The following is a 72,089-nucleotide window of genomic DNA, read 5'->3' as shown; positions in this document are numbered from 1 at the left end:
AAATCCAATATGTTCAACTCATTCCTTAGCTTGCAAAACCTTTTCTCATCCAATGGCTTGGTGAATATATCGGCAAGTTGATCTTCGGTGCCTACACTCTCAATGCAAATGTCCCCTTTTTGTTGGTGATCTCTTATGAAATGGTGGCGGACATCAATGTGCTTTGTTCTTGCATGTTGAACCAGATTGTTGGTCAACTTGATTGCACTCTCATTGTCACATAGCAATGGCACTTTCTTGAACTTGATTCCGAAGTCATTCAAAGTGGCCTTCATCCAAAGTACTTGTGCACAACAACTACCGGCGGATATGTATTCGGCTTCAGCGGTTGATAATGCAACACTATTTTGCTTCTTTGATGACCATGAAACAAGTGATCTTCCCAACAATTGACATGTGCCCGAGGTGCTCTTCCTTTCAACCTTGCATCCCGCATAATAGTCGGAGTAACCAACTAGCTCAAACTTTGCTCCTTTGGGATACCATAAACCAACACTTGGTGTATGCTTCAAGTACCTCAATATTCTCTTTGTAGCCTTCAAATGACTTTCTCTTGGAGAGGCTTGAAATCTTGCACTTAAGCATACACTAAACATGACATCCAGTCTTGATGCGGTCACATAGAGTAGGCTTCCAATCATGGACCGATACAACTTTTGATCCACCATGTTTCCACTTACATCACTATCCAAGTTGCCATTGGTTCTCATTGGTGTGCTAATGTCTTTACTATCAATTATTCCAAACTTCTAGATCATGTCCTTGATGTACTTGCCTTGACTTATAAATGTACCATTCTTCAATTGCTTGATTTGAAGACCAAGGAAGTAACTCAACTCTCCAATCATGGACATCTCAAACTCATTAGCCATCATCTTTCCAAACTCATCACAAAAATCTTGATTGGTTGATCCAAATATGATATCATCAACATAGATTTGCAATACAAATAGATCTTTTCCAATTTTCTTAATAAAAAGAGTGTTGTCAACCTTGCCCATTGTGAACCCTTTAGAGAGTAGGAAATCCCTCGATCTCTCATACCATGCTCTAGGTGCTTGCTTCAAGCCATACAAAGCTTTCTTCAACTTGTACATATGGTTGGGCTTCTTGTCATCTTCAAAACCGAGAGGTTGCTCAACATATACTTCTTCATTGATGTAGCCATTGAGAAATACACTCTTAACATCCATTTGATAGAGCTTTATGTTGTGGGCACAAGCATAGGCTAGCAAGATTCTAATTGCTTCCAATCTAGCAACCGGAGCATATGTTTCTCCAAAATCAAGACCTTCAACTTGTGTATAGCCTTGTGCTACCAATCTTGCTTTGTTCCTTACTACTATCCCATCTTGATCTTGCTTGTTTCTAAAGACCCATTTAGTTCCAATCACATTGTGTCCCTTTGGTCTTTCTACCAACTCCCATACTTGATTTCTTGTGAAGTTATTCCATTCTTCATGCATAGCATTCACCCAATCAACATCCTTCAATGCTTCATCTATCTTCTTTGGTTCAATGGATGACACAAATGAGAAATGCTCACAAAATGAAGCCAATCTTGATCTTATTTGTACACCTCTAGAAATATCACCAATTATAGTGTCCAATGGATGATCCCTTGCAATATTGGTTGGTTGGAGGATTGGAACTTGATTGCTTGTACTTGCTTGATCATTGGGTTGAGATGATGTACTAGCCACTTGAACTTGTTCATTGTCATGAGATCCACTTGCACTAACTTGATTTGTATTATCTTGCACATTTGAGTTAGAGAGCACTTGCACTTGATCATCTTCATCATCATTCACTTGCCTAGGCCTTAATTCACCAATATCAATGTTCTTCATGGCATTTGAAAGTTGAATGCCTCTAACATCTTCTAAGTTCTCATTCTCTACTTGTGAACCCTTGGTTTCATCAAATTCAACATCATGAACTTCCTCAAGAGTACCACTATCCAAATTCCAAACTCTCTATGCTTTGCTTGTAGTGGAATAACCAAGTAGGAATCATTCATCACATTTCTTGTCAAACTTGCCCAATCTAGTGCCTTTCTTTAAGATATAGCATTTGCAACCAAAGACCTGAAAATATGCAATATTGGGCTTTCTATCATTCAAGAGCTCATATGGTGTCTTCTCTTTTAATCGGTGACAATAGAGGCGGTTGCTACAATAGCAAGCCGTGTTGATAGCTTCGGCCTAAAAAGATTGACTCACATTGTACTCACTAAGCATAGACCTTACCATATCAATAAGTGTTCTATTCTTCCTCTCAACAAGGCCATTTGATTGAGGTGTGTACTTGGACGAGAATTGATGTCTAATTCTAAATTCATCACATAATTCATCAATTCTAGTGTTCTTGAACTTACTACCATTGTCACTTCTAACTCTCTTGATGGTTGTTTCAAACTCATTGTGAATGTCCTTGACAAATGATTTGAATGTTGCAAACACATCACTTTTATTCACTAGAAAGAATACCCAAGTGTATCTAGTATAATCATCCACAATCACAAAACCATATTTGTTCCCACCGATACTAGTGTATTGTGTTGGCCCAAATAAATCCATGTGCAATAACTCAAATGCTTTGCTAGTGCTCATCATGCTTTTCTTAGGATGGGTGTTTCCAACTTGTTTGCCGGCTTGACAAGAGCTATAAAGTTTATCCTTCTTAAACACAACATCTTTCAAGCCTCTAACCAAGTCATGCTTAACCAATCTATTCAATTGTTTTATTCCAACATGACCAAGCCTTCTATGCCATAACCAACCCATGCTAGACTTAGTGAACAAGCATGTAGATAATTTAGCTTTACTAGCATTGAAATCAACCAAGTATAGATTCTCATATCTAAATCCTTTGAAGATCAAATTAGAGCCATCTACACTTATGATCTCTACATCATCTACCCTAAATATGTATTTGAATCCAAGATCACACAATTGAGCCATGGATAGCAAATTGAAGTTTAAGCTCTCTACTAGCAACACATTGGATATGCTTATGTCATTGGATATTGCAATCTTACCAAGCCCTTTGACCTTGCCTTTGCCATTGTCACCAAATGTGATACTATCATAACCATCATTGCCATTGGTGTTGATTGAGTTGAACATTCTTGCATCACTGGTCATGTGTTGAGTGCACCCACTATCAAGAACCCAATGCCTTCCTCCGGCTTTATAATTGACCTACAAAAGAAGATCAATTCTTTTTAGGTACCCAAACTTGCTTGGGTCCTTGAAGGTTAGTCACTAAGCTCTTGGGTACCCAAATGACTTTCTTCTTTGAGCTCATCCATAGTTTACCAATGAACTTAGCCTTCACACCATTTATACCCTTAGTAAGCATATAGCATGAATCAAGCTTAATGGAGGATACATTAGCTTGTGATTTCTTGTTCATGCATTTTTGCTTTACATGACCAACTTGCTTGCAACTAGTGCAAAAACCGACCATTGTTCTTCACAAAACTAGTCTTGTGAGGAGCAAAGATCGCCTTGCCTTTCTTGGGGGTATAGCCCAATCCCTCTTTGTAGAGAGAAGCACTTTGGCTACCCAAGCACATAAGCAAGCGGTCCTCACCACCATAAGCTTTAGCTAAGGTGTGAGTGAGCTTATTGACCTCCTTTTTGAGGTTCTCATTCTCAACCACTAGTGTGGCATCACAAGTGAGATCATCACTACTAGATGAGGTAGAAGGGGAGGTGCTACAAGAAGGGTTAGTAGGAGCAACAATGATAGGCATGGATAGTGATTCATCAATATTACAAGTTAAACCTACATTGCAAGTTTCAACATGCTTCTTTTTATTTTGCTCATCAAGCAAAGAGAAATGAGCCTTTTCAAGCTTTTTGTGAGCTTTGCTAAGCTTCTCATTGGCTTCCTCTAGCCTCTCATGAGATGCATTGAGCTCATCAAAGGCTTGCTTAAGGTCTTTTAGTTCCTTACGCAAGCTTTTGCATTTTCTTCTCTTGATGTCAAAGTGTTCTCTAGCATCTTCTAGCATGTCAAATAATTCATCTTTAGTGGGTTCATCATTATCACTATCACTATCATTTTCATTTTCATGTTTATTTTTATCATCATGTTCTTCATTACTTTCATCATCACAAGATTGTACCTTAGTGGCCTTAGCCATGAAGCATGATGAAGATTCGAAGAGAGAAGGCTTCTCATTGATAGCAATGCTCGCAAGAACCTTCTTCTTGGTGGTCTTGTTATCATCACTATCATCATCATCATCACTTGAGGAAGCATCACTATCCCAAGTGACTACATATGAACCACCCTTCTTCTTCTTCTTGTATGCCATCTTGTCCTTCTTCTCTTTCTTTTCCTTCTTGTCCTTCTTGTTCTTCTTGTTGTCATCATCATTGTCACTATTGTATGGGCATTGAGCAACAAGATGATCTTTGCTTCCACATTTGAAGCACCTTCTTGACTCTTCTTTGTTCTTGGATGAAGGCTTCTTTCTTCTAGCACGGTAGCCCTTCTTCACCATGAACTTGCCAAATCTCTTGACAAAGAGAGCCATCTTTTCATCATCATCATCATCCCAAGATTCATCTTCTTCACTTGATGTCTCTTGCTTAGCTTTGCCCTTAGATGATGTGGCTTTGAATGCCATGCTCTTCTTCTTGTCATCATTCTTGTCATCTTTCTTCTCCTTCTTTTCTTCCTTCTCATCATCATCTCTATAAGTATCATCGGTCATTATATCTCCCAATACTTGATTTGGTGTCATGGTGTCCAAACCGTTTCTCACTAGAATGGTGACCAATATACCAAATCTTGAAGGTAAGCATCTCAAGAACTTGTGGGAAAAGTCCTTGTCCTTCACCTCTTCACCAAGTGCTTTAAGATCATTGACAAGCACTTGAAGCCTATGGAACATCTCCGGCACACTCTCATCCTCCTTCATCTTGAAGCTTGCAAACTTCTCTTTGAGGATATATGCCTTAGCACTCTTTACGGCTTGAGTGCCCTCAAATGATTCTTCTAACTTCTTCCAAGCTTCATGTGCCATCTCAATATTCTTGATTTGCTCAAATGTTCTTTCATCAATTGCATCATGAATAGCACTTAGAGCAATGTCATTGTTTTGGAGAAGCACATCTTCGGCCACGGTGGGATTCTTCGGATCTTCAATCTCAATTTTGGTTTCTACCACCTTCCAAACCTTTCTATTGATTGACTTGATGTGTGTGGTCATCTTTGACTTCCAATAAGGATAATTTGTGCCATCAAATTGGGGTGACTTCTTGGTGTTGTTGATTTGAGCCATTTTTACACCGAAGGTTGTTAAGACTCAAATCACGGTGACCTTGGCTCTAATACCAATTGAAAGGTCCTAATGGCTAGAGGGGGGGTGAATAGCCTAATAAAATTTCTACAGCAACACTTAACAAAATAGTTAGACAATTATGAGGCGAAGCAAGTGTTGTGCTAGCCTACTCAAAATACAAGCCACCTACCATAATTCTAGTTTAGATAGTATCTATTCACACAATAGCTATGACACTACTCTATGTTAGTGTGCTCTCAAAGGCTAACTAAAGAGCCACACCAACTAAGCAAGCAAGCTCTCACAACTAGCTACACTAAAGGGCTTGACAACTAGTTTGTGGTAATGTAATGAGAGTGATCAAGAAGGTTATACCACCGTGTAGATGAAGAAACCAATCAATCACAAGGATGAATAACAATGAAGACCAATCACCTCGGAATCAATGGTGAACACAATGATTTTTATCAAGGTTCACTTGCTTGCCGGCAAGCTAGTCCTCGTTGTGGCGATTCACTCACTTGGAGGTTCACGCGTGTCACACCCAATTTTAAGGATAAAATTGAATGCACTAACTCATGTGTGCCTAAGGATCAATCACACACACAAGCTGACAAATTATAAGAGAGTATCATCACAGTATATCTTACATCACGATAATAACAATACATAGTCTTATACATCACAGCGGAATATAAAAGATAATCTCTCTCACGTGGAACACCATCACAGGGAAGGTCAACTGGTTGATCACAAGCCTAATAATCCTCTGGGAATTCCTCATACTCGTTGTCATCTATTACCCATCTAGGATTTTTATCCAAATATAGAAACAAACAAGTGTAAGTACCTCCCGTACTTAACAAGATAACATGGGGTTATGTAGCTCAAAAAGGACGACACTGGTTTACTATAGTTAGCACTTTTAGTAAGTCCAGATTTTATTATCAAGTTTAATCAAGTTATGCTTAAGCTCCCATTTAAACCCACATAATCAGATATTAGAGTTATTTGCATCTTATTATCATCGTAAACCATCATAAATGAACCATAATGAGTATCCAATTATTCTGTGAGTTTTCCAGGCCGCTCGTGACCGTGAGCATGGCTGTTATAACAATTTATAACCCTCTGCAGAGGTGGTGCACATTCACCGCGAGTCGTGATTCCCATATACCCGAGTTAATTACTCCCATGTCACCGCCAAGGTGAGCGGGCAGGGTACACTATGAAGCCACTTCATAGGTTTCTCTAACAAGTTAGAGCCGCTAGGTTTTCTTGGTAGGCAGATGTAGGAACCCCCCTTTCCTATGGCACATATCCATCGCGGCTATACACATAGGAACAGAGGCAGCCCTTTACCCAACGTGGTAAGCCCCTTTTGCGCCATAAAGGTAACCTCTAACAAGCTAGAAAAGGTCCTATTACTGAGCTAAAGTCAGAGCCATATGACTCTCTCGATTGCACTATCAGTCCCAGCTTTTGCCGATAGATAAGTCCTTATGGAGGGCCGGGAGCAACATGATCAAAAGTTATTTGCTCCTTCGCCCTATGGATCAGTTGATATGATTCATGTTATACTTTTAGTTCCATAGAACCATTCACCATCATATAGATCATGTTCAGTTAGAGCACTAGCAATTTACCCATATGCAATTAACCCATAGGAGTCAAGGGAACAAGTCATCAAATGACTAGAATGTCCTTATGGTTATCAAAATTTGACACATGCACATAAGTAAATGATTAAAGTGAATAGGACATCAAGGTAGGCCCATGCTATACTTGCCTTGGTTAGCAAACTCTTGCTGGTCCTACTGGTCGTCGAAGAACTCTTGATCTCCAACGTTCTCCTCACTGTCTGAACCCGACCAACACGGCAACATACAATATTCCAAAGGCATTCATGCAATGCAAACAATCCCATAGTTAGAATAGTACACCAATAGTATAGAAAACAAAATAAAATGTTTATGAAAAGAACCTACGTCTCGCTACGATCATGTCAACGTGAAGTTCACGAAAATCGGAGCTAAAACGCGAAAGTTATGAATTAAACGGGGTTTTCTATAGCACTTTATGTAATTAAAACTAATCATGAAATTTAAAAGTTGCAAACTTGATTAACAGTGGTACTAACACGTAGATTATGATATTACGAAGCTAACGCAATTTGAACGGATCAATTCGGAGCTAAAACGATGATTTTATAAGCAAAACAGTACAAATGACATTTCTGTAAATACTGAAAACGTACTTTGAACTAAAATAGTTAAGTTTATGCTTTCAAAACGAGAACGCGTACTTAGGGAAATGCGCTAAGGACGGCGGGTTCTATTACACGAAATCAGGAGGGTTCTTTAGCAATTTGACCCACGAAGGGGTATCAGCCAACGGTGGCCGTTGGATCCAGAACGAATGGCTCGGATTAGTTCTGGAGGAGGAGAGAGAGAAGGAGGCGCCAGAACAGTGGCACTGGCGGCGGCGCTGCCATTGCCGGCGGTGTGGAGCTCGTCGGAGCGCGCGGTTCGGGGGCTACGGTCCACGGTTCAATGAACCGACAACACCAGGAGAGAGAGGGGGACAAGACAAAGCTCACAACGGGGAAGAACGGGGTCGGAGACGGCTCGAGGACAGCGGACGACGCGGATGGCGGACGGCGGACCTTGGTGTCGCGGCGGTTGTGTCTTCCGTGCACAGCGAGCGCGAAGGAGAGAGCGGGGGCAGCAGGGGGCGCGCGGAGGGGTTCGGCTTTGTTTTAAAGGGGCCGGGGAGCGAGCGATGCGCCCACGACGCTAGGAGCGGGGCGCGGTTGCGCAGCGGCGGTTTCGCCTTGACCGAGCGCGGGGCGTGCGAAGGTGGGGGACGGCGCCGACAGGCGGGCCCGGCCTGTCAGTGTGGAGGAAAAGGGCGGCGAACGGTTGCTAGCGTGCGGGTGAATGCGGCGCGCGGGTTGGGCCGGCCCAGGAAGGAACGGGAGGGGAGGGCGAGCGGGCCAGCTTGGCCAGAGCAAGCTGGGCCAGCGGGGAAAATTGGGCCAACAGGCCGAAAGTGAAGAAGGGAGTAGAGAAAAAGAAATTTCCTTTTCTTTTTCCAAATAAATTTTCCAAACTCATTTTCAATTTGAATTTGAATCCAATTCAAATTCTAGTCAAAACCATTTATTACAAAAACAAATGTGCAGCAGCATGAATGCATCAACATATTACTAACCTTATATTTGATTTTATTTTCACAAAAATTATTTCTTTCCTATATTTTAATGCTCACATAATAACATAATTAAATAGAATTTTTCTTATTTCAAAAAGACTGAAATTTTGGGTGTTACAACGCGCTAATTGACTTCACACGCCAAACCCTCAATAGGGTGCCGCACAACCAACACAAGATGATGATCACACAAGCCACGAGCAATCCACTAGAGTACCTTTTGGCTCTCCGTTGGAGAAAGGTCAAGAACCCCTCACAATCACCACGATCGGAGCCGGAGACAATCATCAACCTCCGCTCGACGATCCTCACTGCTCCAAGCCATCTAGGTGGCGGCAACCACCAAGAGTAACAAGTGAAATCCACGGCAAAACACGGACACCAAGTGCCTCTAGATGCAATCACTCAAGCAATGCACTTGGATTCACTCCCAATCTCACAAAGATGATGAATCAATGATGGAGATGAGTGGGAGGGCTTTGGCTAAGCTCACAAGGTTGCTATGTCAATGAAAATTGCCAAAGATCTAAGCTTCAACCGGCCATGGGGCTTAAATAGGAGCCCCCACGAAATAGAGCCGTTGTACCCCTTCACTGGGCACAACACGGGCTGACCGGATGCTTTGGTCATGTTGACCGGACGCTGGACCTCAGCGTCCGGTCGCCCGACGACAGCCACGTGTCCCGATCTCAACGGTCACTTGAGTTAATCGGACGCTGCACTATAACTGACCGGACGCTAAGCCACCAGCGTCCGGTCGTTTCCAGTATGGTTCTAGAAACGCATTTCGCCCACCGGACGCGTCCGGTCATGCACGACCGGACCCTGCCATTGTCCGATCAGAGACCCTAGCCTCTGTGCGTTGCCCGACAACAGGACCGGACACACCTTGCCAGCATCCTGTCGCTGAGCGACCCAACGTCCGGTCGTTTGACCGACGCCAGCATCTTCGCTGTAACAATTGACTGGACACGCCGGTCTGCCTGAGACCAGCGTCCGGTCACCTTGTGACCAGCGAGACTAACTCCTTTTCACTTCTAACTTCTTCACCCTTGCTAAAATGTGCCAACCACTAAGTGTATCACCTTGTGCACATGTGTTAGCATATTTTCACAAACATTTTCAAGGGTGTTAGCATTCCACTAGATCCTAAATGCATATGCAATGAGTTAGAGCATCTAGTGGCACTTTGATAACCGCATTTCGATACTAGTTTCACCCCTCTTAATAGTACGGCTATCAAACCTAAATGTGATCACACTCTTTAAGTGTCTTGATCACCAAAACAAAATAGCTCCTATGGTTTATACCTTTGCCTTGAGCTTTTTATTTTTCTCTTTCTTCTTTCCAAGTCCGAGCACTTGATCATCACCATGGTATCATCATCATCATGCTATGATCTTCATTTGCTTCATCACTTGGAATGTGCTACCTATCTCATGATCACTTGATAAACTAGATTAGCACTTAGGGTTTCATCAATTCACCAAAACCAAAATAGAGCTTTCACCTGTTCTGGATATCCATGGCCAGCTCGTCCATAGAACCAAACAGCCCTCATCTAGGGATATCCACATCCCATCCCTGGATATCCCATGAACCAAACACACCCCAACTGAATCTGTAACACCCCAGCCCATTAGTAGCCTGTAGTAGTTGTGAAGTTGGCCTATGTAGCCCAAGCGACACATGTGGAGTTGTTGTTGGTGGGTTTAGTACCACATTATTAGAAGTTTAGGAGGGTGAGGGCCAGCTTATAATCCTTGTGCTTATAATCCTTGTTGTTCCAAATGTAGCACCTCCGGGTTAACCCTTTTATACGAAGCAAGGACGAAAGTGTAAGAAATGTGCTACGCGTATGCAGGTCCGTTTCATGTGCAGAGCTTGACCATATAAGCAGTTCTTGGACGTGGGGTGTTACAGAATCTCACAAGCTAGACAAGATGGCACAACTAGCGAGAAAGGGGTGATGACCATAGTGGAAAGGCGTGCAGGCCCGTTCCACGTGCGGAGCTTGGCCATATAAGCAGTTTTTGGACGCGGGGTGTTACAAAATCTCACAAGCTAGACAAGATGGGTGTTACATAATCTCACAAGGTAGACAAGATGGCACAACTAGCGAGAAATGGGTGATGACCATGGTGGAAAGGGGGACTACTGCCTTGGCAACCTCGACCATGGCAGTGCAAGCCCGTTTTCCACGTGCAGAGCTTGGCCATATAAGCCGTTTTTGGACACGAGGTGTTATAGAATCTCACAAGCTAGACAAGATGGCACAACTAGCGAGAAAGGGGTGATGACCATGGTGGAAAGGGGGACAACTGCCTTGTCAACCTCGACCATGGCAGCTAGAAGAGTCGGTGGATGATGTCGTGCGACAGGCAGCGACTGAGATGAGGCTGTACCTTGGGAAGCACCATTTGTAGTGGTAGATCTATATCCACAAGGGGATACAACGACCCTATCATCCACAACGATGGTGGGTGGTTGAGATGAGGCGACTGTGGGCAAGGAAGGGTGCTCCAAAGGTGGGCACTGGGGGAGCTGAAAAGATTCCATCAAAGCAAAATCAAATTACTTGGCGCAAAACTACTAGGATGGGTGCAAGGTTGTGACGGGTGATATAGGGGAGACACGCCTAGGGTTTCCCCACTGGCAATTTGTGCCTCTGCTCCCTTTCCGTCTCTCCGCACCACTCCTCTCGTCTTGTGTTTTTCACCGGCCAGTCGCCCTCGCGGCTTCCTCCTCTTTTCTTTGCTACGATCTCACTGTGTAGCTTTCGAAAACTAAGCATTTGGTAAATAATCATGGTGGTGTATCATTTTTCAGGTGCCCAAGCCAATGAAAGGACCGATACACATATATTACCAGCTTGAAAATTTCTACCAGAATCATCGCCGGTATGGTGAACCGTAGAACTTATTGCTTTACAGTATATAAACTCTGTCATGTCAAATGATTTTCCGTGTCAGGCGCACAAAGAGGCTATTCATTGTCGGCTTGAATGTTGTATATCATCATGTAACGTTAACCCCAGGTACGTGAAGAGTCGTAACGACAAGCAGTTGTTGTACAAGGATGCCGCGAGCACGATAACAAACTGTGAGCCTGAAGCCACCAGTGAAGACGGCGACGCGCCCATCGTGCCCTGCGGTCTCATCGCCTGGAGCTTGTTCAACGACACCTACTCGTTCTCTCTCAACAAGAAGGCCGTCGAGGTGAACAAGAAGAACATTGCCTGGGACAGCGACAAGAACAAAAAATTTGGCAGCGATGTTTTCCCCAGCAATTTCCAGAAAGGCGGACTCATCGGCGGTGCTAAACTGAACGAGAAAATACCAGTAAGCTAGTAGTGCATGCATCGATCAACTAACTTCTGCTCAATATGCATCAGAGAGAGCTAGTGAGGAACCAGATTGCTTTTGATCTGTTTCAGCTGAGTGAGCAGGAGGACCTCATTGTCTGGATGCGAACCGCGGCCCTCCCGACATTCAGGAAGCTGTACGGCAGGATCGAGTCGGACATAATGGCGAGCGACGAGATCACGGTGGTGATCCAGAACAACTACAACACTTACAGCTTCGGGGGAACGAAGGCGCTGGTTCTGTCCACCACGTCGTGGATCGGCGGCAGGAACAACTTCATCGGCGTCGCGTACGTCGCCATCGGCGGCATCTGCCTCTTCCTCGCCATGGGCTTCGTCATCCTCTACGTGATTAAGCCAAGGTAATTAAAGTCGTGTCGATCTCCATCAAGTGATGTTGCACACATTTGTTTCAACCAAACTATGTTTTGCGCATTTTTCAGGGCCCTTGGCGACCCTAACTACTTGTCATGGAACAAAGAAAACCCAGACCATCCCAACTGATTAAAAGGCGCTGCTAGGTCCAGTGTGTGCAGATCAGCGCAGGCACAGGCATGTCGATCAGTGGCAAGTTGTTTATTCGTGTTCATTAATTTGTTTTGTTATTATGCACTCGATACATGTAGGTAGGCGTAACATGGTGAAAAAGTTTATTTGGAGATGTTTCTTAATTATTAAACATGCATGTATGTAGTATATAAACTTACCGGGAGCTGTTATTGTCCATAAGCTAAACGGAATCAGCGTGGTGGAATCAAAACGTTGTATTCTGTCAGATCTTTGCCGCGTTGCCTCTCGAGGTGTCCTGGGCAAAAACTTGCGAGAACCGCCGGATTTGTAGGCGATGCCGCCGCCCGCCGGCCCGCCGGTGCTCCGGCTCAATTTGCCTGGCCGGCTTGGCCTCTCTCACTCTCAGGCACGACGAGGACGTAGAGCTACGTAGAAGAAATCGGACAACGACAGGCCGGTGCCGGTGAAGCAAGACTGACTTTTTTCATCTCAATCTCAGTAAAAAAAAAAGAATGACTTTTTGAAAGAAAAGAAAGTGAAGCAAGACTGACTGACTGACTGTGACTGTCACTGAGCGATAGGACCGGGAGAGAATGGAGAACTCCCCACGCAATTGCCGCGCTTGTCTCTGCCGTGATCGATCCATCCATGATCCATCTATGTAGTAATCGAACGTCCTGGGGGCCAAAATCGCCAGATCAGCCGTCGGCATGTCGCTCTCCCAGTCTCCCGGCTCACTACTGGCTCGGAATCACCAAAGACAATTGTGCATTTTTAGGCTTATAGCCTCCGAAATAATTTCCCGAGAGAGCAAGAGCATGTGCGTATCACCAAGCAACGCCGTACTTCTTTGTCTTCAACGCAACCAAGATTCCCAATATTTTTAATAATCTTTGATCAACAATTAGTATAAAAGTTATAAATTCTACTGTTTGGAGGTTTTTTTTTTCGAAACCAAGTGCACTGGGTTTGGGAGCTAAAGAACCGTGGAACAGGCAAAGACACAAACAATTAGGTGTTGACAATTCATGTGGTGTTGCTCAAAAGTTTAACATGGAGTGGTAGAAAACCACACGGTCTTTTTTTTCTTTTTCAAAAGACAGACATTGACGTCTACCTACATACATGAGTAGCCACCTCTACTGACGCACTCACGTGTTTTATCTCCATGAACATCTCCAGAAAATTAGGTTGGTAGGTTTTGAGAGATTAACAAAGTCACAGCAACTAGGTATACATGTATGTGATCGATCGATCTATGTAGAAATCGAATGTCCTAGGGCCCAAATCACCCAATTAGTCGTACGACTACGAGTCTCTGAGAGAGCATGCGTATCACGAAGGCAAAATCGTGCTCCATCTGTCCCAAAATAAGTGTCCCTATAGGATACCTACTGGTCAAATTTTCTGAAGTTTGACTAAATTTGTATAAAATATTAGCAACGTTTATATCTCCAAATAAGTTTATTATGAAGATATATATTCAAAGATTTATTTAATAATACTGATTATGCACCATAAATATTTGACTTATCGGAAAGTGTGAATGACACTTATTTTGGAAGAGTACTTCTTTCTCTTCACGCAACCAAGATTCACAACATTTAATAAGCTTTGATGACCAATGTGTTTGGATTTTTTTTTTCGAAACCAAATGCAGTGTATGTGGTGTTGCTCAAAAGTTTAGCATGGAGTGGTAGAAAACCACACGGTCTTTTTTCCTTTTTCAAAACACAGACATTGACGTCTACCTACACATATGCATACCTACCTCTACTGACGCACTCACATATTTTATCTCCATGAACACATCCAGAAGATTAGGTTGTCATGTTTTGAGATTAACAAAGTCATTGCAGGTGCTCCCTATCAACAAGCACATCACCTCATTTTCAGTAACACATGGGACTAAGGCTCACACATAGGGATATCTTGATATTGAGGGTTACATAACTTATATTGTTAGTTTAGCGAATTTATCCTCTAAAGAGTAATATAATTCTATTAATCAAAGGTGTATTTGTCAACTACATGAGAGGAGACATATGAATTAGTGGTGAGAGTTAAAGGAGGGAATTAAAATGGGAAGTTGATTTTTAGTTCAAATTTTCTTGTTTGGTTCGTGGAGAGAAATAGGAAAGAGAGTTGAAACAAGACTTCATGCTCTATTTGGTGTGGTGCGTTTTGAGTGAAAAGTAATAGAACAAGTCCATATATTCATCTTTCTTTCATTACTAGCAGATGCCCGTGCGTTGCTACGGAAGCCTCAAAATTTTCGCCCATACGTTGCTACGTGAGTCTTGAAATTTTCAATGCTATAGAGGAGCTCAAATTTTCGTCCGTGCGTTGCTACAACTCTCAAAATTTTCAATGCTGTAGGAGCATGAAATTTTTTTTCAATGCTGTAGGAGCATGAAAAAATTGAGGTCGACTGATAGTACAGTCCATCTGATCCTAGCAACATGCTTTTGAGCTATAAAGAATCATGGGCACCAATTTAATAGCGTCAAAACAACCATGCACATATTTGCTGTTTATTAGGTTTTCTTGGGTGCTAATTCATTTTCGTAACAATCACTAACCCAGTGTGCCGCGTGCCACAAACATAGCATCAAACTGAAATGTACAATCCACAACCGATATCATTTAATCAAGCAACAAAACACTATATAAAACCCATAAAAGTATCCATGCCACGGTTCCCCTTTTTTGCACAAATCAAATTCAATCCATAAATGAACCGTCCATTTTGTAGCTCCAGGAAAATGTGTAGCATCCTAGGCCTTACTAAGTACTAAATTGAATTTCTAGTAGACTGATATCGTGCATATAAGAGAATAATACAGGTGGTTGTTCTCGGAAAGGGCGTACACAAAATTTGCTAGTCAAAGTACCTGTCCACTCATAAGATTTTCTACCCTATATACAGAAAAAACTAAAAATGGTCTGCAAAAGTTTGGAAAATGAAAGTCAAGAACACATAAATGCTGAAACAATAATCAAGATCACCTATACCTTTTTATTGCAGATAGTTAAATACTTAAATACAGTACTCTAATTGTATTCCCTGCCAACATGGTAACCTGCAAGAAGAGAATAAATAGATCAATATAGAGAAAGTATAGTACATAGCTTTTCACAAGAACGTCACGTACTTCATTAAGAATAAATTACAACTGAACTTGTAAAGCGTTCAGACGTTCCACGTTGTTGGATATCACCAAACAACTGTCAGATTCTTCGAGTCCCGATGGGTGCTCAATGCTCCAAATATAGTTACAAGTAATATAGTGGAAATGGTGCCATTTGATTTTCTATTACTGGTCCTATCAATATTCAATGAAGCCTTGATTTTGTTGTTTTCCCCCTTTCTGAAATAACTCGTACATATATGACATACAAGAAAATAGTTATGGGGCTTAGTAGCAAGAAACAAATGACTGACATCACGAATTGAACTGAATTTTATTCAATCTGCACCCATTGCTATGAACAGAGAATTGGGAGCGCAACTTCAGTCCGTCTATCGAACTCGTCCCTGGTCCTCTTGGGCAGCGCATTGCTGTTCCACCCACTGGACGTGGACGCGCACGCACCGCCTGTGGCCGGCTCGTACAGTGCCATCGGCAGCGCCACGACGCCAACCTCGTTGATGTCATTGTCCAAGTGTAGTGCTGCGGCCACGAGATTGCTTCGTAGAAGCTGGAGTCGACCACCCCGGTTGTCGCTAGACCTGTCTTCGAGGGCGGGAGGGCCACGGCGGACGCGCCCACGTCCCCGCCCACACGGCCGTCGGTGCGTGCGCTACACACATTGTTGGCCAAGACCACATAGCAGTTAATTTATTTTGCATCGAAAGGAACTGTAGGATTGAGCTAAAATTCCAAAACTTGTTGATATCATTAACCTACACTATAGTTCATCTCTTATATAAATGTTGCCATAAAGAAACCCAAAAATCAGAAGGGTTCATAAGTGTATATGACTTTGGAAGTAACAGTAAATTGGAAGAGCATCCATTTTCAGGGAGAATACTTCATGGAAAATTCAAAAACAAAGTTTTTAATGGTTTATATTAAACAGAAACACATGAACATAACATTTATGTTCAGATAGAGCGTTCAATTGAAAACTAAAAGGCAAAAAAAGTTGTTCAAATATATTCCACTGGAAACTGTAATGGTCAAAACATAGTTGTTCAGAAAATATATTCATTTTAAAATTGAACACAAAGCACATAATTTCAGCAACTAAATTCGGATAGAGCATTCCATTGAAAACTGAAAAGTAAAACAATTGTTGTTCAAATATATTCCAGTGAAAACAGAAAAGGTAAAAACATAGCCGTTCAAAAAAATATATTCCATTGAAAATTGAAAACATAGCACAAAATTTCAGCAAAGCAGAGCATTCCTAGCCCCGCCTCATGCCAGGAGGCCGTTATCAGCCCTTTCAATCGCCAAGAGTGTAGAATAGGGACTACGCCTGTCACCATGGACACCAAGCTCCTGGGAGCACTGCGACTACTACTGGGAGCAGGCTGTTTATCATTGGTGCTGAAAGAGGATAAGCAATCTCATTAACGGCACTAAACAGCATCAAGTAGCAAACTGAAAAGGTTAGTGGTAACCTGAGACCAGAACACCTATATAATGAAACATTGAAATAGTTTGTGGTAATGGTAACCTCAAGATACAAATAGCTAGTTTTCTCTCTTTTTTTGGCAAGAAAAGATGCAAAAGTAGTAACCTCAGTTCATAGCAATTAGCAATTATATAGTTTAGTCTTTTTTGGATCAATTGTTTTTTTTCTTTTACCAATGACACCTAGTTTTGAGTTCATCTAACAAATAAATCTACAGGTAATTGTAATGGTTAGAACCAAAGAGTTAAACATATTGGTATGTTTTATGAGAGGGGTATCTAAAAGGAACACTGGGGTCAGTCGACATAATATTCAAGAAGACTGTCAGAGCCCTAAGAGAATCATTGTTTGAAAAAGAGCTTGGAAAACCAATTGGGCAGCTTATTGTCATTTGTCGATGGAACAAAATACTAAGCTCCTCACTGCAGGCACTTGAATAATGAAAAATATCAGTAAAGGTATAATCCAGAACTTGTTATTTTTATCATTTTCTAAAGGATTTCTATCAGATTGGTCCATAAATCAGACAGTTGTAGCGTTCTTCCTTCATTGTGGTTTTCTTTTACCAATACAACAACAACAACAACAACAAAGCCTTTAAGTCCCAAACAAGTTGGGGTAGGCTAGAGTTGAAATCCAGCAGAAGCAATCAAGGTTCAGGCACGTGAATAGTTGTCTTCCAAGCACTCTTATCTAAGGCTAAGTCTTTGGGTATATTCCATCCTTTCAAGTCTCCTTTTATTGCCTCTATCCAAGTCAACTTCGGTCTTCCTCTGCCTCTCTTCACGTTACTATCCTGACTTAGGATTCCACTACGCACCGGTGCCTCTGGAGGTCTCCGTTGGACATGTCCAAACCATCTCAACCGGTGTTGGACAAGCTTTTCTTCAATTGGTGCTACCCCTAATCTATCACGTATATCATCGTTCCGAACTCGATCCCTTCTTGCATGCCCGCAAATCCAACGCAACATACACATTTCCGCGACACTTATCTGTTGAATATGTCGTCTTTTCGTAGGCCAATATTCTGCACCATACAACATAGCAGGTCTAATCGTCGTCCTATAAAACTTGCCTTTTAGCTTCTGTGGTACCCTTTTGTCACATAGGACACCAGATGCTTGCCGCCACTTCATCCACCCTACTTTGATTCTATGGCTAACATCTTTATCAATATCCCCGTCTCTCTGTAGCATTGATCCTAAATATCGAAAGGTATCCTTCCTAGGCACTACTTGACCTTCCAAACTAATATCTTCCTTCTCCCAAATAGTAGTGCCGAAGTCACATCTCATATACTCAGTTTTAGTTCTACTGAGTCTAAAACCTTTGGACTCCAAAGTCTCCCGTCATAACTCCAGTTTCTGATTCACTCATGTTCGGCTTTCATCAACTAGCACTACATCGTCCACGAAAAGCATACACCAAGGGATGTCCCCTTGTATGTCCCTTGTGATCTTATCCATCACTAAGGCAAACAAATAAGGGCTCAAAGCTGACCCTTGATGTAGTCCTATCCTAATCGGAAAGTCATCTGTGTCTCCATCACTTGTTTGAACTCTAGTCACAACATTGTTGTACATGTCCTTAATGAGCCCGACGTACTTCGTTGGGACTTTATGTTTGTCCAAAGCCCACCACATAACATTCCTTGGTATTTTATCATAAGCCTTCTCCAAGTCAATAAAAACCATGTGTAGGTCCTTCTTCTTCTCCATATACCGCTCTATAACTTGTCTTATTAAGAAAATGGCTTCCATGGTTGACCTTCCGGGCATAAAACCAAATTGATTCATAGAGACCCGCGTTATTGCTCTCAAGCGATGTTCGATAACTCTCTCCCATAGCTTCATAGTATGACTCATCAACTTAATTCCCTGGTAATTAGTACAACTTTGAATATCCTCTTTATTCTTGTAGATCGGTACCAATATACTTCTCCTCCACTCATCAGACATCTTGTTCGATCGAAAAATATGGTTGAACAGCTTGGTTAGCCATACTATAGCTATGTCCCCGATGCATCTCCACACCTCGATTGGGATACAATCCGGTCCCATCGCCTTACCTCCTTTCATCCTTTTCAACGTCTCTCTGACCTCAGATTCTTGGATTCTCCGCACAAAGCGCCTATTGGTGTCATCAAAAGAGTCATCCAACTGAAATGTTGTGTCCGTATTCTCACCATTGAACAATTTGTCAAAATACTCTTGCCATCGATGTCGGATCTCATCCTCCTTCACCAAGAGATGCTCCCTTTCATCCTTAATGCACTTAACTTGGTTGAAGTCCCTTGTCTTTCTCTCATGAACCCTAGCCATTCTATAAATGTCCTTCTCTCCTTCCTTCGTACTCAAACGTTGGTAAAGATCCTCGTACACTCTACCCTTTGCCACACTTATAGCTCGCTTTGTCGTCTTCTTTGGCACCTTATACTTCTCTATGTTGTCGACACTCCTGTCATGGTACAAGCGTCTATAGCACTCTTTCTTCTCCTTAATAACCCTTTGGACTTCCTTGTTCCACCACCAAGTATCTTTAGCCTCGCCTCCACTTCCTTTGGTTACTCCACACACCTCTGAGGCCACCTTCTGAATATTGGTTGTCATCTTCTCCCACATGTTGTTTATGTCCTCTTCTTCCTTCCAAGAGCCCTCTTTGATAACCCTTTCCCTGAATATCTCTGACGTCTCCCCTTTCAGTTTTCACCACTTTGTTCTTTCAATCTTAGCTTGTTTATCCCTACGGGCACGCACCTGAAAACGAAAGTCTGCCACCAAAAGCTTATGTTGAGAAACAACACACTCCCCTGGTATCACCTTGCAACCCAAGCATGCTCGTTTGTCATTTCTTCTTGTGAGGACAAAGTCAATCTGGCTAGAGTGTTGTCCGCTACTGAAGGTCACTAGATGAGATTCTCTTTCTAAAGAAAGTGTTGGCTATCATTAGGTCAAAAGCTACCGCGAAATCTAGAACTTCCTCCCCCTCCTGATTCCTACTACCATACCCAAAACCTCCATGAACTGCCTCGAAACCTGCGCTTGTAGTACCTACATGCCCATTAAGATCCAAATGGAGAAGTGGATGGGAGCTTGTGATTGCATTATAATGAACTCACCAAGATAGTCTCCAAGCTCCAGTCCACCAATATTTAAGCCTTGATATTAGTGCTATAGCACTTGTGGTCAAACTATCCATAGAACAACGTAGTAGTAATCAGTTTTGAAAGGTCTGTTTCTTCTTCACTTGGAAGTTGGAACCTGGATTTGGGAAATAAAAAGAAAACATAGTTATGAGTGAGTTATGTCTAAGTTGCCGGTAAATTATAAACGACACATCGCCTAGCATGCTCTTACCACAGAATATTCAGTGAAATAACTTAAGATTTATCTAATAACACCATAGTAGCTTTGCTACTGAAGTGTTTAAATGAGGAAATATGTTGAGGATTTTAGCTCATAAATATGTATCCAAACTATAGTAGAAAACCTGAGATGGTCACATAGACAACATAATACATGTAATGATTATATACGTGTAATGCAAAAGCCTCTCATGACTGTTGCAGTGATAATTAGAAGGAAAAAAGAAAACTATAGTACAGGCAGCATAGCAACATCTCTCTCCAACTAAATTCTTATTAAAATGTGGCAAAATTCTCAAACACCAAATGTGTCACCCAACTCAACTCAACTTCAGGATGAGGTTAGGGGAGGGGCGAGACGCAGTTTACCGGCCAGAGGCTCGAACCCTAACCCTAGATGCTGCAGGTCACAGCCGCGGGGAGAGGGCGCGATTCTTTGGCTGCTCAGAGCTCCTTCCACGGTCCTTCTCCTTCGCGACGCTCGTTCCCTTGGGTCCTCGGAGCAGCCGAGCAGGGAATGGTGTGGTGGGGCGACGGCGTCGCGGAATTTGGTCGGGCGACAGCGGCGCGGCCTCGCGGCGGCACGACGTCGAAGTGGACCACACGGGCCCTCGCGGTGGTGGAGCGGAGCGCACGCACTGGGACGCGGGGGCCCTTGCGGCTTGGGCAGTGCGCTTGGGAGGACGGAGGGCTTGTGAGAGCTGGGAGCATGGGAGGATGCCGGGTGCGGCACTGCGGCCGTGCGGGAGGAGAGAAGATTGGGGCGGCGTCGTGCTGAGTGGGAGTCGCGAAGTCGAGCGCGTGGCCCACCTGTCGGCGCAAATTGGAGTTACAGAGGCACGTCTGGCGTAGCGGCTTCACCACGGGGAGTGAACTGGTCCTCTTTCATCTCTACTACAAGGATTGATCAAAATTAGAAATTTGTCCCCCACATATATGTTTTTTTTTGCTATATCTACCTCACTTTGTACGACCAAAAAAATCCCGTCTTTTAGAAATAAATGGCTGAGATCTATTCTCATGAAACTTCGCTACGATCAGATGTCCTGAGTTGTTTTGGTGGTGAAGCCAGGCTTCATCGCACCCCCACGTCGCTACCCCGCGCCTGTAATCAGCGCGGCGCGTGATGGCCCGAGCCGCGGCTACCTCACCCGCGATCAGCGCCGAGCGATAAAGGAAGGAGCTCATGAGAAAGGAAGGAATTGCTGCCATGGACCGTGGTAAAGGATAAAGGATGGTGACCGAGCTAGCGCATTCTCATTCAGTCATGTCTCCCGTATCTCACGCTGAACCCTGGCCATCCTCCTCCTCCTGGCCCTGCCTTCGTTGCCGCATCGGCTGTGCTCGCGGATGGCGGTGGACGCGGCGAGCAGGACGCGAAGGACTAGGGTCGAGAAACGTGATTGGCGGACGCGGCGAGCAGGGCGCGGGCCGGTGCGGCACTCGGCGAGACTCGTGAAACGACAGCGGCGGACGCGACGAGTGCGGACCGGGGCGGCGACCAAGCGGCTCCCATCGGATTCTTCTGTGTGCATACGGTACAGCCATTGGAGCGGGCGATGCGACGATGCCGAGCACGGCCATCGGGCATCGAGCAACTCTGCAGTAGCCCTGCAGGTACACGTACATCTGAATCCTGGTACGAAGACTCAACAACAGCCAATGCCAATTAGCCTTCTGCTAGGTGCCCTACTCTCCTTTAGTCACGTACTCACGTTTCTCCTTGTCCTTTCATTCTCCAATTTCTTCCCTAGGGATTAATCACAAAAGGAGCCAGGATTGGTGATCGGCGATCTGCAATTGGCACGAACAGCAAAAGCGCATAACACATATGGTATGCAAAACTGATTTATTACATTATAGACTTCTATGGCTTTAGATTATTAGAAGATTTTTTTTATGTGGCACTGAATTTTTTAATGTGTCACTGAATAATTCATATAATGATGTATCAACATGCCAAGCAGACGGGTGAGCATGCGGCTTGTTGTGCTGGCGGCTAACACGGCCATCACACGAGTGAGCACACGCGCTTTTTTATTTCATGCAGCTTGACATGCCCACGTCACAGCAATGACAACGAGCACTACCAACGGCAGAAGAAGAAGGCCGGCAGCTCTCTTGGTTTTGGTTTGATTATTGTTATTGCAGTGTGCTTGTGATGTCGGCTGTAATGATTTCAAGAATTATTTAGGAATTGCATTTATTTCTCTTAACAGTTTATTTTCAACCCATGTCCTGACGTCTTGCAAATGCTAAATTGCAGGTTTCTTCTTGCCGACGCAACCTAGATTTTTCATCTGATTATGATAAAGACGAACTGATAAGCTGGCATTCATACCTCACTTTGTTGGGAGATAACATACAGAGGCTTCAGCTCGGCTGGCAGAATCCCTCAGCCACCATCATTTTGGATCCGATAACTTGGTAAGTGGTGAGAGATGTCCTTTTGCGATTTTCTAAGCCAATGTTGGTTTTACCTTCTATTTATCATCAGAGAAGATCCTTATCTTGTTGATCAAAATTAAAGTGTCCGTAAAGAAAGGGCAAGTAATGCTTTCTTTATGTGCATTCTTAGTAGAGATGTGGTTCGAGGGCTTCACTTCTATGTTGTTTCATTCACTTTAGAGTAGATGTTTCCCCTAGCAAAACTAATTTTTTGGGATATTGATTACTTGTTTAATCCCAGCGACCTCAAGCCATTCTCGGATGGCACTTAGATAATGCTTGAAAATTTTTGTTTGAGTAACTACGGCATGCATATTAATTAAAGAAAAATTGAATTGTGGCATCCGTTATGTTTATTTTTTTGGCACAGATATTGCACATTTGTGAATCCCACTAGACAAATAGTTTGGCAGGGTTTTCTTCTGTTAATGGCATGGGATTCATAGTTTTTATTATAATTGCAGGCAGTTGTCATTGGTGATTGTCATTGATGTTAGCAGTTAGCGATCTCTCTATGGTTTTCTTATTTGAGTTCTCCAGTACTATTCCCTATTCTACTATATGATCATTGCTAGAGAGGCTGGAGGAACATAAGGACTTATACTAGAAGCAACATGCATTGGAGAGGAGGAATAGGAACAAAATATGATCATTGCTACAATGATGTAGGCCTGCTGGAATATTTTTAAGAATTTTGTTCTGAAAGTATAGGGTTGATATGAGGTGTTTATCGCCTTTCTCTAAATAAATATAAGATTGTTGTAATGGGCTCGCATTGTACAATATTTAACCACTAATGTATTCTTTTCTATTTTATTGGAAAGGTTTGTTATTTGAAAATGAAAACATTGCTAGCTTAGTGTTTCTTATTTTAGGAATATAGGTGTTACACCCCATCCATTTTTATGTACCAAAGAAAGGAAAGGCAACATTTTTCTTTACAACGTATGTGAGTTGTACACTTGTACTCAAAGCTTGGATGTGATTCTGATTAGAAGGAAGGAATGAGTATATCCTTGTATCTCTTCTCTCTGGTACAAATTTCAATTACGTGGCAAAGAATTCCGTAACGGCGTTATACATTATGTTAGGTGGTTTAAATTTTATATGCGGGGTCTTTTTCTCGTGTTAATCTTAGGCTTCTGACTTTTGACATTATTATTTTCCTCTTCCTTTAAAAAATTTATCTTTTGGTTTTCCCATAGCACTAGCAAGGGCATACATGAATCATATATGATGCAACACTTCTCTGAATCATATGTCATGCCATCTGTTAATTCCATCTGGTAATTCAAGGTTATACTACATTTGAATCATATGTCATGCCCATTCACTCAAAAAATAAATGAAGAAAATTCCATCTGCGCTCGAAGCCCCAGATGACACTTAATATTTAGCTGCATCCTATCTGAGTATAATGGGTTACAAAGTGCCCATTATGTCATAGCATGCATCCTCTCTCAATATCTCTGTTAAAAGACTTAAATATTGGGTGTGCTTTATAACAATCCGAGGGGAATTAAATTTCTCATTTAAATGTATGCTTATTTGGTCAATTGTAGGGGTTATTATCAGCAGCTTGGGAAATAATTATGGCCAATCCAGAAGGGCAACGTGCACTGAGCAATGTCACAAATAGGGCCTTAGTCACAAACAACATCAGTGCAGGTATAGCCGCTACCATGTGTGATTAGATTATTACAAAATTACCAAACAAAAATATCTACATACATATATCACCTGCAGATGAAGCTGAGCGTAGGAGGGAAGAACGGAACCAACAACAACGTAAAAGATGAAATGAGATGACCGATGAACAAAGAGAGGAGATGAACAGGAAGCGACGTGAACAACGGACGATGAAGAAGGTTCAACGGGATAATCTAAATGACATCATCAATGCAACGTCATCCACGTTGGTAGCAGATGCTATGTGGCCCGATGGTCTAGTAAGCTATCAGACACCAATGAACCAACAAATACCAGGTACGCCTTTAATTAAGACATGTCGTATTGGGTGTTCAATATATTTGTTCATGTGTTTTGTGTAACAATCAATTTGCAGGTAATAATTACTCCAGCATGGACCAAAACACCCCAATTATATTGGACAAAGAAAATATCCCACCAGATGCACACGGGGTCATAGCCATGTTGGCATTGCCGAAACGACCATAAGAGACAGTGCACTATCTGTTGTCACCGGCAAAGATGACCTAGGTATACTTCGAGCTTATTGTGAATTAGTATCATTATTTTATTCTACTAATAAAACCTTTTTATAAATGACAAAAAATATATGCCTCAGCCCCACAAACGACACCAGCTAACATTGCTAATGCTAAGAGGGAAGAAAGGAACAGGCAACAACGGAAGCGAAGAGCTGAGATGACCGATGAACAAAGGGAAGAGAGTAATAGGAAACAATGTGAGTACCGAGCACAGAGGAAGGCTGCATCGCAAAATATTAGCACCGCCTCTATTGTGTCTCAAGTATTGCCGACGTCCTCATCCGTAGGTGCGTATAATATCTTGGACATATGCATTTCCTCCACCTTCTAATTTACCTACATTCATATGTGAAGGTGCGACATTTGGAACTGCATTCTCAACAGTAGTGCAAACACCAACCATAGAATATAAGCAAAAAGATGAGTCAGGTGATCCCACAGAGTGGCTACATAGAAATGATAATTACGTGCCAGGACGTAGAGGCCCACGTATGGCATGTATGGTTCTTTCTGGACCATCTATATATAAGAACAAACGGAACATTAAGCATGGCATGCGAAGAAGAAACACCATTCCCTATTACCGGTGAGTCAGGTGAGGACATCAACCACATGTTGTTGTTTTTAAAAAAAATAAGCCATTTGGATATATTGGATATATATATATGCTACTGTACTTATATATATATATATGTATATGTGTGTGTGTGTGTGTGTGTGTGTGTGTGTGTGTGTGTGTATATGCAGAGCTTCATTTGAATGATCTGCGTCGCAACCATGTAGATGCTGAAACAAATGAAGATGAATTCGACCATGAGCTATTCAAACCTGTACAAAATGGTGAAAACGGTGACGAAGCTGCCATGGACGGTAGCCATGGATTGCACAACGAAAACTTATACGATGATGATGGAATCATTCAGCGACATGCGCAAGGTACTACGACGACATCTATATGGCATCCAACTTCATTATATATGTCTTTACATAAACCATATATATATAGTAAAGTAACATGATTGTTATAATGTTTCCCACACAGGTTATGATTATGAGTCATATCGCATGCTTGTGGATGGTGCGGCTGGCCATAGTGTGATAGACGATCCATATGAATTCATCTACCAGAACCTACCACAAAGACATACATTGAGAAATGTCCCTGATTGCCATTACTGTGGTGCGATGAGGTTTTAGTATGAGCCACCCGAGTTTTGTTGTAGAAAAGGAAAAGTACAAATACATATACTAGAGGTTCCGGCAGAGCTGAAAAGGTTATTCACAAGTCAAGTGTATGATGATGCAAAATATTTCAGCAACAAATATGATATCTCAACTCGCATTTCGCATTCGCAAGCCTAGGGGTTACCCTTGACTGCAGATATAACACTCCAGTAGGGATCGATATTTATACATTTCGAGTTCATGGCGGGTTGTACCATCATCTAGACCACCTGGTGCCAGGTGCCCATGGCCCTCTGTGGCAGAACCTCTTAAGTTATAGGGCCCATATGCACCTGTCACAGTCCGATGACCTTTGACATTTATGCATATGTTTCCACTAACTTAAAAAGACTGTCGGGTGTCCTCGGGGAACCCCGAATTATCCACGATTTCCGAGCAGGATCACGTTACAGAGGCATTGCAGTATTACAACATTTATTCAAATATCTACACCAGAGTAAAAACAGCGGAAGTCTTACGATAACATAGTTTACAAACTAGTTGTTTCAAACCTTATAAACTAAGTTCGATAATTATTACAAACCATAGTAGTAGTGGAGTGGCATAATAATATAATACAAAACACACAAGGAGATTGCCCTGCCCAAGGGCCACACATTTACTTCTCATCATCAGAACGAACAATAGTCATGCAGCACGATCCAAAACAGATCTGCTCATGAGGCTCACCTGCAACAAGGGTCAATGAACCCTGAGTACAAAAGTACTCAACAAGACTTATCCAAAATAAGAACTGATAATTCAGGAATGCAGGCTCAGGGATTCAAGGTATGGTTTTAGCAATACTCAAAGTTATTTTGCGTAAAAGCTCTTTGACAAAATTCTTTATTTCAACAATTTAAACTTCATAAAATCATATACAAAGATGACACGATCCATAATGAGATCATGAAACTTCATATCCAACACCTTCATCAACCATTCTCAAGTTCTAGTTATTAATACTACGATGATGAACAGTGAGTTGAGTCTCCATAACCGAGGAGCAACGACGATTCGAACCGATTAAACCCAGCTGAGGATTCCAGACCACACGACATATGCAGGTCCCCGACTCACATATATCAACCTACCCTCGGATCCTCTAAAGCAAGAATGGGTCCGCGCCACCCGAGAATACAGTACTCCACCATTCCAGCCCATGGCCACGTGGGTACACGCTATTCCCGCCATCTCTCCACTCCCAGTGCGCGAGTAGCCATTCTCGTAATAGAATTGCCAAGTTCAGGCTTACCGGAGTATGTGGTTAGTACTACAAATTCTCACCTCATGCAATTCAACAACGGACGTGCCTTAATCGACACAGGCGGAAAGAACCCGCTCACAAGACCTCCATGTCTGGTGGCTCACACTCACCGAGTCCGCCCGGTCTAGATTTATTACTCCACATTCCCATATCACATGTTAACATAATTAACCAATGTTCTATTTAAAACTTGCAGGTGACAGGCAATCACCTGACTTTCATCGTTCTATGCATAGCTAAGCAAGACTAGGCATATACGAGTTTAAAACTGGTAATATAGTAAATATGGAATAACAAGGTGGGTAATGCATCAATTAGGCTTTTACTTAACTCCTAATCACTTAATGCAGTAACAGAAAGCAAAAGCAAAATTAATTTATAAAACACAAGGTAGGGTTGTATGCATCCGGGGCTTGCCTTCGTTGACGGAAAAGTCTGGCTCCTGCGACGTTTCACACGTATTCGATGCGACCTCAACAGACGGATTAACCTCCTCCACAACTTGATTAACTACCACGTGTTCACCTTCGTTCACTACACGTAGTAACAATGCCATGTTTAACATGATGCGAGATACAAAATATGATGCTCGATGATGGATACCAATTAACAACTAATTAAACATATTCATAAAACTTATTTCAATTGAACTCAAATTTTTTGTAAAGGTTCATCACATGATAACTAAGTGGCAAAACAATTTTCATAATTTTTGGATAATTAATTAGGCCTAGAAAAATCATGGAAACTTATTTATTAATTAATTGAGCAATTTTTTTCACATTCAAAAATTACTAAAAAGTAACATTTAATATTTTTCCTAAATAATATACATCACAGAGAGGTCACACAAAAATTTTCATAATTTTTGGAGCTCTAAATAAATCTACACAAAAATAACAAATTACAACTATTCAATCATATCTGAAAAAGAAAAATTTCATTTTCAAACCACCTGCTCACACAAACAACTCGGAAGAACCAGGAGTCACACAAACAACTCGGAATGAACCAGGATCTCACATAAACAACTCGGAATGAATCAGGATCTCACACAAACAACTCGGAATGAATCAGGATCTCACATAAACAACTCGGAATGAATCAGGAGTCACATAAACAACTCGGAATGAATCAGGAGCTCACATAAACAACTCGGAATGAGTCAGGAGTCACATAAACAACTCGGAATGAATCAGGAGTCACATAAACAACTCGGAATGAATCAAGATCTCACACAAACAACTCGGAATGAATCAGGATCTCACATAAACAACTCGGAATGAATCAGGAGCTCACATAAACAACTCGGAATGAGTCAGGAGTCACATAAACAACTCGGAATGAACCAGGATCTCACATAAACAACTCGAAAAAGAACCTGGAGCTCACCCCAAACGCACTGGAGCATAAAGCTAGATCGAAAGAACAACGAATGAGTGATTCAACGTGCACAGGAAGCACCAGTAGCTTACCCTGAACTTGATAGAGCAAAGAACAGGGCTGGAGAAGCAACGGTGAAGCAGGTCAACGATCCAAGCAACCACGGCGGAGCAAAACGTCGTCGGTGGCGGTGCTCCGGCGACTGCGGTGGACAAAACTATCAAGCAACAAGGTATTAAGCACCATGGCATCAAGGCAAAGCTAGAGATACACTGAGCAAGAGCAACGGCTCACCGGAGAGCGCTGGCCACGACGGCGCAAGCACGACGGTGAGGTTGCCGGCCGTGAGGAAGAAAGGCGTGCATAGCGGGTTCTCAGTGGAATCAGACACCAAGACTCAGTTGGTTAGGTGCGCAAGGAGTAGGCGGAGCTGGAACAAGCTTTGCCAAAATGGTGGAGGCACTACGGTGACAGCAAACGCACGACAGAGCAGCGACGATGGCGACTGGAAAACAGAGGAGAGTAGCGAAAAACGGCGACGGTGAAGTCCTTATAGAGTGGCTCAGAAGCAAGGAGAAGCCACGCAGGAGCCTTTCCCGTGCCAACGCGAAGCCAAGGGTGGCCACCGTCGCGTCTGGAAGCAGAAGGAAGATCGTAGACGGTGAGTTGGCTTCCGTGGTTACTGTTCATCAGAATTACCAAACTGCCATTCGATTTAAAAATCCAAATTACTCCCAAATTTATGTAACAACTCAAAAATCTCCAAAAATAAAAGTTGTTCCCAATTTAAAGTTCTACAACTTTGCTTTTATAACCATACCCAAATTCGGTCTACATTTTGAAATGCAAATTTGAATTCAAAAAGGGAACATTTAAAGAATCTCGCCTTTTCAAATTACTTCAAATTTTTCTACATAACTTTGAAAACTCCAAAAACAAACTTTGTATAACTTGACAAGCTCTACACTTTTTCTTTTAGGCTCAACCCCAAAATATGCTTAGATTTTTAAATGAGTTTTTCAGGGTAGGCTTTAAATACTGAAAAATCAAGGTTTTCTTGAAAATTCAAAATCCAAACCAAATTTTTAACTCAATTCAAACCATACAAGGCAACACTCATAACATAAATGTAAACTTGTTTTGGTGAATGCATATCAAAGTTTTCCATATGATCAAATGCTTTGCAATGCATATGATGACATGTCCTGTTTTAGTATTTAAACACCCGAGGTGTTACACCCTCGGCATCTACAGCTCTACTTTTATGATACAGAAGATGAGGCCTTGTCACACAAAGTCAAAAGGTCCCCTGATCTTGATATCAACCTCATCCGAAATATCCTTACAATTTTGCAGGATAACCCATATGTTCATACTTTTAGGAGAAATGGTACTTTCCCAAATTTGGATGACTACTGGATTGAACTCGATACAAATGTCACGCCTGACCAGAGAAGGTACAATGGCCCAATGGCAGCCCAAGTTGCTGCTATCTGGATGGAGGGGAACGATCCACAGAGATATTTTGATAGGAGTGTGGTTGTATATGGAAGGACGGATTGTCGTCCACAATATATCCGAGCATACCATGGTTGTTATGACCCATTAGCTTATCCTCTATACAACCCACGAGGGGAAATCGGATGGAACAAGTTTATGACGTACAGTGCTGATCTAGTCACTCAACCATCTGTAACCCCCGCTTCTACTAATGTTAATTACAGGGATGAGGGCACTACTGGTGCTTATCAAGGTATTATTTCTGCTATAATACTTCTATGGAATAATTATATTGTAGAATAATTTCTGTTATAACATTCCTACTATGGTGTAAGTATATATTAAAATAGAGATCTGACATTTTTTATATATGTTGCAGTTGATAATTATAACGAAAATCATGCAGAAGAAGGCGACAATGACGTACAAGAAGGTGATTGGCTAAGTAGAGTTGTTGATGCAACACAATCTTCAAGATATGTGACTGCACGAGAATACTATTGCTTCAAGATACAAGTTAGACAGGGACTTTTTAACATTTTATTATTTGGAGGACGTCTTTTCCAGCGATGGGCTGTAGATATGTATATAAAGATCGAGTCCATGAGGCTAGATTGGTACTCTGATCCTGAGAACCAAAAGTTTATACTGGCAGAGCTATACCAGGTAACTACTCAAATTATTTTGTTTATTTGTTTATGAACTTTGCAACCTTATTACTGTCTTTTTCTAATGTTGTACGTACTTAATTGTATTTTAGAGACTGGTTGATGTTATTTCTGCTAGAGAGACCTAGGGTTCTAAGGTTGGTAAGAGAATTGTGCTGCCAAGATCATTCCTAGGATGCGATCGAGACATGCAGCAAAGGTTCCTTAATGCTATGGCTATTGTGCAACGTTTTGGAAGTCCTGATTACTTCATCACCATGACATGCAATCCCTACTGGGAAGAGATAACAAGCAATCTCGAACCTGGGCATGAACCATAAGATAGGTCAGAAATGGTTGCAAGAGTGTACAGGGCAAAGTTGAGAGATCTAAAAGATCTTCTGATCAAGAGAAAGTATTTTGGTGATGTTGCGGCATACGTTCATGTTATCAAGTTATAAAAAGGGGGCTACCACATGAGCATTTCTTGTTGATCATGAAGTTAGGGAGTAAGTTGACAACCCCAGATGCATATGATCGAGTAATTTCAGCGGAGATACCAGACAAGGATAGATACCCAGAGTTGCATGATCTGGTTATCAGTCATATGTTGCATGGACCGTGTGGCGTGCTAAACAAAAATTGCGCGTGCATGGTAGATGGAGAGTGTCGCTTTCACTATCCTCGATAGTTCTATGAGGCAACCCAACAAGGAAATGACTCATATCCAACATACAGGAGAAGGGATGATGAACGTCGAGTAAAGATTAGGAGAGCAGAGTTAGATAACAGGCACTGTTCGCCTAACGATCGTTTAGCCCATTTAAACACCGTGTAAACGCTACACGATGGTCCGTCGTTTCCGTTTAATCACCCATTTACCCCGTTTAATTGGCCGTTTAGCCCGTTTAATAGGATGTTTTGCCCGAATAATGGCTAAACGGTAGGTGACCGACTGTTTACCATTTAGCATCTAGGAAAACACTGATAACAGGTGGGTGGTGCCCTACAACCCTGGTCTGCTCATGAGATACAACTGTCACATTAATGTTGAAGCATGTTCGAGCATTAAAGCAGTGAAGTATCTATTTAAGTATGTATATAAAGGCCATGACCAAGCATCATTCTCGGTAAATGAAGATCAACATGATAGAGATGATGGTGTCATCAATGAGATACGACAATACATGAATGCTAGATACATATCTCCACCGGAAGCTGTGCATAGAATATTCGATTTCCCAATGTTTGGAGTTTATCCTGTTGTATTGCAGCTCCAACTACATTTGCCTGATATGCAATCTGTGACATATAATGAGGAGGAAACCCTTGAGGATGTTGTCAATTGCCCAGGTTCTAATAGGACCACACTTACCGAGTATTTCAGTAAAAACCGTGAAGATAAGACAGCAAGGAAAATATTATATAGAGAATTCCAATGACATGATGAAAGAGGTTAGAGAGGAACAGAACGTCTCTATAGACCAAGAACATTTAGATATTTATGAATCTCTTAACAAGGAACAACGTGAAGGGTTTGATGAAATCCTTCAGCATGTTCATGCTAATAAGAGCCTAATTTTTTTCGTAGATGGTCCTAGAGGCACGGGCAAGACGTTCTTATATAAGGCCCTCCTTGCTAAAGTTTGGTTTGAAAGATTAATAGCCATTGCAACAACCACATCTGGTATAGCAGCATCGATATTGCTTAGGGGACGCACTGCGCACTCAAGGTTTAAAATTCCAATTAAAATTGGGGACAACATGTGCAGCTTTACGAAGCAAAGTGGCACTGTAGAGTTGCTTCGTAGGGCATCTTTAATTATTTGGGATGAAGTTGCCATGACCAAGCGTCAGCGCGTCGAGACACTTGATAGGTCCCTAGAGGATATTATGGAATGTGGTTTGCCATTTGGAGGAAAGATCATGGTATTTGGTGGAGACTTCAGACAGGTCCTTCTTGTGGTCACAGGTGGGAAAAGAGCACAGGTAACTGATGCAACATTGCAAAGATCCTATTTGTGGAAGAAAATAAGGAAGATAAGATTGTCATGTAACATGAGGGCGCAGTCTGATCCTTGGTTTTCAAATTACCTGCTACGAATTGGAAATGGAACTAAGGAAACGATTGGAGATGATTATATTCGACTCCCTGATATGACATTGCGATTGGTTTTACTGACACGGAGGTGGCTGTCAACAAACTCATTCAACATGTTTTCCCTTCACTTGTAGAACATGCAACATCAACCGCCTATATGAGCTCCCGTGCCATTCTATCGACCAAAAATGAACATGTTGATAGACTGAACGCAATGATGATTGAGAGGTTTTCAGGTGAGGAAAAGGTTTACCACACCTTCGACACTATTGTTGACGATCCTCATAATCACTTTCCTATTGATTTTTTAAACTCAATAACTCCAAATGGCCTCCCCCCGCACGAGCTGAAGCTAAAAATCAATTGTCCTATGATTTTTCTCCGCAACCTAGATCCTAGCAACGGATTGTGCAATGGAACAAGGCTTATCGTCAGAGCATTGCAAGACAATACAATTGATGCTGAGATTGTTGGTGGACAACATGCGCAGAAAAGGGTTTTCATACCAAGGCTCCCATTGTCTCTCTCGGATGATATTTCTCTTCCTTTCGAGTTCAAGAGAAAACAATTCACAGTACGGTTAAGTTTTGCCAGGACGATAAATAAATCGCAAGGACAAACTATCCCTAATGTTGGGATCTACCTTCCAGAACCTGTGTTCTCGCATGGACAGCTCTATGTTGGTTTATCAAGGGGAGTGTCAAGATCAACAACAAGAATTTTGGCTAAACCAAAAGAGGAATTGGATCCTACATGGAAGAGCACCAAAAATATTGTTTATAAAGACATCATAAACTGGTGATTAATGGTGGGTATACTCAAACCATTTTATCAGTCCTCATATAAATATATATTGCTGGGCAGGTGCTTGATTTTTTTAATATATTTTTGGGCATGTTGGTAATCCATTTTACTCATTGTGCATATTCACCTAAAATTTATTATTTTCATGCGCAATGGAGGGGCCACTTAGGGTCGTCGGGCACGTTTCAATTTCCTCAGAGTACAACACTGACTTTGCCATTAACTTAATGCCTGAAATGCCAAAGTTGAGCGAGCGCACTTCAATTTCTAAGTCATGTTTAAGGACTTAGATAGAATGTAACTTAGATGGTTAATGCGACAAATAACTTTATTACGCCTTCTTATGAAAAGTGTTTCCCGGATTGTACACATGCTCAAATACAATTGTGTAAAAGTTGAACTATAGAAAAAAAAATCATTGTTTGGTTGTTTTCATGTACGTCCTCAAAATAAAACCGTGACGTTAACACGTGCATTATACTAGTCTTTTTAGGAGTAGAGAAAAGCAAAATTTCCATTCTTCCCTTAGGGGGATTGATTAGTGTGAGTTTGGTCATCTAAACTCATATATTCCCCTTTCCGCCAAAACTCTCACCGCCACAAAAAAAAATCTTAGCTTTGAACTCTCATCCTCTTCAACCATGTATGCCGAAAAAGGAAAATAATAGAAGTTCTTTAGGTGGCAGAAGGTCTTTATATATAAATATCAATACGTGTAAGGTCTAATATGCAAAAATAGATCTCCGTTAAACCTGAACCAGAAGAATTAGTGGCTGCTGAGGACAGTGTAAAAAGAGAAAATTGGTTATTTGCCATTGCAAACAATGGGCTTCGCAAAATTGCCATTCAAAAATTTGACTTCGCAAAATTGCCAGTCTAAATATGTACACTTTGTTTTTGTTGCCATAATTCCTATTTAGCTCCTTTGTTTTTGTTTTTTTATTGTCCTCCACGCGAAAAGTCATTGTTGTCCTTGGCTTGGCTGCTGGGAGACGTCGTTTGCATCTTGGCTGCATGAGCCGGAAAGATAGTTCAAATCCGTTTCCACGTGCAAACTGTATCAGACGTCAGAAAGATAGTTCAAATCTGTTTCCACTCGCAAACTGCATCGGACGTCCTTGCAAACGAAGAACGCGTACCCTAGATGTCCACGATGCAGGGCGGCCGTGACGCGGCACCGCCGGCGGACGCGCTCGCCGCCGCCACACAACCACCCGTGCTCAGCGCCGCCACGTCGTCACCTGCGCTTGCAACGACCACGATGGCCGTCGGCACGACCATGGAGGAACTCGCAGCGACCTCGGCAGCCGTCGGCACGATCACGGTGGAACTCGGAGTGACCTCGCCGCCCCTCGTCGTGGCCCCGACAGCAGGCGCGCTCGGCTTGCTGCAAGCGGCCGACGCACTCGGCAGGCTAGATGCAGCCCCAACGTCGTCACGCGCCCCGCCGGATCCTAGTCCGTCCCTCGTGGTGGACACGCCCTCGCTGACCGGCGTTGACGTGGCTTCGCTGGCACCTGCGCTCAACGGAGACTCTACGCCCTCAACGCTGCCTGACATGGTGCAACGTGCCCTGCCTCCGAGGTGTGGTGATGTAGCCTTTTCGTTTTTTTGTTTCTTTTTTTCAACTTTTTTTGTGTAAACCGTAAACTGCAAACGATATTTGGTTTATGTTTGATATGGAGGTTGATGATCCTATACCACAAGTTGACTGGGACAACTTCCAGAAACATGACGCTGATCTTTCTGACGTCTGACGCAGCAAAGGTGCCAACGATGATCCGCCCGACGTCTTGCAGTAGCCAAGGGCAGAAATGTCTTTTCGTGTAGAGGACAATTCCAAAATATAGAAACAAAGAAGTTAAATAAGGATTATGACAATAAAAATAAGTGTATATATTTAGACTGGCAATTTTACGAAGTCAATTTTTTTAATGGCAATTTTGCGAAGCCCATTGGAATGGCAAATAGCCAATTTTCTCGTGCCGCGAAGAAAAGCAAACCCCTCGCCGCCGTCTCCTAGTTGGAGTTACGATCTTGCTGGAGGACGCCGCGTTCTAAAATCCGTTAGGCAATGGCGCCCCCTCTCCTCTCGCCACCGGTGCTCGCCGACGCACTGGCGACGCTGCCACGGTCTTTCCCCTGCTCCCGCCCCACGCGGTAACTGCCCACCGTCGGGTTCGCCGGAGCCGTACGGAACGACCGGCAGCGGAGCTGGAGTGCGCGGAGGAGGGATCTCAGGATTTGTGCCACTGCAACGGAAGCGGATCATGAAAGGGAGGAGGAGGATGTCGCCGACGATTACTACTCCGTTCTGGGTGTGGTAAGTATACTCTGGAACATTGGTTTGCTGTTTAGCAATTAGTTTACCTTATTTAATTTGAATCGTAGACGAAAGAATTAGTTCTCTGGACCAAACCACTTTGGAATCACTATACTATTTTGCTCTTGGTAGTAGCATATTTGTGCTTTTGTTAACATTCTATAAGGTTTGGGGAAGAATCAAAATGCACTTCTATTTCCAGTTTTCCAAAAAAAATGCTTACTTTTTTTTAATCTAGGTTCAGATAATATTACTGATCTTATTTATCTTAGAGATAATAAGTTTGCTGCTAATATGGAACACCTGATTCTTCTACCATTAGATGCCAGATGCAACCCCTGAGGAAATTAAGAAGGCATACTACGGTTGCATGAAAGAGTGCCACCCCGACCTTAGTGGGAACGACCCTGACGTGACTAACTTCTGCATGTTCATCAATGAGGTTTACTCGGTAAGAGTCTGCAATGAAGTTTTAAACTTATGCATGCTGCGTGCAAGATGTTTTCTTATTGGTTATTGCTTTGAAATTTGTCATTGCACGAGCTAACATGGGGTGTGCAAGGGCAGGTGTTGAGTGATCCAGCACAACGTGCAGTGTATGATGAGATCGATGGGTACACAGCAACAGCAATCAACCCTTTCTTTGATGACAGTGCACCCAAGGATCATGTGTTTGTTGATGAGTTTACCTGCATTGGTATATTGATCCTCTCTTGTGAATAGAAGTTTTCTTATGGGTAAGGAGCATGATTCAAGTATCTTGTTTGTTGTGGATGCAACATTGTAGGATGTAAAAACTGTGCCAATATCTGCCCTGGCGTCTTTGAGATTGAGGAAGATTTTGGGAGGTCAAGAGTCTACTCCCAGTCAGGTAGCACAGAGCTAATTCAGGATGCCATTGATAGTTGGTGAGAATTTTTATGATCTTAAAGTCTATTCAGTTGTTAGGTCTTGTAGTTACCCAATTATGAAATGCCTTGCAAATTGTTCAGATTTCAGAAGAAATTAGTTACTCCCTCTGTTCCAAATTATAAGTCGCTTTGATTTTTTTTTGTTCATCCATTTTGCTATGTATCTAGACATATTATTATATCTAGATGCATAGCAAAATGGATGTACCAAAAAAGTCAAAGCGACTTATAATTTGGAACGGATGGAGTAATATGTTGATGATGTTCTCCAAGTTCTGCAGATGCTAATATTTGTGCTAAACTTTTGTCTGTTATCATTCTCAGCCCAGTTGATTGTATTCACTGGACTTCCGCTGCACAATTGTCACTCCTTGAGAATGAGATGCTTAGAGTAGAGAGGGTGAATGTAAGTAGACTTTCTATCAGATGGAACTTTAAAATTTGTGTGATCTATGTAGCTTTTTTGTCGTGGCCGACTCTCAAGCAAATTCTTCGGTCAGTATACATTTCAAGATAAGAGTAGTGTACTGCATACAGTAATAATGAATTTAGTTGAAGAATTATCTGGTGATATTATTCGATATTCTACCATCAGTACAGTAATAAAAAAAATCATAACTGAGCAGGTTGGTTTGATGCTTGCTGGTATGGGAGCTTCAGTCGATGTTTTCCACATGGTAATTATCTCTTTGTTCATGTAAACTTTATCTGCTTTATATAATTTATTACTCCATGGCATGTTCTCAATATTCAGTTTTTTTTTGTCATGGATGCATATATTAACTTAATCGCCCTGTTTGGATAAATTAAAAGTGGAATAAAATACACCTATGGTTTCTTAAACTTTTTTGGGTTCTCAAAACTTCTGAAGTGGCTCACTCCAAGTGAGAATCTGGATCCATAATTGGACCCCAAGTGAACCTAGAGCAAACCATTTAAAACTTTTATATAAGGACTCAATTCCTCACTTTGAATGTTTATGGATCTAGGTGAAAATCACAAAAAAATTTAAGAACCCTGGATGCATTTTACCATCGAAAGCAATATGTTTGTATCATGGAATACCAAGGCTATCAAAGTACAAATTTAACGCTAGTATAATTTCTTATGGACCTTAGATCTAAAGGTGAAGAAGGGCGGGCCTGGTGTAAGCGGTAGAGTCTTACCGCCTGTGACCGGAAGGTCCCGGGTTCGAGTCGCGGTCTCCTCGCATTGCACAAGCGAGGGTAAGGCTTGCCACTGACACCCTTCCCCAGACCCCGCACAGAGCGAGAGCTCTCTGCACTGGGTACGCCCTTAGATCTAAAGGTGAAACTGTCTGTCTGTGTTGATGTTAAGGGTCATATTGTATTGATATATTTTTGTATGTGTGATAGGCAAGTGCTCGCTGGGAAAAGAGTCAAGCAAAAGTCTTGGTACTACTCCTTTGTACACCTTACACCATTATTTGAAAATTTTAAATATAAATGTTTTTTTACTGTAAATCTGTTTGATTTTGCAGGAAAAAGTCAGAACACGGATGGTGAAACAAGAGAATTCAGACACGAGAAGCTCATGGAGTGACATCTGGGGATCCCCACCACAAGATCAAAGCAACGGTAATGCTACTAGAAACTAGAAATAACATATTTTGTCAGAGAAGCACCTTAGTTACTGATCTGCAACATCTAAAACACGCAATCTACATCTACTGACTGTACGTCTATCAGCTCTTATCTTGTTGAAAAATCTGATTGTTTCTAATAATGTGTACTGACAGAGGAGGAAGTATCAGAGAGGGCCAAGATAGAGGCAGCTGCTGCTAGACGGTGGCGAGAGTTCTCCAGACGAGGTGCAGACAGGCCTCCGATACACAAGCTCCCGGAGGCAGTGGGCAACAAAGATTAGTACATATGGAACAGAGAAACATTTGGCATCATTAATTTGACCATATCTGGCATATTGGCTAAATGTACACTTGTACAGTGTCATTGTTTGATACGAACGGAGGATTGCAGTGCCTTCCCAGATTGCACTCATGCTCCTCCATTTGTAAATCTAAATCTAGGTAAGTAGATATAGTGATGCTGATAACATGTATAGAAGACAAGCACCAAGTGCAGAACAAAAGTCAAACATGTAATATAAAATAAAATAAGTAGAAATGTACGTATATATATACATCCGCCGTACCATCGCAGTTCGTACTGCACTGTAACCTTTCGCTTTTGTACGCGCGTTTGTATGTGGCTGTGCAGATGAATTCCGGGGCAAATTTCCTTTGGCAGTAGGCGCGGAAGAAGCCCCAGGATCGGAGCGCATTGCGCATCTGCCAAAGGAGAAGTTGCCCAGCAATGCAAGTGCACATCTGAGTCTCGGAGCCAATGGCCTGTTCGTGTGTTACTGTGTGTGTATGTGCAGGCGCATAGGTTAGTGATCACTGTGCGGGGGTATTTATACTCGCTACTGAAATGTGGCAAGGCACTGCTACTGCTGCAAATTAAAGGCACGATGAGGAATCAAATGGGGATATACCTTAGGACAATGCCGACTACGAGGAGAAAGAACAAAGGCATACAGGCTGGCTGAAATGAATAGGAGGATACACGGCGGTACGTGTTGGGAGGCAAGCAAGCTAGGGCCGGTACGTACCACGTACGTAGGTGGAGCGGCACAGGCTTTTGCAGATTATTATTCCCGGTCCTGAGACCACACTGCAAAACGAGAGGATCGAATCATGGAAAGGCGAGCAAGCCCTAAAGAATCGAAGAGAGTAGGCGGATATCCACGAGCATGTTCGCCTCGCCGCCGCTGGTTTGTGAATCGGTGGCTCCTGCCTGCCTCGGACCGGCGGATCCTACCGCGTCCCTCCTCTCAGGCTAGCTAGCTAGCTTCGCGGCGCATCCAAGCACCACGGGGCACGTACGGCTGTGCGATCGGCGGTGATGGGGCTCGTCGCGTGGTGCGGTGGTGGAAACAAGCTCTGATTTGTCTTGGGTTAGAACTTAGCACTGTGCCTACGGTCGCATCATGTATGTATTTCTCTTCATTTTAGAATAATCACACTTCTTCATACCGTGTCTGAAAGTATATGCTGTTATATAGAAACCGAACGGTAGGCCCTAGTGACGGAGACAGAAAGAAACACCCTGTTCTTTTCTAATAAGTGTGTGTGAGAGAGCGCGCGTTAGAGATGAACATAGAACTAATACTCAAATTTCACACTACTATAGAAAATCTTTTGCACAACGTTTCCATTTGGGGCTCGGAGGCGGTCGGCCTGGTTGTCCGCCTCGGTTATTCGAGGCATGATAGTCGGGCCAGCAACCGTCTCGGTTAATAATGTTTAATCGAGGCGGGCAATATAACTCAAACGCTGCGGTTAATCCATTTACGGAGGCGGGCACACTATAAGGCCCGCCTTGGTAAATAATGGCCTAGCTCGCAGCCTAGACAGCCCATCTCGGCACGATACTGCGCTCAGTGTATATATACTGCCCTTAGGGTTTCACCCATATCCAAACTCTCTCAGCTCCCTTAGCCGACCGCGCTGCACACCGCAGCTCCCTCATCCAAACTCGCCTCCATCTCTCTCATGCGACTCCTCTCTCTCTCTCTCAACCTCACCTCTCTCACTCCTCTCAACCTCATCTCTCTCCGGCGGCGGTGGCCCGTGGATCTGGAACGGCGGCGCTCCTGCCCCTCTCCGAGAGCAGGGGCCTGTGGATCCGGCGCGGCGGCTCTCCTACCCCTCTCCGAGCGCGGCAGACTGTGGATCCGGCGCGGTGGCACTCCTGCCCCTCTCCGAGCGCAGCGGCCCGTGGATCCGGTGCGGCGGCGCTCCTTCCCCTCTACGAGAGCAGCGGCCCGTGCATCCGGTGCAGTAGCGCTCCTACCCCTCTCCGAGCAGATCTGCCTCCACCGATGGCAACGGCGGGCGGATTTGCCTCCATCGATGGCCACGACGGCGGATCTACCTCCATCGACGGCCACGGCGAGCGGATCTACGAGCGGCGGATCTGTTTCACGGCAGTGGTGCCGCGGTGGCTGGCGGTAGGGCTAGAAACGGGCTCGTCGGTGGCCTCTGGGGTTTTTTTATTCGATTAACCGAGGCGGACAGGGCAACCGTCTCGGTTAATGCCACGATTAACCGTGACCTTCGCCTCGGTTAAGCATTTTTGCCCGCCGCGGTAAAGTTTTGTGTAGTAGTGTCAGGTATTCCTATTGACTACAAAGGATGTCCCTTACTTGGACTGCTACGTTGGAGATCTATATCATCCTTTCGGATGTCTGGATAGAAGCGTGTGTTCGGACGTCCGGATAGAAGCGTGTGTCCGGACGCCCGCGCCTCCTCCGTCATGCATGCCAACGCCGCGCCCGCCGCTCCTTCCTCCTACCCTCTCCTCTCTCTCCACGAGTCCGGACGCCACACTTCCTCCCCGCGCCCGCCGCCGTCCCTGCACGCTCCTTCCCCTGAACCCCTCCTCTCTCTACACGGGCAGGACCCAGGAGCAGCTATGAGGACGACTAGATGAGCGCGCCCCGTCCGCACGACCCTAGGTGCGCCGCACACCTAGATCGCCAGCCCCAGCATGCCCCATCACCGGCCCTGGCTCGCCGCACCCCATACCCTGGTGCTCGAGCCGTCCCTCATGACTCTCTACCTTTGAAATATGAAACACTTGGATGCAACATGTGTCTGAAGCAGATGAAATATTTGGAACATACACTTGAAGCATGTGTGAAACATATGCAATATCCAAATAAAGTACTTGCAACTTTCAACATGAAAACACTTATTGGAACATAAGACTGAAACGAGTGAAACATTTCGAACATACTCTTGCGACATATATGTGTGAAACATATGCAACATCCAGATCGAAATGCTTGCAACATACGCCTAAAACAGATGAAACATTTTGAACAAACTCTTGCAACATGCCTCTGAAACACTTGCAACTTATGCAACATCCCGATTTACTTTTGCAACATCCACATAAAACACTTGCAACGTACCTCTGAAACATCACTTGAAACATACGCTTGCAACATGCGCTTCCAGCGCAATATCTCCTTGCTATTTCGGAATGGAGGCTCGTCGACGCGTGGAGTTCACCGATGTAGAGCTCACCGTTCTGGTGGAGAAGGCCACGGCAGGTCTGGTGGAGAAGGCCGTAGCGGGCGAGAGGCGTGGTGGAGAGGGAGGAAGACGGGCTGCTGGACTCTGGCGCAGTGGAGATGCCACCTAGCGGAGCAGAGGCGCGGTGGAGAGCGCGGTCGCCGAGGTGGCGCAGGCGCGGCGGAGCGTAGTCGCGGTCTCGCGGAGACCTGTCGTAGCGCTGCTGTGAGGTGAGTTTTTTTAGAACGGCTGGAGCGAGTGGATGAGCACATAAAAAGGGTGGTCGTTGGGCTGGCACGGGTGGCTCACCATCTAGAGCGTCCGACACGGACGGATGCCCTATACCAAGAATTACCGCCTATATAATCATGTTTGTAGCCAGCTTGCACGTGTACTCGCTTTAGGCTAGTATATATGTACGTGTACACCATGGGTTGGCAATTCTACATTGTGTCGTGTTTGAGAAGGTAATTGATTGGGGTGCATCAACCAAACTGGCAAAATGTGAGGAGTACAATAATTTCTTTGGTCCGCCGTCCCTCACTTGCAACGTACGTCTTTTTTTCTATCCCTTCCTCCCTCTCACTCTTCTCCCTTTCACGGATGGTAAAGTACAACCTAGCAGACAGTCGGCCAGCATGCACAGACGGACCGCTAGAGTAGAACCTGACCAGCAAAGACTAATCACCTCTGCACAGATCCCACATCCAATCCACAAATGCATGGCCTAGCCAGCAGATCGCCTAGGATCACGTACTAGGGATAGTATGGAAGCATAGACGGACGATACATGGATATTCTCTCCATTCTAGAGAGGGTTGTTTTCATGTCGTCATGCCCAGACAGACCATCTGACCAGTCGGACAGACGGTCCATAACTAGTATGTTGCGATTTTTTTTATCCCTAAAAATATACAATAATATGCCTTTCCATAAGAAAGACTCTTTTCTTTGTCCTTTCTTTGTAAGATAAATCAGCAGATAAATATGGATTAGATATGCCACAAGTAAATATTTGAAGAAGAAATGAATTAGAATTTTTGAATAATGGATCCTTCTAATCAAATCTAATTAATCCAATGCAAAATTATGCTTCCCACAACTACGTACTCATAACCGAGTTTATATTTTGGATGCATATTCAGTGTTTGGATACTAATCATGAGAATGTATATTCTTCCACAATATGTTATTGAGAGGACTAAAGAAACAAGAACAACGATGACTAATTCATCCGCCAATATATTTCCGGAAAGTCAAAAACTAGGTAATAATGGTCTTGTGAAATCTTCTACGAAGACAACACCAGAGAAGCACCTTGTCTGCAAATTGGTTTAGGCAGACGATACGCCCGTTTAGAGGGACAACCTAACAAAATTTCACCTACGGGTTATGCCATCTGACTATCTGAGATAGTTACCCCAAACATAACTCAGTCACGGCCACTCGGACAGTCTGATGGTTAGTGTCGATGTTTCGAGTCACCACCGATGAATAAATTTCTAATATTGCGCGTCTGACTCGGATGGTGTTCTTCGAGGACACGAGGTTTATACTGGTTCCGGTAGAATGTTCCTACGTCCAGCTCGTTGTTGTTGCTCGTGTTACTGGCACCAAAAGTTTGTAGTGGGGGTTACAAACGGGCGAGAGAGGGACATGTCCCAAGTCTCTGATGAAAGGAGTGAACGGGTGCTGAGAGCTCGATTGCTGCTTAGTTGTGTGATCGGTTCGGGGTTCGATGGGTTTTTTTGCTTGAATCCGATCAGTCATCACATGCCCTTTATGGTACGCACTGCTTTTCCTTTTATAGGCCAAGAGAAAACACGGGTTACAGCGGAGGAAAAGAGAAGAATGAGAGGGAGAAGAAGTCCTTCAGGATCGTCGGGTCCTTCTTCTCCTTCATGCGGATCCCGCCGACCCTGTAGATGTCAACAGGGGCAACTCCACGTCATGGCCCTGTCCATCACTGGCGCCATGCGCAGGCATCGTCTGCCGGTCATGGTGCTCCACTCCGTCTTGACGGACGTCGAGATGAACTGACGCGCCTGTCAGTGTTCGTACGAGGGTTAGGCAGAACAGTACCGGTACGCTCAACGCTATTCTTGATATGAATCCTCAGGTATGGACTATCGTGGCCGCGGGTTACATTGAGGCGTGCCAGTCTTTTCTCTAGTGTCAAAGTTTTGACCCAGGCCCATATGTCTGGACCTGGAGTGGTTGGCGGCAGTATGGAACTCCATCGGGCGAGACGGAGCCCTCATCCGAGGGGTCGGGCGAGGTGGAGCCCGCTGCCTCAGGGTCGGACGAGGCGGAGCCTGCCCCAGAGGTCGGATAAAGCGGAGCCCACCCCCAGAGGTCGGACGAGGCGGAGCCTGCGGCCTCGGGGTCGGACGAGGTGGGGCACGAACCCAAGGGCCGGACGAGGCGGAGCCCGCGGTCACGGGGTCGGGCGAGGCGGAGCCCTCCCCTAGGGGCTGGGCGAGGCGGAGCGCAAACCCAACGGTCGGGCGAGACGAAGCCCGCGGCCTTAGGGTCGGGCGAGGCAGAGCGCAAACCCAAGGGTCGGGCGAGGCGGAGCCCTCTCCCAGGGGCCGGGCGAGACGAAGCCCATGGCCTTGGGGTCGGACGAGGCGGAGCCCTCCCCCATAGGTCGGGCGAGGCGGAGTTCACCCCCAGAGGTCGGGCGAGGCGGAGCCCGTGGCCTCGGGGTCGGGCGAGGCGGATCCCTCCCCTAGAGGTCGGGCGAGGCAGAGCTTACACGCCTGGGGTTGGTTCGAGCCATAGTCGCGCTCTTGACTGCTCAGATGAATCAATGTTGATGGTCATTAGCTCATCCTCTTCGGATATCCTAGTATTAGTCCCCGACAGTTAGTACTGGACGGTCCTCACAAACCCACTCAAGTCTCAAGCACACATGTTCTTGAGGGGCAATCTAACCCCTCGGACGAACGGTCCGACTTAAGTATCCGGATAGTCTGGCTAATTAGATGGGCAGTCTATATGTCGACTAGCACCCTGTAGCCTAAGACCTAAGAAGTAATGTTGTTGCATAACTTGTTTATGTTACTCGAGATGCATGTTGACGTATGTAGGGCTATGACTTGTTCACCTCCATACCTTGAAGTGTTGATTGTTTACTTCTTAATTGATTGCTTAAAATACTTATGGATGCATTTGATGGCTTTCTCATTGTTTACCCGACAAGGAATTTTGATACCTTAGGACCATTATAGTTACGGCCACTGTTCGCGGGCTTTGGTCGCCGGCTTCCATGTGGCATTGGGCAGGCGTCAGCCCCATACATGGTCTTACGACTTTGTGAGTTAGGAGTTGATTGCTTTAGATGAGTCATATGGGCAGTGACCCTATCCTCTTGTGGGTAACATTATGCACCCCTGCAAGGACACCTTTAATCATTTCGAAATATCACAATCTCAGTTATGAGTATGTTCCTAATTTCTAGCATCACAATAGACTTACCATGAAAGGACTCGTGAAGATCGAGGTCCACCCTCATGTTTTTATTCATGACACTATTTACTCGTATGATAGTTGGTTAGGTGAATCTTTCCATTATGCACAAAATGTTTAAGGAAACCTAACTTGTTTACTTTGCTAAAGCCATAATGCATATTATTTGAGTAATATCACGTAAATCCTACGAAGTACAATTGTGTAGGGCATAGTGCTACATTGGATGTAGGAGGGAGACGAGCTTCGGCTCGACTGGCCGGGAGGTGAGGCTTAAGGCCTCTGCTTGCCGACCGGAGTTCAAGGCCCGCTGTGGGCAGAATTTCCGGTACCCACCAAAAAAATCCCCTCGTCTGTCTCGACTTTCCCAAAGCACAGGCAACGGACCGGCCCACTCACAGGGTAACGGGCCCCTGTGTAAGGGCGGGACACGGTGTTCGGGGGTTTTCTCGGCCTGCGTGAGAAGGTCTTCTTCCTTAAGCACAAAGTTGCGGGGGCTGTCTGCCCACCGTAGGCCGAGTTTTTTTTACATTTGATGTAGGAGATGACCCCCATGTATGGCTACTTCTATGCTCTTGACCCTGTCGATTTTTTCTCGAATATGCAAAAAGTTTGCGCATCTTTGTATCAATGACGTGCCACAAACATGGCACACTAGGGGGGGGGTTTATGTTATACAATCGGTTCTGCCCTCCTAGCAGAAGGGGATCATGGGCTATTACTCGCTAAAAAAACTACATAGCCAACATCAGCGATCAGACGCGCTGGTTTGTGTGGCGCCTCATCCGCCCTCCTTGTGGGTTCGGGAAGAGCTCTCGCATTGCATCAGCATACGAGGAGTTGAGCTGGTTGACGAAGATATTGTCGTAGACATTCTTGGTTGCCGTGGAAGGCTTCTCCGGCCCGTCGAGGAATCCCATCCGCTTCATCACCAGCACCTCCCCCTGCTTAGAACCCGGGACGCGTGAAAGTGGCTGAGCGACGATCCTCCTGTTGCGTATCGGTAATTTTGGTTGTGCCTCCACCACCGGCTGAGGCAGCGGCGGCGATGGCGCCTTACGCAGGATCTTGTCGGTGAATCACTTTAGCTTCTTTGCGGCCGAGCTCCCGCGTTGAGGTCGGGGAGTGACCCTGTCGATTGAGAATAGTGAGTTGATAGGGATCGAGAGGCATAACTCGTGGTGGTGGCATAAAACACGAGATGTATTTATGAACTTATCATATCAATCGACTTTCCGATCCGCTCTGGTGTGAATGTTAACTAAGCATGTGTTACACTAAGTGGGATGTAATAACTTAACTAATTTCACCTAAGTTTGGCAACCATGCATCGTTGTTAAGACAGGAAGTACGTGTGTCACTCACCAGTCACACCACGCCTTTGTCGAGTGGTGACAGTTAGTGACGACACTAGCGAGGCCTATATCCATATTTGCATGCCAGCAGCACCACATGGGTAAACGCTATGCTTACGTGGGCAATGCCATGTCTGCATCATGCATGCAATACACGGCAAATTATGTAACTGGCGCATCTAGTAGTACGCTAAAAACAGCACGCAGAATCAGGAATACAAACTAAGAAAAAAAAGGGGAATAACTAGTGCCCGGACGTTCGGCCCCAGGCCACGTCCGGATGCAGCTCCGTCGCACTCTGTCATGTCCCCACGTAATAGAGTGTCCGTTGCGCCCACGTAATAGTGGAGCCCGCCCGCTCACCGCGTCCGTAGGGGTCTCAATCTCTTCGCGCCCGCGTCACCTCCATAGCCAGGGTCTACATCTCCGTCGCGCGAGGAGATGACACAAGCTTCTACTCCAGGACCTCTGGCGGAGGTAGCATGTCGTACAGCAACGGGCCGCATGCGCCAGCGCGGACGCTTGCGCGTCCTTCGGTGGAGCGTTGCCGCCAGCTTACAGCCGACGCCACCATGGCTCTTGCAGTAGCTCTCTTCCTCGCTAAACAGCCTTACATTGAGATCTACTTTTGCAATACTCAGATGAAACAATTACAACATGCGACTGAAACAGATGAAACATTTAGAACATACACTTACAACATAGTTATTGTAACATATGCAACATCCAGATAGAATACTTGCAACATACGTCTGAAATAGATAAAACATATAAAACATGTGCAAATATCCGGATTAAAATGCTTGCAACATATCTCTGGAACAGATGAAACATTTTGAATAAGCGCTTGCAACATGCCTCTGAAACACTTGCAACATATGCAATATGTGCAACATCCCCGATCTACTTTTGCAACATCCATAAAAAAAACAACTGCAACATACCCTTGAAACGATTGAAACACCTGAAAGATACATTTGCAACATAGGAGAGGGGAAAGCCTGGGCCGGTCGATTACAGCCGTCGGGGTCGGAGCCGGAGGTGAGCGGCGGCGCACGAGCACCACCAGCACCCAGCACCACCAGTGGTGCACCCAGCACCACCAGTGGTGCGTGTGAGCACCACCACCAGCCAGTGCACCAGCACCGGCCTTGGCTCAGTCCAGCGGGCGGCGCGGCGCACGGCCAAAGCAAGGAGCAAGGTGCTGGTGGGGCGCGCCACAGGCGGGGGAGAAGAGCGAGGAGCGAGCGGCGCAAGTGGGGCGCGCAACGGCGCAGGAGTGAGGGAGCGGGCAGGGTCAGGGCGCGGTGGGAGAAGGCCGAGCGGAGTGAGCGAGCGGTGTCCGAATAAGAATAAGAGACGGAGGAAGTCAAAGTTGTGGTACACCACACCACGTGTCCATCCGAAGAGAGTCGCTGGCGTCGGACGTACTGTTTGTAGCATTATTATCGAAAAACACACACATGAGATCTTACGGGGACTCAAAACTGCATTGCTGGGCAAATCTCCTTTGGCAGTGTCTTCACGCAGGTCATCGACCAGCCAAGTTACTGCCAGAGGAGACCCACCCGGTAATGCATGGGCCCTGCATATCAGACACACCGCAGCTTTGCCTATCTTCTACGTCTGTTCTTGCCGGCTCCATCTACCCTGCTGAGATTTCCATGTCCGAGGTTTCACATATTTATAGCGAGGCGGCGTCACGCAGTCGCGTCCAGCTACGCCGCCCAATAGGTGGATCGAATCGGCATTATTCTGAGCACAAAACTACCGAAGACGCATCAGGCCCGATTTTTTGCACTCGCTCGTCCAATGGTTTCGGTGCCGTTCGCATTTTTATGATTTCTTGGTGCTGGGTTTGGGCTTGATCCATCTGCATGACTGATGACTACTCTGCATGGTGCCATGCACTCATGGCCTCACAAAAAAAAAAAATCATGGCCTCACCATGCTGATCCGTGCTCAATGCTCACGATGAACTGCTTCTGGAATCTGGACATGCCTGTCCGGCGGCATATGCTGCCTGCAGTAGAAAGCAACAGGAAGGAAGCGTGGAGAAACGTGTGCCTATAGCTTAATCTAGCAGTGTATGGTCAAGGCCATACACAAGCTAGCTTTTTTTTCCTTGCCTTTTTGCCCCTATACTCTCTTTGTTCTAAACTGTAAGTTTGCATTTTTCCCGTGCTGCTCAACACAATATTCCTTCATGGTCAGCTTTCCGAAGCAGCCGTCTTTATGAATTATGCCAGCTGGTACGGTGTTCCGCCCAGAAAAGCTTTCCAACTGCAGGAGAATAGAGAAGATCCAATAGAATGTACCATTGTAGCAGCAACATCCAAATCCACACGAACAAAAGCATATATACATCAAGGGTTCTTTTGTTGCATGTGGAGACCCTAGGTGATTTCAACAGCAACATCTCCATTAAAAGCTGGCTGGCTATCCAAGAATAAAATCTGCTCATATCTGTGCTCATATGCTATCTGTCTGTCTACTGGTAGTTTCTGCAAAGACTGCTTGCTAGTCCTGAGAGAGGCAATCTTTTCTATAATACTGTACTGGAGGATGAACTTAAACAAAATTCCTGTACTGTCTGAACATCAGAAAAAGGCAGGTTGGCTTTCTACACAGGAGCACATTCCATAGGAAATCCGATAGAGAAGCCACCCGCAAGAAAGGTTTAGGTCCACCGGAATAGTCCCCAGACTCGGAGCATATGCCGTCGCATGGCGCGCTATATAAACCAGGTCAAGGCCTCAACACATTCATCAACAAGCGTCAGAGCTCTGAAAAATACAAGGAGAGCTAGTTGGCATGCGCTGAGCATGAATTACAGGGTACATCTCCTTTGGCACAGATGCATGCAGCAGAATGCATAGATGCATATGCGAATCAGTCGAGAGTAAGCTAGCTTGGTAGCTGAAGTTGCTGGCCAAATGGTGCAAATAAACAGCAGCCGTATGCGTGCCAAAGGAGAATTGCCCTGCGATTCTAGGCTCTGCAATTTTGGTGTGACGGTTCATCGAGCTGTGCATAGATAGATCCAATTAAGAGACAAAGCCAATATCAGATACATGGTATTACAGTTTGAGTCTGGTTTTGCCATAAAGGTGCGACTATATGTTCAGGTAATTGCCATTATAAGCGCTATACCCAGCATTTTTACCTGTAATTAGCTGTGTATATGTTTTAGTACATATGATGAATCCGTTGATAGTGGTGGCTGAAATTATTTAGACTAGCTCAGAATTGATCAAACAAGCTATATATCCTGCTGACCCCAACCGCTCAAAGATAACAAGAAAATTCATCAAGGACATCTGAGTTTTCTCATTTTGTCACCAAAGCAAAATCATTCCTTTTTCCTCTCAAAAAGAAATATATTTCAGAGATAGCACATTAAGCAGTACCATTTTATATAGTCTCTATAGGATTACCAGCGCGTCCAATAATGCTCTTTTAGAACGACCCACCGGACTACCAATTATTGATTTGAGGCATTGTGCAATGGGCATAAAGGGAAGAGCAGTATTTATACTCCTGACTTGCACAGTGGAATCGCAAGAGGCATGGATACAGTTACACTTGTTGCTTCTACCTGTCTTTCCACAATGCCATGAAGATAAAAAATGCACCACATCATTTTTGACAACCAGTTCAATATTTTCGACAAGAACCGTATTTACCATTCCTAGGAATTGTTTCTGTAGTGATTTTAGCGAATCATTCTAGGTTGTTTGTACCCATCGTAATCCGTTCACAACTACCTTCTGTTCTTGCGTTGGCTTGCTAGACGCGTCACATAAAACTAATTCTTCTATATTAATACAACGATACACAACACTCTTGCGTAGAAAGTCTAGAATATGGGCATATCATAGACTCATAGTTAGTTTACCTCAAGTGATATCATACTGTACATTTGATCTTTCATCTTTCTGATGCCTAATACATTTTTTGACACCATGGGGAAGAACCATGTAGATATCCAAGTAATCTGCTAATCTTTCTTCATTGTATATGCATATGGAACAAACAATTAGAAAGCCAATTCAAGCATCATCTTAGTATATCTTACAATGAGCAGGTATGCAATCAAATTCCAGACTGAGGTTAAAACCTCCCTGTGCAAACAAAAGTCATCACGGCCACTATCAAATTCTGATGGATTATTAATCATGTCTCGACAAATATGGAAAGCACAAAATTTAAAACATAGATGATGGGTTTACTTATGTTTCATTCTAACACTACCGGAATCCTCAAATTTGCCGAGTGTTTTTGTGTTTGCCAAGTGTATTCTCTCGGGCACTCGACGACTAAGTTTTTTGCAGAGTGCTGCGCTAAAAACACTCGGCAAAAAAAAACACTCGACAAAATAGGAGGTTTGCCGAGTGCCAAATAAAAAACACTCGGCAACGAGCTGGTTTGCCGAGTGCAAAAAAAAACACTCGCAAAAAAATAAAATCTTTTTTTTGGAAAAAAAGAAGAAAAATAAACTTTGCCGAGTGTTCAGATCTAGAACACTCGGCAAAGAAATAAAATCTTTTTTCAGAAAAAGAAAGAGAAGAAAAAATAAAAAAAAACTTTGCCAAATGTTCAGATCCAGAACACTCGGCAAAGAAATATTTTTTTTTGGAAATAAAACCCCGCTTCCCTCCACTGCCTCCCCCGCACACCGCGCGCACCTCCCTCCCGGCGCCCCCTCCCAGCTCCCTCTCCCTGCCCTCCCCGCCGGCGCACCTCCTCCCTCCCCTCCCCACCCCTCGCCTCGCCTCGTCGGCGCCCCCTCCCCTCAAATCCCGGCCGGCGCCCCTCCCCTCCTCTCCCGGCGTCCCCTCCCCTCCTCTCCCGGCGTCTCCTCCCCTCGCCGGCGTCCCCTCCTCTCCCGGCGCCCCTCCCTCTCTCCCGGCTCCCCCTACCCTCCTCTCCCAGATCCGGCGCCCCCTCCCTCTATCCCGGCGGCGTCGCCCCCTCCCCCCCTCTCCCGGCCCGCCGCCCCCGGATCCGGCCCTCCCTCTCCCGGATCCAGCCCCTCTCTTCTTCCATGACTCGCCCGCGGCGTCCGACCCGCCGCCCCAGCAGCCGCTGCCACAGGCAGCTTCCCCGGCGTCTGCGGTGCCGAGGCCGCTGAGCGTGGCGCACATGCGGAGACTCTCCCTCGACGCCGCCTTCTTTGGTGGCCTCTCGCTGCACGGAGGAGGCAGGGGCGTGGCGGGGCACAAGAGGAGCGGCTCCATGGACGGGGCCACCTCGCCGTTCGAGGGCGAGTCCACGTCGTCCTCCATGCTGCCGGGCTACGCCAAGAAGGTCGTGCCCGACGACAAGCTCGCCGAGCTCACGCTCCTCGACCCCAAGCACGCCAAGAGGTGAGCAGGCAAACGCCATCCGCGTCCGCGAGCTGTCTTCCCCTTGAAATTGCCGGCGAGATCCAGGGAGGGGGCGTGGATGGTGGTGGCGGCGTGGATGCGGCGTGGTGCGGGCGTGGATGGTGGCGGATGCGGCGTGGTGCGGGCATGGATGGTGGTGGCGGCGTGGATGGTGGTGGTGGCGGCGGTGCTAGTGGTGCGGGCGTGGTGTCGGCGTGCCATTTTTTTATTTTTTTTTTGAAAAAAAAAGTTTGCCAAGTGTTTTTTGGGCACTCGGCAACGTCTTTGCCGAGTGCCCGACAAAAAACACTCGGCAAACTTGCGTTTGCCGTTAAAGGGTTTGCCGAGTGTAACACTCGGCAAACCCTTTGCCGAGTGTTTTTGGGGCTTCGCCGAGTGCCCCTGGCACTCGGCAAAGTCCCTATATCCGGTAGTGCGGGCACTCGGCAAAGTCCCTATATCCGGTAGTGCAACATGAGAAAGTAGAACGGTGTTAACAAAAAAATGTAGATATTCACAAATAGAGTAACTAAGTAGGTCTGCTGAAATAGCTCAGCGATACCCATGGAAATTAAAGGATCTGCATACAAGCTTTCCTTTGAGCACAGGGACATGAGATTCATTCTCTAACTTCAGTGTCCATTTGACAACCACTTTGAGAAGCATGGTATATAAGGATATAGGGGCATACCGAAAGATCGTCCCAGAGTCTTGATAGCATGCACTTTGTTGTTCATGAAATCGTACGACACAAGAGCACGTCGTATTCCCGTCCCCACAGTAGCAGTAGTAAGAAAAAACAAAGGAGATCTTGTGGATGGATTGCATGCACTGTGTAAGATTCTGTGGATGCAAACGGTGTGGCGGTATGCTTGAGCATCCACTCATGTCCTCCACCGTAGTCCTCAGGAGCCCAGATCGACAGCCGATAACCATTACTATGTATATCATCCGTATCCTCCACAGCATAGAAGCAGCCCCCCGAGACAGCCCGATGAACTCAAAATTCCTCGGAGCAGGGATTGTTCTCCATGTCTTCCCATCTTTATCAACTGTGACTATCGAAGGTGAAGAACCAGAGGTTGCCAGTTGCAAAGTGCCATTGAAGAAGGCAGTTCTTATTTGATAACGATCAATGATAACGATCTGCCTGTATGCCCATCCTCTGGTTACCGATGAGTATATCTGCACTCTGGCGACCTTTTCCCTGATGCACGACCAAGAACACTCTGAAGTGGGAGGACTAGTCTGGGTCAAACCCCAACTATAGCTGGCCATTTGGCCTGGGCACTACGGGCCGGCCCAAGCACGGCACTAAGTAGCACGGCCCGGCCCGACGGTCTTCGCGCAAGTGCTTGGCACGGCCCGGCCTTAGTGCTGTGTCTGGGCCGACATTCTGGCCCGTAGTGCCGGTACGGGCACGGCACGCTACATGGGCCGGCCCAGCAGCGGCACGGCTCGGCCGTAGGTGGCCGTTGGATCCCCGGCCTTGCTCCCATCGGACCGTTGGATTCGGCCGTTGGAATCGGGGATACAAAACTCGTCCCGGCCGCATCTCGCTCTCGCTCCGTCGCCCTAATTCATTTGCTCTCCCAGTCTCCCCCGCAGCGCCGCCTCGCTCTCCCCTCTCGGTGAGCCGGCGTCGCCGCGTCGCCGCGTCGGCAACTCGCTCTCCTCTCTCGCCTCCGACTTCCTCTCTTCTCGCTCTCCCGTGGCCTCTGGAGCCAACGCTGGCCCGCACTGGCACAATCCCTAATCCTAACCCTTGGTCAATCCCTAACCCTAACCCTTGATCTCGCTTCGTCCCCGCCGGATCCGTCGTCGACCTCGCCGGATCCGTCGGTTTCCTCCCCGGATCCGTGCCTCGTCGACCTCGTCGGTTCCGTCCCTCATCGTCGACCTTGCCAGATCCGTGCCTCGTCGACCTCGCCGGCGACTCTGGTGCTCTGGCTTTGAAGTATGCTTGTGTTTTTGAGTTGAATGAGGGATTAGGCATATATAGTGCTCGGGCCGGCACGGGCACTGCAGTGCCGCCGTGCCCTATGGCATGGCATGGCATGCCTAAGGGCTCTTAGTGCCATGCCTGTGCCAGCACTTAGGCACGACGGCACTACACGGCACGGCACGGCTAACCTATCGTGCCGCGTAATGTCGTGCCTAGCCGTGCCGTGCCTCATCGTGCCTGTGCCCGTGTCGTGCTGGGCGGCCCGTTTGGCCACCTATAACCCCAACCAAATAACTGGTGGCCTGAATCTCCCCATCGGTTCTATGTTTGGCAAATTGATCGAGTTCCTGGTCGCAAGGTTGCAAACGAAATAGCGAGATGATCCATGTTTATTATACATATAGTGGTCCGCGATATCAATGTTTACACTTTCGGCTGGCAAGGAGGAGAAGAGAGGGCCCTCCATGAGCGGGAATCTTCCCGACGTGCTAAAAAAGCGGAAGTGGGCAGCGGAGTATGTGCCGAAGAAGCTGGAAAGAGTCCGGCGGATCATGTCGGGACAAGAGCAGAGGGCGAACCATGACCAGGAGACACACTTGAAGCGGTAGAGCGACCTGTAGGGGACCTGTGCGAGGATCTCGGAGATGAGGTCGTCGGTGAGCCTGGCCACGCTCCTGAGGCGACGGTGGCGGTGGCTCTTCGGATCCGAGACGCAACTTTTCAACAGGAATGCATTACAACACATGTGTGTTTCTTCCTTCGTTGGCACATGGATTTTCTGTCCGTCGGATCCATCTCGCGCGCGTCTGCTAGGCGTCGGATGTGGTCTGCTGTCTTTGTTTCTCTGACCTGTGGACCTGGATGTCGGCGCTAGTTTTGATTTTTTGGGAGTCGCGCCCGATTCAGTGACGTCCGTCCCCCACCCCACCCATCCCACACCCTCCATTTCCATTTCGTTTGGGCTTCTTCCAGGCGACTCCAGGCGACGCGCCGCTCTCCTTGGGCGGCCGACCGGTGATTTCTAGGGTTCGTTGAGGTAAGTTCTCTCCGCTCCCATCTTGTCTTCCATGGATGCTAGGGCCTACCGGTGATTTCTAGTGCGTTTTGGTTTGTCCCCTTTCTTCAGAATGTTGTTTTCCCAGCCATCTCCGACGAGTGTCCTACTGAGAGTACGTCGCTGCCACGCTCTTTCTTGCCCTGCGGCGCCGCGCTGCGACTCCACCAGCGGAAGCCCCCGAACCCCGGCACCGTTCTAGCCCCCGAACCCCGGCCTCCACCGGTGGAATCGCCGGATCCTGTCGGCACTCTCCGCCCAGGCCGTCCCCCCGAGCTGCACCGGTGGAATCCGCCGGATCCCGTCGACGCTCTCCGCCCAGGCCATCCCCCGCGCCGTGCAGAAATTTGTACGCGCATCTCACCCTCCCTGGCAGACTCGCTACCGCGCGCGGCGATGAGGCCCGCTGTCGGTTGTCGTGGCAATTTGTAGGATAATCTGCTCTCTAGCTTTCCCTCCCACTCTCCCAGTGACCCAGTCCCAGATCTGCCGCTCCTCTGTCTCAGATCATGACTGAAGCGATTTTTGTGAACTTTTTTGCAGGGGTTGTGTTATGTTAGTCCTTGTTAATTAGGGTTTTGTTTGATGGATTGTTCTAGTATTTGATAGGGTATTTGTGGTTGATTGAGGACAGGTAGTGGGGATTTGTCGAAAAACGAAAGGTCATAGGGGAGGAGACAGCAAGATGTAGTGACGGGGAGGGACACCTTGATAGGGATTGTATCTTTCAAGTAAACAATCATGTATTTGTTAGCCTAACATTTTGTTAGCCTAGCTTGATAGGGTTTGATGGATTGTTCAAGTAAACAATCATGTAGGGAAATTTGCAACCGCTGGCCTGAGTACAGGCAACATGCAAGTAGTGCAGCGTAAGTAACTAAAGCATTTGTTCATTGCAAAGCAGAGCTCGAGGATGCCCCTGTAGGCCGTAGCATTTTGGCTGCTTACATTGATACATATCATGTGCTTTCTTTCTTGATATACGCAACGTGTTCCTATTTGGTGCCCATAACTTAGGCCTGCAGTAATATTGTATTTGTTAGCCTAGCACTGCCTATGGGTTGCCGACTTGTTTCAGCTCATATGCTGCGGTGTTGTTTGCTACTTCTCAGCCTGGTCGCTGTTGTGTGTTTAGCCTACTGGGTACGTTGCAAGCCTTGCTGATTTGTGGCCTACGAGGCTATGATCGGCTATACAATACAAGTTATTAAATGTTTAGGTGTTGCTCTCATTTGTGTGCTTTCTTCCCAGTAGGTTCAGCCTTCCTGTTGCCTTTGACCCATAAGTTTTGGTCCGGCTCTAAGTTACAATTTGTGTGTTGCTTACCACTAAGTCCAGTTCGTTCGTTACCTTTGAGTTCATAATTTCAGTTTACCTGTGAATTTCTATATTGTCAGACTGTCAAGATTTATGTTGCTTTCTTTGGTATCTTTGGTTGATTCCTGGAGGTTGTTTGTTGATTTACAAGTTCATGTATGGCTTGCCTTCCATTCTTTTTTTGTTTATTTCAGATTCAGATACTAATTCTGATTTACAGTGAGTTATTCGATAACTTGATGAGTTTAAATTTTTTTTTGTATGGTACTGAACTTCCATCAGAGTACGGTTCTCTATTCAACACAGACCCCATAAACTCAGCTCCTCCTACCTTCAATTTTTTTTTCATTTGGCTTTTGTTTTTTTAGTGTGGATTTACTTGATCATCTGGATACAAAACAAATCCTTTATGTAGCCTGCGCTTGTGTTGTGTTTAGGCTTGGCCAGTGCCTAGTGCTTGAGTCGATAGAATGTGTGTTTGTGATTTGCAAGTTTGAATTGACGAAGCAATAGCTTGGTGTGCATGGCCACCTGTGATTTGCAAGTTGTTTATTTAGCTCCTAATATTTGCGCGTTGCGATTCATTTCTCTGTCTCGTATTCACACCCCTGTGATCTGTTGGTGATTTTTGTGCGACATTTTTGTGGATTTTCTGTGGAATATAGATCCTGCTTTCTGCCGCGTTTGTCCGTGGAATATAGATATGTGATTGGTTTCGTTGTTGTACATCAAGCTTGTTGATGGCTAGTTGACATCCTGATTTAGGTGCAGAGATCCAAGGCTTGGAGGAGGGTACCCACTGAAGGCTGTCAGCAAGGTAATAATATTGTTAAGCCTGCATGTTGTGTGCTCGAGTGAAGTTTTTATTTTGATTTCATTGTTTCTGATCCCATGTTGAAATGAAAATAGTGAAACTTTATTTTCTCTATTCTTTACTCCGAATTTTAAAGCGGGTATCTGTATTGGCAAGTGTTTGGTGATTGGGATCAGTTAACTTGTGTCATATTTGGTAGGGTTTCTATAGAGGTCACGAGCATATTGGCATATGCAATTTGAGTCTCATTTCTAAGCCTTGATTTTCATTCAGAATTGAATGCCAGACTTAAAGTTATTTTGCTGGTTGCACAGGATATTTTTAACTTGTTATTTTATTATATAATAGTTGTTTTCTGACATTAAAAAAACTGTCAACCAGAAAGAAATTTTAATTGATATATTGATGCCTGCTACTTTTTTGAACCATGAAGCCATGTAACTGCTTAATTATGGAGGTAGAATGATGATGAACTAGTTATCTTGGTTATTTTTATCATACAGTGTTTAGCAATAGCTAAGGGTATATATGTTTGATTGTTTAGTGTGCTGAAGCAAACTTTACAGTTTAACCTATAACCTCTGCTTAGTTCTCTCTTTTTTTTTTTGGTGAATGGAGTATCAAAGAAATGTTTGTATTTTATGACAGATTTTGCTCTGTGAGGTCTGAATGAGTAGGTTCGTGTTTGTTTTGGATTTGTGGCTATGTTGACTATTAACCAATACGAGTGTCTTGCCATCGGAACTTGGTTTGTTGCCTGAAATTTGTGGAGCAATCAGAATAGCATATCATGGTATGAATAATACTGATGAACACATAATCATGTCTATTAAGCATCCAGCAAGAACACATCTTGGCAGCCTACTGAAGTGAACCTTAACTATCAAAATCACGCCTCATTGGGTATTGTATTTCCTAAGATAGCACAAGGTGATGTAAAAATTGAAAGACTATTGGAATTTGTATCTCTTTATATGATTCTATTAGCATTGGAATCTAGATTGGTTTCAAACATTTTGCTTGAGTATCATTGTTTATCACACTAGATTGTAACCTATTGTGCAATAGTGCAATTATGGAATGTTGTTTTAGCAAAATTTGTGATCTGTGATGAAATAAAAGATAGATCAAGTAATTTGATAGGTGCTTGGGCCTTACAAAAGCTAGCCCTTTATCTTCCTTGTTCCCTTCCAATGCTTGTGATACGGGGACAAACCAATGTTGTGTGGTTAGTTTCTCACATTTGCCAATTTCTTACTCTGTTTGAACATGGTGGTGATACTGATTCCATCCTACTGTCATGGCCTTTCTAGCAGAAGAGGTTCTTTGATGATCTATTTAGTTATCACATTTGACTGTAGTTACTTTTTCACTACATAATACAGCAAATTGTGCAGTTAAGTCTAAAAAATGATTACAAGTTGGAGTAATGCATTCAAAGCGCTGGAGATTGGAAAAAAATTATAAGTTCAATACCGTTGATGTTATCTATCCAAATAGTTGCCATGATTAAGGACATGCTTGTTGAATATGAGAACATGCTTGTTGATGGTTCAATATGAGAAGGCTGCAATGAAACTATGCGGCCATGTAACTTGTGCTCCTTTTCCTAGAAGAATTCGCTATGGTTGAATATGAGAAGGCTGCCATGGTATTACTAACTCAGTTGTAATAGCTACACTTACCTTCTCATTAGTTCACTATGAGTAGTAATAGGAATAGAGGACATGGGGAGATTTGTGATGATTCTGTGAGGTAGTTTTTTCTAGTCTGAACCTGTAGTGTTAGCACAAAGCAGTGTAGAGCTAGTTCAGTTGTAATCCGTACTTATGTTATTTCTTTATTTGTATTGTAAGCTTCCAATATGTTGATTGTAGCTTTAATATTTTCATCTTTGATCATTTGAGTTTAGATGGACAGGCGCATGCGGAGCTCTTCATGTCCCCCTGTTATTCAATCGTCAGCTCCTCGCGTTGAAAGGGAACCTATTTTAGTAGAGTTGCCTTTGAAAGACGACGATGTCTGTGCTATCTGCTTGGGTGTCTTAGATATCAGAAAAGAGGACGATGACGAAGCTACTTTAGAGGCTGCCATGGAGACACTGAGGGTGCTGCCTTGTATGCATGTATTCCACAAGATATGCATTTTTGAGTGGCTTGGTAGCGATAAGTCGTGCCCTCTGTGCCGATATAGGTATCCTAATGTAAATGATGGTGATGATGTTGAGTTGTAGTTTGGTTAGTTGATATTATAAGTATTGGTTTTTTTATGAATACCAATTATTGCTGGCTTGTAATTATTATATTGAACTATGATATATAATATATTTGGCTCTAGTTATTCCAGTGATCTTAGTTCATTTCTGTCCTAAAATTCATGTCATTGAGTTGTTTGGAGTTTCAGGTTATTTTTTTCAAGAAGGCTCTTAGTTATTTTTTTATTTGTTCTGTAAGCGTCCAATTACTTTTTGAGCTAGTTGTTTTGCTTCTTCTTTTATTGGCTACAGCTAGCAATGAGGTCATTAACCAATTTTTTTTGTTATGTTATGTAGCCATGGATGATGATGAGTTTCTTTCGGATGCTGATTTTGGAAATGGTGAGAGTGAGGATGACTTTGCTATAAACTCTGAAGAAGACAACAACTCTGATTCTATGATGTTGGCGAGGTACTAAGTTCACTTGATTTTGTTTTGTTTGTGCACTTGTGTATTATAATAATATGATATATGTTTTGCCTTTTTTAGGATCGAACTCCCACATATGATGATATTGATACTGCTGAGATGCTGAAGACTTTCAAGCATGTGCAGGAAGCCTTATCTAGGGTATGTTTTGAAATTTGTGTGGTGAAGATTCCTATATTTAAATTGTAGCATAGTTGTCTGATATAGACTAGTTACAAAATTCTTAGGCCAGGGAAATCATGTTTATGTTAATATTTTGTCTATTCCTTGACGTCTAGTTATCTATGTACTATTGTTCTCTTTAAACCAGAACAGTTGGAAGAATAATAATATATTTACACCATATCTTTTGTAGTGTGATGCAAGCCATTTCTTTGGTTTTTTTCTTACAGTTTGCTAAGTTTGTTAGCAACAAAGGGAAATCAAGACGGTCTGACGTCTGGATGCGTTCTGGAAAGGTAAATTCAGTACCTAACTAATCTTCTTTTTTGTTTGTCACCACGTTTACTGAATTTAGTAGCTTAACTAGAATTTTTATATTATTTTTTTGCATCGATTTTTAGATTAACAGAACTGTCAGAGGTAGGGGTAAAGGGAAATCAAGTGCTGTTGCAAGTACATCAGAGAGAGCATCCTCTAGGTTCAATAGTAAGTGAAAGGATCAAGATGTCCAAGAGGGGGATGAATTGGGTTAATTCTAAATTTCTTTACAATAATTAAATCCTATGTGAAGAAGTTCTAGCACTCTTGTGGTTGACATGAGCGCTTTTGTTGGATGGGTATTTGCAACTTGCTTTCCGGCTTGACATGCACTACAAAGCTTGTCCTTCTCAAACTTCACATCCTTCAACCCTCTCACCAAATCATTCTTCATAAGCTTCTTGAGTGAGGTCATCCCAACATGAGCAAGTCTTCTATGCCAAAGCCACCCAAGTGTTGTTTTGGTGAATAGGCATGTCTTCAAGTCACCATCATGATCAAGATTTTCTAGCACAATGGTGTTGTAGATTTTGAACTCTTCAAACTCTTTCTTTAGCTTTTTATTGTCATGCTTGAGCTTAACATACTCATCATAGTCATTGCACTCAACCACTTGCTTGCCTTTGCCACTAGATCCTTGCTCAATGCTCTCATCAATTAAATCATCACATGATGTAGCTATATCAATCTTAACAACATCGTTAGTAGCATCATGTGGCTCATTGGGTAAAAATTCTTGAGCAATAACAAGATTGTCATGATTAATCTTGAGAGTAGTATATTCATCTTTTAGCTTGTTATGGCTAGTGATGAGCTCTTTGTGCACCCACTCAAGTTTATCATGTTTATCTTTAAGCTCTTTCTTAGAAGATTTGAGCTCCTTGAGTTTGGATGACATAGCATCATTTGCTTCTCTAAGCTCAACACTAGCCTTTTCGGCTATTTCACATTTAACTAAAAGAGAATCATTTTTAATCTCAAGCTTTTCATTTTTAGCTCTAGTCTTTATAATGATCTTAGTGTATTTCTTTAGCAATTTAGCAAGATCATCATAAGTAGGTGACTCATATTCATCATCATCGCTATCACTATCACTATCATCATTATGAGCATGATCATCACCACTACTATCATCATCATGTGATACCTTTCGTTCACCTTTAGCCATAAGGCATAGGTGTGTAGAGGATGATGGCGGTGGTAGCGGTGAAGGTGATGAGTCAATAGCAATGGCGGCCACCTTTTTGTTGTCACTATCATCATCGGATGATCCACTAGATGAATCAATGTCCGTGAGCCAATCACCGACGATGTAAGCCTTTCCACTCTTCTTCTTCTTGTGGAAATCCTTCTTCTTGCCATCTCTCTTCTTGTATGGCTTGTTCTTTTTCTTCTCATCTTCATCTTTATTGCTTGAGTCATCTTTCTTACCCTTGTTCTTGTTCTTGAACTTGTCTTTCTTGGGCTTTGTGCATTGGTGAGCTAGATGACCAAGTTCTCCACAATTGTAGCAATCCATCTCAGAGATTGGCTTCCTTCTAGAGCTAGTGAAGAACTTCTTCTTCTTGTCATCAAACTTGATGCCACTCTTGTTGAGCTTCTTTAGCATCTTATTGGTCTTCTTCACCATGAGAGCAAGACTTTCATCATCAACTTTGTCATCACTTGAGCTCTCATACTCAAGTTTTGCCTTGCCCTTCTCTTGGCTAGCTTTGAATGCTAAGTCCTTATCTTTCTTCTTGGTAGAGGATGAGCCATCTTGTGGCATGATGTGCATGTACATCTCATGAGCATTGATCTTCCCCAAGATTTGTGTCGGTGTAGCGGTAGAAAGATCACCTTGATGTAGCATGGTCACAATATGCCCATATTTGTCAATGGGGAGGACACTCAAGATCTTTCTTACAACATCAGATGGTTGCATTTGAGTGAGTCCAAGCCCATTGACTTCCTCTACAAGAACATTCAAACGTGAATACATTTCATTAGCACATTCTTTAGGAAGCATTTTAAAAGAGTTGAGCTTTTTCATGACAAGATGATAGCGTTCCTCACGCTCACTCTTAGTTCCCTCATGGAGCGCACAAACGTCCGACCATAGTGCATGGGCGTCTTTATGGTTCCTCACCCGATTGAACACATCTTTGCAAAGGCCTCTAAAGATGGTGTTTCGAGCCTTTACATTCCACTTATCATAATTCACCTCATCGCCTTGTAGGTTAGTAGCATCCCGAGGTTTTGGGAAGCCTTGTGAGGCGGCTCTAAGGATACCAACATCTGGAGCCTCTAGATACGCCTCCATGCGAATTTTCCAATAAGGAAAGTCATCTCCCTTAAAGATAGGAGGAGGTCCATCCCCGTGAGACATCTTGCTCTAGGCGGTTAAGCCTAAAAACATGAGCACAAGGCTCCGATACCAATTGAAAGGATCAAGATGCCCAAGAGGGGGGTGAATTGGGCTAATTCTAAATTTCTTTGCAATAATTAAATTCTATGGTTAGCCCAATTAACCCCTTGTGCCTAGATAGTGTTTCTAATTGCTCTACAGCACAAAAGACTTGCAACCTAAGTTCCAATCCTACTCTAGCTTGGCAATTCTTTGAATGTAAAAGACAAGAATTGAATTACACAAAGTAAATGCTCAAAGTAAATAGAGAGGGAGGAACGTGGCGATGTTTTGCCAAGGTATTGAAGAGTCACCACTCCCCACTAGTCCTCGTTGGAGCACCCACGCAAGGGTGTAGCTCCCCCTTGATCCGCGCAAGGATCAAGTGCTCTCTATGGGTTGATTCTTTGACACTCTATCACGGTGAATCACCCACAACCGCTCACAACATGAGTTGGGTCACCCATAAGCTCCACCGGGTGATCACCGAACTCCCAATCACCACCAAGCCATCTAGGTGATGGCGATCACCAAGAGTAACAAGCACGAACTCTCACTTGACCACGGCAAGCCTAATGAGAAGGTGGATGCACACTTTGCTACTCTTGATCTTCACTAATGAGAGCTCTCTTTGGGATTCTCAAATCTCAATCACCTCACTAGGACCTTGCTCTTCTGGGCACTCTCTAAGATGTTTCTCAGCTGTTGGAATGAACAAAAGTACCCCCACACACGAGCGGAGGTTGTATTTATAACACCGGCTAAAAAACAAACCATTATGTGCCTTTGTGGGGTGACCGGACGCACCGGTCAGTATACCCTGAGCTCTAGTGGTTATGAGTTGACCGAACACTGGCAGCGTCTGATCAACACTAACCGGACGCATCCGGTCACATTTTCCTCTTACTGGAATCTTACTGATGTCGACCGGACGCTGGACCTCCAGAGTTCAGTCACTTGCTGAGCAGCGTCCGGTCAGTAGTCGGAACCTAATCAGCAACCAGTCAGCATTAACTGGACGCGTCCGATTAGGATTCTCCCTCTTTAGGACCTTATTGGAGTCGACTGGACGCTGGCCCTCAGCGTCCGGTACCACGACCTCGTAGCGTCCGGTCACCCCGCAGAGGCACATAACGGTTCGTTTTTTAGCCGGTTTTATAAATACAACCTCCGCTCATGTGTGGGGGTACTTTTGCTCATTCCAACAGCTGAGAAACACCTTAGAGAGTGCCAAGAAGAGCAAGGTCCTAGTGAGGTGATTGAGATTTGAGAATCCCAAAGAGAGCCCTCATTAGTGAAGATCAAGAGTAGTAAAGTGTGCATCCACCTAACTCACTAGACTCACCTAGGTCAAGCTACCCGTTCATACCCCTTAATAGTATGGCCAAAGGAAAAACAAAGCCCTAAACTACTCTAAGTATCTCTCCAACTCCAATCGACACTTAGAACTAGTCCATCCTTAACCTTGTCGTCCATCCTTTGAAAACCGAAACGATTTCCATCGTAGGGGCATACGAACCATGATTGCCCAATCGATCTCCATTACCATAACCTAACTCAATTGTTTCTATAAAACACACGTTAGTCACAGTAATCACGTATTGTCATTAATCACCGAAACCCAACTAGGGGCCTAGATGCTTTCAGTAAGTATTTTGGAGAGATAATTGTGAAATTGGATGAGCGTAAGAAGAAGATTATTCGGGATTAGGGTTTTGGTATCTTGCTAGAGTATGATGGTTGTTCGGCACCTAGAGGCTTTGTGCAGTGGATAGCAGATCAAGTTGATTTGAATTGTTATGGCATAGTTGTTGGAGGGAAAGTGATCCCATTTTTTGCAGAGGTAGTTCATCTTTTCTTAGGCCTTCCAATAGGTGGTGAAGACATTAGGGAAAATCATAATGACTCTACAAAGACCAAGTTTCTTTCTAAAATAGTTGAGGCTTCTTTGCCCCTGATCAAGACCTTTGGCGAGAAGTTGTTAGGTGACACTTTGTCAAATGATGATGTGTTTCGATACTTTATGGTTGTTGCTTTGTCCACTTTTCTGTGTGCAAACTCTAGTACTCTTCCTAGCCCGTAGTACCTTGGTGCTTTGATTGATGTATCTAAGGTGAAAGAATGGGATTGGTCCAAGTTTGTGTTTGATTGGCTATTTGCTTCGATTTCAAACTACAGAAAGAAGAATAGAAGCACTATTGGTGGCTGCAGATACTTTATTGCTATAAGTGTTTCTTTGTTGCTCCTTTCTTCTCTGTATTCTATTGTTTGTCTTGGATATGTACCCTATTTTAGTGATGTCTTTGAAATCTTTTGTAGGCTTATTATCTTGATTTTGTCAACTTTGGAAAACATAATGAGCTCCCCCAAAATCTGCTAAGGATCCTCTGTTGGAAGGGCTCGATGATTAACAAATATGCTTCTTATGATCGTGTGTCTAGTGAGAAGTATGGAAAGCGCCCAGTAAGTGTTGTCTGTTATATCACCGCCAAACTATGTGATGATTTCATTGTTTTTGAGTTCTCTTGTTGTATTACATGTTGTATTACATGACACATACATCTCTTGTTGTTTTTTAGATCACTGGCTGACTTAAATACATTTTGTGTAGGTGAAATCCATTGAGGACACTTGCTATGAAGAAGCATACCTACCGACAGATGCTCGTGATTCCTTTAGGAATACTCTAGATAAACATTGTGATTTCATCCGTATAGAGGTAGGTGCCTTGTCCAGTATGTTTATGAGTATTCTTCTATATTAAAAAATACATGATTCATATGGTACTATTAACTTGACATTACAGGACAAAGATGCCATGTGTGAGCTTTTCGAAAACCACTTGACAAGCCTTGGCTATAAGAGTCTCGACACACTTGTTGCCAAAATGTTTAAGTACATGCATGAGCGTTATTGTCATGCCGTCGGCCACCCACTGAGGCTCAGAATTCTAATGCCAGAGTGGCTTCTCCAGCACATGATAATGCTGATGATGGAGGTGTTGATGCTGTGCCTGCTAAAGATGAAGCCCCGCTACCTTCTCCAGCAGATGGTATTGTTCCAGAAGATGTCTTGGATCCGAGAATGGCTGTTGTTAGAGGTAAAATAGTTATGAAAGAAGTTGATGCTGCTGCTGGTATAGATGGCATTGTGGAAGATGTTCATCCCAAGGAAGAAGCTTTTGTGACTGAGAAAATGGAATCAGATGGCTTATACAATGCTTCTGGTACTAAGTATTGTGCTGCTTCTCAGCCAACTAAGATTCTTCCTTCGACTAACTCATCTGGTCATGGTAGATGAAGTGTTCTGTTTCATTTGTTTCAACATTGAATTAACTTTTGTATATCTTGTTCATACTGTTTATGCATATTTTTCATGTGCAGAATCAGGTGCAACGAATCGGAAGAGGAAAAAAATGCATCATCCCAGTCAACTGAAATTCTTCCTTCCAATGACTCACCAGCTCTATGTAGATGAAGTGTTCTATAACATTGGTTCAACATTCAGTTAACTTTTGTATCTCTTGCTCATATATTTTTTTGTATATTTCCAGGTGCAGCATCAGGTATAAGGAATAGCAAGAGAAAAAGCAAAGCATCCCAATCTTCGAGTCCCGACAGTGTAGGCTCTATGACTCAATGAAGACTCTCTACAAGGCTTCACAAATCCCCCCTCAGCTGCACAAATGTTGATAATGGTGGAATTGGAGGTACGGCGGACAATCCTATAATTATTGAGGAAGTCCTAGTGCAAACTTCTAAAGGTGCAATTAAACGTCAGAAGCTTCATCTAAAAGTGAGTATGTGTTTGTTAATGTTGTTTTTATTTTTGATGGATGACAATGGAAGCTGAATGCTTATCCATGTGATAGTGTGCTCTGGTCTTCTCTTGTGTCTTATCCTGCTAGATAGTACTAAGGCAGTGATCAAGTAAAGGAAATATCCTACTGACTGGACTTGTTACATTTGTTTTCCATTATTCAGGAAGGCAAAACAACTAGTGGAGGTGCTGCTCCCCCCTTGATTCCTATGGTTCAAGAAGGCGAAGCAACTAGTGCAGCTGTTGCCGCCCCCTCGATGAGTACGGTTGAGAAGGCCCCAGGTTTGTTCTGCTGATGAAAAAATGCTTAACAAATCTATGATATATGAACTGGGCACATGTTTGAGCATGGTCTCTATGTAGGACAAATAGGAGAAGCGCCCAGTCCAAAGAATCATATTGGTTATCTGAGTGGTCACGGTCTTTGTGGAGTGAAGAATGCCCAAGCTGCTTCAAGTGTTATTCCTCATGTTTTAGATCAAAAAAGTATCCCCTGCAGTTCAAAAGAAATTGAATTGGATGAAAATACAGCTCCTGCTCTGGATCTTAACGGTTAGTACCTATTTTGTAGTTTGCATTCTCTTTAGCAGTAAATTGCACTTTTGAAATTCTTAACGGTTAGCACTTTTTAGATTGCACTTTTATTAGCAGTAAATTGCACAATTGAAATAAAGCAATTATGGTATTTGACATGTTCAATATCCTTTGTTGTCACCTGTAATTTTCAATCTTCTTTACCATTTTCTTTTTTATTAACCAAGGAAAGCAGCTATTGAGAAACCTTGTATAAAGAATAAGGCTCCTTACTTTAATAGTCCTAGCATTCCATCTTTTAGAATGTTTGAATCTGAGGATGATTTGGGAAATTATGGTGAAAACCGTAAACTATGGCATCCTATTGGTCCATTATCAGGTGCTAGTACAGCTTGTCCTATTGATCGAGTGATATCTGGGATTCGACGTGTTGTATCCAATGACATGCATGAAAAAGTCAATTATGTGGTAATATGTTTGTAACCTGTTCTTTTTTTAAATTCATGGTTGTAATATGTTTGACTTATTCACTATACTATAGCACCTAATTTATTTTCACTTTTTGATAGGTTTAATCTGAGAGCAGCTTCTACTTCCGATTTAGCCCTGGACCATAAAATTGGACTTTTATTGATCGGATGAGTTCTAATCCATTTGGTCCAAGCGGTAGCGTGAGCAATCATGAAACTGTTGAGACCGAGAGAAATGACAATGTTGAAACTATAAGCTTGTTTATTAGATTGGATCAATTTTGTATTGTGACATATCTTGTTATCTCTTTTCTGTAACTAATATCGTAGTATTTCTTGATTAGGACCTTGTGCGTATGGAGTCTTTACCTTTTACTGAGACTCCTAAAGAATCAATTGCTCATGTTCCTCTAGCTGCAATCAGCCCTTCTAGAGTACACATTGACATTGTAAAATGGCATTTCTAGTTTTATCAATTTGGAACGATTGTCTTATGAGATAACCTGCTGATTTTGCTTTTGGTGTAGCCATGGTAGTGGAAGGACAATTGTTAGTAGTTGGGGCTGCTCTCAGTCATGTAATAGCTAGTACAAGTAGTTGTAGTAGTATCCATGCTCTAGTGTACCTTAGCGGTACTAGTGCTGTATATATTGACAATAAAGGCAATAGAAGCATTTCTGTTGTCCCCTTCTTTATACCTCTCAGCTGTGTTTGTTTGTGTGCTTGTTTGTTAGGTATTTGGAGAATAGAATGAAATAGTTTGAACCCTATTATGTCAATTTTTAGTTTATGATTTTTGAACAACTTTATGTTTTTTCTTGATTTTTGCAGGCACCTACACCTCTTCCATCCCATCGAGGTGGGACTTCTGTTTCTGCAAAAAGTATGGGAAGCAATGGTTTATCCGACGACTCTGAGTCCTTTTCAAACCAAGGTCCTTAGTACTCTTCTAGTGCAAAGTTGGTTGTTCATCGTCTTAGGAGGACAATGATCCCAAGAAAATACAAGTTGAGCCCTTATATGATGCCTCATTCGAAGATAACAGTCTCTAGACTTGAAACTGACATATATGAGGTTGTTTCGAAGATGGCAGAAACTGAACATTCCAAGTAAGTTTTCAATGTTTACAACGTCCTTACCATTTTCACCACTCTTGAGTACACTTCAATCAAGTAATTATGAAATGTTTTCATTTGTTTCAGTCTTACAATAATCGATTATGGGCAAGTGGTTGTGAAATTAAGTGCACTTGCAAGTTCTCTTAAGCCTCAAGGAAAGGTCTATTACTTTGTAGTGAATGCTTTGTGCATATTGTTATTCCATAGGAAACACCCTAAGAATTCTTACAAGCATTATTTCTTCTTTAAAGTTGGTGTAAGTGTCATTTGTTTCTCATTTTTATCTCAATTACATGTGGTAACTATATCAAATAAAATAATATTGACCAATCTATTTTTGTAGGACTATTTTATTGGAAATCACGGTCCTAATGATAGCAAGGAGAAGGAGCTATATGATAATGCAGTGAAATGCTTAAGGGTGCTGGTCGTGCAAGGTCATTAGCAAACAGCCAATATGTGAGTAACACATTCTTTTAATTTTTTTAAGCTTGAGCACATATGTTGTGTGCATTTTAGTTGTGCTAATAATCCCTTCTTTTTCATTTTGTCTTATTTTATCAGCTTTATTTTCTAATTCTCTTCCATGATCGGTGGTATGTGGTTGTTGTGTATATCACTCGAAGATTGATTGTAATCTTGGATTCGTGTACTCTACATTTTGGAGTAGACTCACATTTCCATAAAGCTGTCCGTGATGTATTTGTAACTAGCAGCAGCACATGGATTCACATCATTTTGTTTGAATGCAATGTGAAATTTTGTTCAAATAAGAAAAAATATTTATCTGCACTCTAATTATTTCCTCTACCTGCTTTTAGATACCAAACTTGACCACAATCTGGAGTGAAGTTGTTCAAATTGACTTTGGGTTCCATGGATATGAAGTTATCTATGCAAATGTACCTTAGCAGACTGAGAAGTAGGTAGTGTATAGTCTTTTTTAATTTTTTTAGATCATATCATTTTGTTTGGTGCTTATAATATTATGTCTTGTCTTTCTCATATCTTGTTTCAGCTTTAGCAATGATAGTGGCATGTTTGCGATGAAGAATCTAGAGCTTTGGGAGCTAAATGTCTATTTAATGGACAAGTTTTCTGAAGCTGATATTGGGCATCTTCATATGAAGTACGTCAATGACATGATTTTCAATGAATACAATAGTTCTGATGATGGTTGATCTAAAGTGATGAAATATGATGCTGAGGTAGTACTAGTTGCAATGTCACTTTGTGTATTGTTCCATCATGTACTCAATTGATTTTTGTTTCTAATATTTTTTTCTCAGGTCTACAAACAGTACTATAAGAGAGCATGACCTGCGTGTTGTGTTTGGATCTTGTGTTTAGGTTCCTGTCATATAGTGTGTAGGTTCATGCTATGAGTGCATGGTACTTTGTAAAGAAGCAGCTACGTTGATCAGAATAGTTGGTGCTCAAATGGTTGTAAATATTAATCTATAGTCAAGAGGCTAAACTAAAGTGGATGATAATATTTGGTTGGATGGTTTGTTTGGATGCTTGATGTTAACTATTTTTTGTACCATTATTCTAAGTTTATGTCCTTCTGTGTTGGTGTGTCTTTTTTATCCACTATGTGTCAGTGTAGTAAACTTTGATAGTGAAGACAAGGACAAGCGTGAGGTTTGTGGAGGTTCCTCTTGTTCTTCTAAAGATGACATTCTGATCCGGTTAGTGTGTGCTTTCTCTGTTATTGTGTGCTACTTGATTGCCCTCTCAGGATGTCTATTATGCTTACAGTTGGTAACTGTTGTTTGTTGTCTTGTTCTGTAGATCTTTGAGAGATCATTGACATAATCGACTGGAGGCCCATCAGGACCCAACACTCCAAATTATGTCAGAGCCAAGGTGCTTCCTTGTTGTAGCCTTTACTGCCAGAAACTACCTTCTTTGCCATTTGTTCCTTATATCACTACTATTAAAGTAGCTTCTGTGTTCACTGCTTTTATATCACTACTAGTGCATTGCTTTGTTAGTTGTGATTTGTGCCAACACACACCTCTTTTTTGTCCTTGTCCTTCCATAGAAAAAAAATTCTCTTGTGATTTGTGCTAACACATCTTGAAATCTATTAATTGTGATTTGTGTCAACACACACCGCCATGCTCGGCGCTATCCCAGAGCGCTACTCATCGACTAGAGGAGAGATTGGGTTTGACACCTATCCTGTATGGAACTATGCAAATTAGTGTCTATTTTGGTCTGTGCAATTTCTGATAAGTTCTACATTTCTCTAGGAATCTTGCCAACAACAATCTTGAGGTTTTGCCACTGTAGAAGATGTTTCCAGGTGATAACATTTCTGTTATCTTGATCCTCAGAGGCTTGAGGGGTAACTCACTGACCAGAACTTTGTCACCTAATATGTGCCAACTGACTGGCCTGTGGTACTTGTAAGTTTACTGCTCTGCTCCATTGCATGTCCTGATGCATAAGCTATAGCTTGATCTTATTGACATTGGTTGCCTTCCATATATACAGTGATGTAAGGGGGAACAATCTCACAGGAACAATTCCAGAGGGCATTGTCTGTGGTTGTGGGTGCAGTATCTTTGATAGGTGTTTTTGTTTGTCTTTGTCTTTGTGTGTGGGTTTTTGTGTGTGTGTCTCTCCCTCTATCTCTGTGTGTGTCTTTGTGTGTGTTCCCATCTTTCTCTCTATCCCTCTGTTTGTGTGTGTCTCTGTGTGTGTGTGTGTGTGTGTGTGTGTGTTTTTGTGGCTGTGGGTGTGGTTGTTATTGTTTATTGGGTGTGTTTTATATTTGAGTTGTTCAGTTATAGATGTGCTTTGTTTACATTTTTTGGTAGGTTTTTGTGTGTGTCTTTGTGTGTGGGTGGGTGGGAGCTAGCTTTGGTGAGAGCGTGAGTGCGTCTGTGTGCATGGTTGCATCTATTTTTGGGGATGATCTTTCTTTTT

General features: G+C 43.8%; 3 protein-coding genes, 1 long non-coding RNA gene and 1 pseudogene across 4 annotated transcripts in view; 4 read left to right on the top strand and 1 right to left on the bottom strand.

Annotated features, from left to right (window-relative positions):
* LOC136517978 (ALA-interacting subunit 1-like) overlaps positions 1–12,611 on the top strand; it is a 20,848-nt gene extending 8,237 nt beyond the window's left edge. Inside the window, exons 6-9 of the mRNA XM_066511634.1 lie at positions 11,342–11,412; positions 11,550–11,853; positions 11,949–12,238; positions 12,320–12,611. Coding sequence (XP_066367731.1) covers positions 11,342–11,412; positions 11,550–11,853; positions 11,949–12,238; positions 12,320–12,380 — 726 coding nt within the window. The 3' untranslated portion in view covers positions 12,381–12,611. The remainder of the gene's footprint in view (positions 1–11,341; positions 11,413–11,549; positions 11,854–11,948; positions 12,239–12,319) is intronic.
* A 4,016-nt stretch (positions 12,612–16,627) lies between these two features.
* Positions 16,628–21,178, bottom strand: LOC136518591 (uncharacterized). The gene is made up of 3 exons (XR_010774562.1): positions 20,766–21,178; positions 20,151–20,292; positions 16,628–16,942 (listed from the first exon to the last, which is right to left on the bottom strand). It is a non-coding gene; the product is annotated as an uncharacterized lncRNA (long non-coding RNA).
* Positions 21,179–29,447: 8,269 nt separating this feature from the next.
* On the top strand, positions 29,448–33,999 carry LOC136516024 (uncharacterized). Its single transcript, XM_066509443.1, has 6 exons — positions 29,448–29,610; positions 30,674–30,702; positions 30,829–30,882; positions 31,017–31,115; positions 32,371–32,449; positions 33,332–33,999. The coding sequence occupies exons 1-6, from the start codon at positions 29,448–29,450 to the stop codon at positions 33,997–33,999; spliced, it is 1,092 nt and encodes a 363-aa protein (XP_066365540.1).
* A 2,067-nt stretch (positions 34,000–36,066) lies between these two features.
* LOC136518348 (chaperone protein dnaJ C76, chloroplastic-like) lies at positions 36,067–39,398 on the top strand. Its single transcript, XM_066511996.1, has 9 exons — positions 36,067–36,324; positions 36,647–36,775; positions 36,892–37,021; positions 37,112–37,232; positions 37,560–37,641; positions 37,862–37,912; positions 38,612–38,650; positions 38,737–38,833; positions 38,995–39,398. The coding sequence occupies exons 2-9, from the start codon at positions 36,647–36,649 to the stop codon at positions 39,120–39,122; spliced, it is 777 nt and encodes a 258-aa protein (XP_066368093.1). The 5' UTR covers positions 36,067–36,324; the 3' UTR covers positions 39,123–39,398.
* A 12,909-nt stretch (positions 39,399–52,307) lies between these two features.
* On the top strand, positions 52,308–66,864 carry LOC136516023 (uncharacterized; annotated as a pseudogene).
* Positions 66,865–72,089: the final 5,225 nt, after the last annotated feature.

The sequence above is a fragment of the Miscanthus floridulus genome, chromosome 17, assembly GCF_019320115.1.
Source record: "Miscanthus floridulus cultivar M001 chromosome 17, ASM1932011v1, whole genome shotgun sequence".
Lineage (NCBI taxonomy): Eukaryota > Viridiplantae > Streptophyta > Magnoliopsida > Poales > Poaceae > Miscanthus > Miscanthus floridulus.
Note: the sequence above shows the minus strand (reverse complement) of the source record. Positions and strands in the feature narration are given on the sequence as shown.

What these genes read in the sequence shown, in the direction of transcription:
- LOC136516024 (XM_066509443.1), top strand. Translation starts at nt 29,448, where the DNA reads ATGGCGACTGGAAAACAGAGGAGAGTAGCGAAAAACGGCGACGGTGAA. An exon ending in CACTACTGGTGCTTATCAAG is followed by an intron (nt 30,703 to 30,828) that starts GTATTATTTCTG and finishes TATATGTTGCAG; the next exon opens with TTGATAATTATAACGAAAAT. An exon ending in GGATGTTGTCAATTGCCCAG is followed by an intron (nt 32,450 to 33,331) that starts GTTCTAATAGGA and finishes CTTCACTTGTAG; the next exon opens with AACATGCAACATCAACCGCC.
- LOC136518348 (XM_066511996.1), top strand. Translation starts at nt 36,647, where the DNA reads ATGCCAGATGCAACCCCTGAGGAAATTAAGAAGGCATACTACGGTTGC. An exon ending in TTAGAGTAGAGAGGGTGAAT is followed by an intron (nt 37,642 to 37,861) that starts GTAAGTAGACTT and finishes ATAACTGAGCAG; the next exon opens with GTTGGTTTGATGCTTGCTGG. An exon ending in CAGTCGATGTTTTCCACATG is followed by an intron (nt 37,913 to 38,611) that starts GTAATTATCTCT and finishes TATGTGTGATAG; the next exon opens with GCAAGTGCTCGCTGGGAAAA.